This window comes from Ovis aries, chromosome 15 (genome assembly GCF_016772045.2).
Source record: "Ovis aries strain OAR_USU_Benz2616 breed Rambouillet chromosome 15, ARS-UI_Ramb_v3.0, whole genome shotgun sequence".
Lineage (NCBI taxonomy): Eukaryota > Metazoa > Chordata > Mammalia > Artiodactyla > Bovidae > Ovis > Ovis aries.
The window spans coordinates 46,595,016-46,667,104 of NC_056068.1; the positions used below are offsets into that span (position 1 = coordinate 46,595,016).

Below are 72,089 nucleotides of genomic sequence, written 5' to 3' on the forward strand. Positions count from 1 at the left end.
CCTTGGGTGCTCTTAAGGATAAGGAGATTTAAACACAACTTTTATGGAATCATTTTGGGGAAGAGCAAGCAATGAATATGAACCCCTCTCAATTTCACCAACTGCTCCGCTCCTCACAGCCTTTAGGGAAAGTTTTAATTTGGGTCAGAATGAAGGAATATATTTTTCAGACTCCTTCTGGATTGCCATTTGCGGCTCCATTTCCATGAGTGCCAGGATATTAGGCAAATTTCATGTGAAATGTTCAAAGTAATAGCCAGATAAGTTTAATGTGATTAAATATAATCAAGTTAAATATAGTTTAGCTAATAGGTATTCAGGAAGGAAATGTATTGTTATGAACATGGGCCATTACAAAGTGATATGTTTTAAGAAAGTATTTTAAGGTTAAAATTTGAGTAAGCAGAGAGGAAAGGGAAGGGAAATTCAGGTTAACACAGAAGGAACAAAATCTTGTGGGGAAAAAAAAACTACAACACAGGTAAGAGGGCAAATGCTGCTTGGGTGGAAATGATAGAATGAGGTCAGAAAGGTAGGATGTGACCAGTTTGGAAGCAGAGTGGCTGGATGCAGGGTGAAGCCTCTATTGATTCTTAAAGAGTGATTGCCACAAAAGCTGTCCCTGCAAATCAAGCACCAAGGGTCAGAAGTCATTTCTACACCCAACTGAGAGTTGTCTAGGAGAACATTCCCCTGCAGAGTCCCATGGTTCAGAAACCACTGCTATCTTTTGTGATCTCTGATGTACTCAGAGGTGCTTTCTGTTTCTATGTCTTTCAGCACACTCCCCCGCTTCTGTCATTATAGAGGTGATCCTGAAGTACATCATGACTCACACCAACTTCACCCTCTTCCACCCTGCAGTTTTTGTCCTACTGGGCATCCCTGGGTTGGAGGCTTATCATGTTTGGCTGTCAATACCCTTCGGCCTCATGTATATCACTGCAGTTCTGGGCAACAGTATCCTGATAGCAGTCATCATCACTGAGCGTAACCTTCATGAGCCCATGTACTTCTTCCTCTGCATGCTGGCCATCACGGACATCCTGCTGTCCACCACTACTGTCCCCAAGGCCCTAGCCATCTTTTGGCTCCATGCTCATGACATTGCCTTTGATGCCTGTGTCACCCAAGTTTTCTTTGTCCACGTGATGTTTGTGGGGGAGTCAGCCATCCTATTAGCCATGGCCTTTGACCGGTTTGTGGCCATCTGTATCCCCCTGCATTATAAGACAATGCTAACATGGCCTGTGGTGGGAAGAATTGCTGTGGCCATTGTTACCCGAAGTTTCTGCATCATCTTCCCGGTGATCTTCTTGCTGCATCGACTGCCTTTCTGCCGGACCAATATCATCCCGCACTCCTACTGTGAGCATATTGGAGTGGCCCGCTTGGCCTGTGCTGACATCACCATTAACATCTGGTACGGCTTCTCAGTGCCCATTGTCATGGTCATCTTGGATGTGATCCTCATCACGGTGTCATACTCACTGATCCTCCGAGCGGTGTTTCGTTTGCCCTCCCAGGATGCTCGGCACAAGGCCCTCAGCACCTGTGGTTCCCACCTCTGTGTCATCCTCATGTTTTATGTCCCCTCCTTCTTTACATTATTGACCCACCGCTTTGGACGTAACATACCTCGACATGTCCATATCCTGTTAGCCAATCTCTATGTGGTGGTGCCCCCAATGCTCAACCCCATTGTCTATGGTGTAAAGACTAAGCAGATCCGGGACAGGGTAGTCCACCGGTTCTTTGATACTATGGCTTGGTGCTCTGCTTCCTCTCTGGGCTAATGGTTTCCTTTGACTCCTCACTCCCAGCTTTACCAAGGAAACTAGGTGTGAAGCACAGAGATTTCCTGGACTGAGAGAGCTTTTCCTTCCCTTCCTCTCTCTCTTCCTTTTTCTGCATCTTCCTCCTGGGTTTTTCAGACACTCCAAGCCTCCTATCTCTGCATGTATATTGAATCTTGTGCAGATCCCAAAATGTATGTACTGAGTTATTATGGACTTTTATTTGTACCACTACTTGACTGTAAAGTCTTTGAAATCAGAAGAGTGTGTGTCATTCATATTTGTATGCTCAGTACTTCACAAAATGCCTGGAACATAATAAATGTTTGAAAAATGGATGACAGCACATTTACCTCCTCAAAATTAAGAAGTGCATCTCTATTACGCACTGAATGATCAGCTAAATTAGTCCACAGACCCAGTGATTGCTAAACCGTCTCCTTACAAAGGTAGTTTGGCGTCTTAGAGACAAATAAGCTGCTGACACAGCACAGTTCTTCTTACTTGTCACACCTTTGCCATATCTCAGAGACCAGGGAATAACAAGGGTGGAGGAAACAGGGTACTCTTGATATTCTCTTATACTTGGCTTCTGACTAACCTCAATATTAGGAATTATAGCTCATTGTTCCTGGCCAGGTTGGCAAAACTGGAGTAGTTTCTTGAAGTTACCTATCTTGACTCTAATTCTTTCATGCTTTTTCAGAAAAGGCATTTTCTGAAATACTCATTTCCTCAACCACATTACTCATTTCCTCAACCACAGACTGTGCTAATGGGTCCCCCATCTCTCTCTCCTTCCTAGAATTCTCATTTGAGTTTCAGATACATAACAATCCACCTATCAACTGGGTATCATCTCCAGGATATAGAACTACCACTCATGGTAGCTTTTCTTATCATTCCTTTTCTTAGAAACTAGAATTATGATAATTGTATCAACTTCATTGAGCTGGAAACCCTGGGGAGTTACTCAACTTCTTCCTCTCTAACCTGCTCCCCAAGAATTGGTTGTTACTGATATTGATTCTACTACTAAATAGATATCTGGGAAGTTTTTGGAGTTGTATCATGATTCCAGTCCTGTCCCCATCATTTTCCAGCTGTGTGAACTTGTGAAATTTATTCAATGTTTTTAGTCCCCAGTTTTTAAGTCTGTAAAATGAGAGTAGAAAGAGAAACTTGTGGGGTTCTTGAGAAGATTAAATGAAATAAACCATATATACAGCACTTATTTTTAGGTCATAGTAATAAGTATCTGAGAAATAGTTCACTAAGGCTATCAGTATTGTTAGGTTTCTTTTTAACACTGTTTCTATCCATTACTTATATCCCCTATCATCTTTAACATCAGATATTGCATTAGTTTTTAAATTGAGTTCAATGTTTCTAATCTTTTACACTGTAACCTAAACTATAAATTGACCCAAAGTTAAGCATTCTAAAAAGCATGGCCAATCATACTACTTTATGTCAAATACAGTCTTCATTACTTATAGACGTGTTTTCCACAGAATATTCTGTAGAAATAATAGGTATCATAATGGATGTTTTATAGAAAATTTCCATAGTCAAATAAGCATGAAAAATGCTGACACCGTGAGTCATGCACATGGCTATCCAAGAGAGGGCTAGAGTTTTCAGCCTTTCCCACACATTTGTGACCATAGATATTTGTATCCATGTTTATATAACTTCTTGTTAGCACATTAATTTACACTGGTAAAGTAACCTAGTGTTTGATCAGCCACAATTTGGAAGTCATAGGACCACAGAGTAAGCTAGCCCTGATTTACTTTTCTATCATTACCTCAAAACACATCACCATGTAGTCGTACATTAATACATAATATAGTAATATTAATGATAATAATAATTATAACAAAGCTAATGTTTAGTAGGAGATCATTGTATGCTAGGAACCATGTTAAGTGCTCTGCTGCATTAAATCATTTAATCCTCAGACAACCTCATGAGATAGTACTGTTGCTACCTCTGTTTTATACACGAGGCACCAAAAGCTCCGCTAGGATAAATAATCAAGATCGCACAGCTGGCAGATGGTAGAGCCCTAATGTCAACTCCTCTTTGAAGTCTTTGCCAATCTCCCCCAACTCAGAGGTGATCATCTTGTTCTCTGGGTCTCACAGCAATGGCATTTATGGTTTCAGCTCATTATTAATCACTCTATGAAACCACGAGAACTTGAGTTCTGTGAGGACAGAGAATTTGTCTCATTCATTACTATGGTTCTTGAATCTGGCATAGAGGTCAATGTGTATATTAATGGATTGATTAATTTAAAATGTTGGTGAGGTCGTTGACCTTTGGACATTTCATTGTTAAGTAGTATCTAATTTTTTGACTGAGAATCATTTGGACACATACACACACACACACTGCTTAGCTCCTCCTGACCTACTATTTCTTCTATATACCCACAGGTTTCTATGTTCACTGAGATTCAGTAATATAGGCAGGGCTTTAACATTCTGTGTACTGACTAGCAGCAATTAGTATCCACTAGTCCATTCTGTGTCTGTATGTTAGCCAGAGAAATAGAATTGTTAGCAGGTGGAGTTTGGACAGACTGCTGTAGCTAGGAATTGATTACCCACCCTCTCTGGTCAGTGACCTCTGGAGACTAGTTCGAAGGGCATCTGCTTTGGCCAATTAAATGAGATGCTCCCTGAAGACCTAGTAGGGTAGAAATTCTTTCCTTGCCTAAGGGATTCCTGCAGCTGAGGTATAAATACTGTCCTATTTCACTCCACAGTCTGCATCTGGCATCTCCTTTCATGCGTTGGGGAAGCATGTGTGAAACTGGGGTAAGTTTCTGAGAAGGGAATAAATATTTGTCTCATGGGATTTTTAGGTTTTCCTGGAATAAAATCCAATAAACTGTTGATCCAGACACTGTCTTCTCAGGGCCTCTGTATAAAGTAGTATAAATATACACTGTTCAGAAGTGTGTATATCTTGACATATTGAACTGCTGCAGACATTTTTGCTACATGGTGCTGGGACTACAGCTAATTCCACCACTGCCCCCACCCCCGAATATTACAGAGGTATAAAAAATAGGGGAACATTGAAAAGCAGGTATAGTAAAACTCACAACTTAGTGTAAGTTGAAATATTTATATGAAAACTAGAATGTTACAGTTTTACTGGTTTTAACTGTAGCCTACTAGACTCCTCTGTCCCTGGAGTTCTCCAGACAAGAATACTGGAGTGTATCCATTCCCTTCTCCGGGGGATCATCCCAACTCAGGATTTGAACCTGGGTCTCCTGCATTACAGGCAGACTCTTTACCGTCTGAACCACCAGGGAAGCCCACAATAGAAGAAACTCAAATAATACTTTTCAAAATAAAATTGTGGAAACATTTAACCATTAAAACCACAGAAAACATGTACAGGTGGTCCTGAAAAGCACACAGTTTGTACTGCACAGGTCCACTCATATGCAGATTTTTTTTTCAACAGTAAATACTGCAATACAAAACCATCCATGGTCAGTTGAATCCACGGATGTTGTTTAGTTGCTAAGTTGTGTCTGACTCTTTTGCGACCCCATGGACTATAGCCCCTCAAGCTCCTCTGCCGATGGGATTCTACAGGCAAGAATACTGGAGTGGGTTACCACTTCCTTCTCCAATAGGGAGGGTCCGCTGTAAAGTTACATACAGATTTTCTACTATTTGGTAGGTTGGTGCATCTAATGCTTGCATTGTTCAAAGGTCAACTCTATGTAGGGACTCCCATTTTTCTTTTGTCTTGGGTTCCAGTGTGGTTCAATACAGCATTATCAGTCTGATCTTTATTTAAAATTCTGCTATTTTGTTCATTGTGATAGTTCATATAATTTTGATTAAAAAAATTAAAGTCATGGGTTCTGAATTGCTTAATTACAGAAAAGTCGTGAGATTCTGAATCAAAGTGCTTATCTTTAAAACACTTGCAAACTTTATACTGTGCTGGCTGAGGCCAAATGTCAATGTTTCTACACAATTATTGGAGGGAGGAGAACACCACCCAGTCCATCCTGGTGTTGTAAGAAGCCCCTCTCAGGGTACAGTTCTTAGATGCACAAAGACAGGCTTGGTACTAAAACTGAAGATCTCATGTGCTTGAGAATCTTCACAGCTTCTATTGGTCATAGTTCCTTTTTAGGAATAAAGGAAAATTCTCCCATTTTTGAGCCATTCTTTTATGCCATTCTATGAAATTTCAAGTAACTTGAGGGCTTCTCTGGAAGCTCAGACAGTAGAGAATCTGCCTGCAATGAGGAAGACCTGGGTTTAATCCCTGGGTCAGGAAGACCCACTCCAGTATTCTTGCCTGGGGAATTCCATTGACAGAGGAGCCTGGCAGGCTGCAGTCCATGGGGTCACAGAAGGGTCATATACAAATAAGTGACTTTCACTTTCAGTTTTCACTTTACGTCAATTCTACGAAATTGTATGTAACTTTATAAATATTTTTAATGATATCGTTTTGTAAATATTTAATGTTCTGCTAATTTGATTTTGAATTGTAAGTGTCAAGTAGTCTCTTTTGGGTGTTTTTATATTTTATTAAATGTGGTTATAAAGGAAAAATTGTACATTTCTGGAATGTTTTTATAAGTAAATTTAATGTACTAAAATAAAAATTAAAAAAGATTGTATTAAAGTATTTATCTAGCTTACTGATTTTTGGCTACCCTTTTAAATTTTGCACCCAAGGTAAGTGCCTCCACTTGCCATTTCCTTCTCCAATAGGGAGGGTCCACTGTAAAGTTACATACAGATTTTCTACCATTTGGTAGGTTAGTGCACCTAATGCCTGCATTGTTCGAAGGTCAGCTCTACATAGGGGCTCCCATTTTTCCTTTTTCTTGGGTTCCGGTGTGGCTCAGTGTACCTTACTTGTACTGAACCTCACCTTAATCCTGGCCCTAGGAGAGTCAACATCTGGAGGGCAAAGCAGAGAGTCATAAAGAAATGGAACCCTGATGACGTCTTGAATCTTTATAAATCTGATACTAGAAACATACTTTTCAGTTTCAGGAACAGACATTTCCCTTTGTGCTTGCTCAAGCCAAATTGGGGTTTGATTTTATCTTAATTATAGTGTAAAGTGTCTTATTAATAAATGCAGTAAAAAAATCTTATGCATTTTAATCTTCAATTTGCTTTTTCACTTAACTATATGCATGGTTAATTTTTGTTGTTCAGTCACTAAGTTATGTATGACTCTTTTTGTGATCCCGTGGATGCAGCATGCCAGACTTCCCTATCCTTCACTATCCCCTGAAGTTTGTGCAAACTCATGTCCATTGAGTCTGTGATGCTATCTAAATATCTCATCCTCTGTTGCCCCCTTCTCCTCCTGCCCTCTATCTTTTTCAGCATCAGGGTTTGTTTGTTTGTTTTTTTTTTTTAAATGAGTCGGCTCTTTGCATCAGGTTGCCAAAGTACTGGACCTTCAGCTTCAGCATCAGTCCTTCCAAAGAATATTCAGGATTAATTTTGTTTAGGATTGACTGGTTTGATCTCCTTGTAGTCCAAGGGATTCTCAAGAATCTTCTTTAGCACCACAATTTGAAAGCATCAATTCTACTCCTTTTCAAAAAGTGGAAACAAGACATTTCACTGTAGCAAGTGTACCATTATTTATTTATTGTCCTATTGATGAACGTGGAAGTTGTAAAATGTTTTGTTACTATTGCCACAGTGTAGCAATTAATATTCCTATAGATATATCTATAGGTTTTCATGTGGTATCACCAGCACTGGGGTCTGATCATTTATTTTTATGTTTTCCAATTGATATAAAACTATTGAATTTTAATATGATACTGATTTTCATTTCTTTACCTTTGAACATTTGTTCATATATATACTGGCCATTTGTTTTTCTTGTAGTGTGAATTGCCTATTTTTATTCTTTGCACATTTCCTATTTTTTCTTATTCATTTATGCCAACTTTTAGTATTAATGGGCTTCCCTGGTGGCTCAGATGGTAAAGAATATGCCTCCAGTGTAGGAGATCTGGGTTTGATCTCTGGGTCAGGAAGATCACCTGGAGAAGGAAATGACAACCTACTCCAGAATTCATGCCTTGGAAATCCCATGGACAGAGGATCCTGGCAGACTTCAGTTCATGGGTTCACAAAGAGTTGGACACAACTGAACGACTAGCACTTTGGTATTTAAACATGTTAACTTTTAGTATATTACATGCTTTGCAACTTTTTCCCTAGGATTTTTATTTTTGTTTGACTATACTTTTACCTAATTAAATTGTTCATTTATTACTGCTTATGAAATATGATTTTATTATCTCAGGAAGAGCTTTTCAACCTCCCAAACATTTTCTTTTAATTTTTCTCTTAATATCTTAATTTTAATTCTTAACATTTTTGTAGTTTTTAAAACAAGTGCATCTTTAATTTATTTGGAATTTCTATTTTTTACTGAGATGGGAACTGATTTTATTTCCTTAACAACAATAACGTAGCCCAACAGCCCAATACCATTAATTGAGTAGGTCTTCCTTTCTTTACTAAGTTAAAATGCTACTTTATCATCTTCCCTCCACTCCCTTTGGCTTCTCCTGTGTGCAAGATTTTAGTTCCCTGATCAGGGATAGAACACGTTCCCCCTGCAGTGGAAGGGTGGAGTCTTAACCATTTGACCACCAGAAAGTTCCAACTTTATCACTTTTTAAATTCCAAATATAGGCATTTCTTTTTAAGCAGTCTTTTTATTAAGCAGTACTCATTCACTCAATAACAGTAACTAGTGTTTAGTTTTTCTATGCCAGGCACTATATTAGGCAGTTTACTGAAAGTATTTAATTCAATCCTTGCAAAATAAGAATGAATAGTTCATTTCACAGATAAGGCTACATTTTTGAGATGTGAAAAACCTGCTCTTTGTTAATCAGAAAGTTGGGGAAAAAAATCAGAATTTGAACTTGAGGAAGGCTTTCCAGATGATAAATATTTAAGCTTTGCTTGAGAAAAGCTATAAAGATTGGAAAACTCAGATTTTGTGTGGAGAATGGATTATAGTCTAATTCAGCTGTGCTAGAAGGCACTGGTGACCCACTCTGGTACTCTTGCCTGGAGACTCCCTTGGATGGAGGAGCCTGGCGGGCTGCAGTCCATGAGGTCTCGAAGAGTCGGACGTGACTTCACTTCACTTTTCACTTTCATGCATTGGAGAAGGAAATGGCAACCCACTCCAGTGTTCTTGCCTGGAGAATCCCAGGGATGGGGGAGCCTGGTGGGCTGCCATCTATGGGGTCGCGCAGAGTAGGACACGACTGACGTGACTTAGCAGCAGCAGCAGAGTGCCTAAAGGGGACTGAAGCTAGAGAAGAGAGTAACAGTGGGATTGTGGAAGGCTTTGCATGCTAATCATTATATAGCTTTTCACAAAAATGGGGCCAAAGGCGAAGAAGGAAGCCTCTGCCCCTCCCAAAACTGAAGCCAAAGCAAAGGCTTTGAAGGCCAAGAAAGCAGTACTGAAAGGAGTCCACAGCCCACACACACACACACACACACACACACACACACACACAAGATCCAGACATCACCCATTTTCTGATGACCCAAAACACTGAGGATCTGGAGGCAGCCTCAGAAAAACATCTGTAAGGAGAAGCAAGCTTGGTCACTATGCCATCAAGTTCTATCTCACTACTGAGTCATGAAGAAGATATATATATATATATATATATTTTTTTTTTTTCCCCTGGTGGCTCAGTTGGTAAAGAATCCACCTGCAATGTGGGAGACCTGAGTTCAATGTCTGCATTGGGAAGATCCCCTGGAGAAGGGGATGGCTACCCACTCTAGTCTCTAGTATTCTGTCCTAGAGAATTCAGGACTATACAGCCCATGGGGTTACAAAGAGTCATACACAACTAAGTGACTTTCACTTTCACACACACACACACACACACACATATATATGTATGTATGTATATGTGACTTCCCTGGTGGCTCAGATGGTAAAGGGTCTGTCTATAATGCGGGGGACCTAGGTTCGATCCTTGAGTTGGGAAGATCCTTTGGAGAAGGAAATGGCAATCCACTCCAGTACTATTGTCTGGAAAATCCCATGGACAGAGGAGCCTGGTAGGCTACAGTCCATGGGGTCGCAAAGAGTCAGACACGACTGAGTGTCTTCACATTCACATTCACATATGTATATGTATGTGTACATAATTATGTAAGGGTTATAATAGGAAACATAGAAAGATTTTTTGTTTTGTTTTGAGCATACCACCCAGGCTGCAGTACAGCTGATGGCTGTGGAGAGGTTGAGGTTGGAAAGCTAGGAGAGGAGGAGACTAGACTACTTATGAAGCTATTGCAACAGAATGGGTGAAGGATGGCCAAAGCCTGAGTAGAAGCATGTAAATGAGAATGGTAAGTTACATCTATATTCTAGACATTTCTGAGTTGTGATCAGGAACCTATGTCTATATTTATGTTTGCAGTGCTAGGCTAGAAAGTGAAAGCCTAACATTATATATGCTAAGTCAAGGCATTAGTGATTGATTTCATTATCTAACATTCAACTTTAGTGAAAATTATGGCTGCTTCTGCTCAATGACTCCTAATTTCTGTGGTCTTCATGGAGAGACTCCAAAAGCAGCCATGTTTGGTGCTAACCTCACCACCTTCCGCTTCACTGTGTTTGTCCTACTTGGCATACCAGGACTGGAGAACTACCACACCTAGCTCTCCATCCCCTTCTGCCTGATGTACATCACTGCAGTCTTGGGGAATGGAGCCCTCATCCTTGTCGTCCTCAACGAATGCACTCTTCATGAACCTATGTATGTCTTCCTATCCATGCTGGCTGGCACTGACATCCTGCTGTCCACCACCACTGTGCCCAAGGCTCTTGCTATCTTCTGGTTCCATGCTGGGAAGATTGCCTTTGATGCCTGCATCACTCAGATGTTTTTCATCCACTTTGCCTTTGTAACTGAGTCAGGAATCCTTCTGGCCACTGCATTTGACTGCTACATGGCCATTTGTACTCCTTTGAGGTACAGAGCCATCTTAACTCCTCAGTTCAGTTCAGTTGCTCAGTCGTGTCTGACTCTTTGTGACCCCATGGACTGTAGCACATCACGCTTCCCTGTCCATCACCAACTCCCAGAGCTTGCTCAAACTCATTTCCATCGAGTCAGTGATGCCATCCAACCATCTCATCTCAACTGTTACAGCAATCATAAAAATGACCCTGGAAATCTGGGGACGGAACCCTGGGGCCATTTTCCCTATCATATTCTTGCTGAAGAGGCTGCCATATTGTTGAACCAATGTCATCCCCCACTCATACTGTGAACTCATTGGGGTAGCCAAACTGGCCTGTGCTGGCATCACCGTCAACATCGGGTATGGTTTCTCAGTGCCAATGGCATCAGTTTTGGTAGATGTTGCACTCATTGGTATTTCCTACACTTTGATCCTCCAAGCCATGTTAAGACTTCCTTCCCAGGATGCCTGGCACAAGGCTGTCAATACTTGTGGTTCCTACAGTGGATTTATTCTCCTCTTTTTCATCCCATCCTTTTTCACTTTCCTGACCTATCACTTTAGCAAGAATATTCTGCCCCCCCCCCCCAATATCCATATCCTTCTGGCAAATCTTTATGTATTAATTCCCCCCATGCTTAATCCCATCATCTGTGGAGCAAAGACCAAGAAAATCAGGGACAGTGTGGTTTACATGCTATCTATTGTGGGGAAGTCTTGAGAAAGCTCATGGCTCCTTTACAGTTTTCAAAGCAACAGGAAAAAAGAGAACTTACCAAGTTCCCAAATTTAGATGCTATAGTGTATTGCAGAAGAATGCACAAGGGCTCTGGAATAAAAATGCATCTGGATTTAAATTCTGGCTCCCGTACTTTCTGATTTTTTGACCATGGGTAGAGTCTCACTTTTTGGAAATTTAGTCCTAACCCATAAAATAAGGCTTAAATTAAATCTGTTAACTTAAATTAGCTTAAATTAAATTGTAAACAACATGGTACATTGCTTATCATTTAGTGGACTCTCAATGTTAGCTATAGTTTTAACTTGAAGTTTGTTGCCTGAAGAAGATGTTTTAGATTTCATATATATGAGATTTCCAGTGTTTCCAGAGGCTCCTCTGCCTCCTGCTTACCTTCCAAGAACATCATCACCTCCAACACAACTGCCATCATAACCACAAGTTTATTTTACAAATAAAATTATATAATGAATATAAAAGAGTGTGCTTAATCCCATCATCTATGGAGCAAAGACCAAGAAAATCAGGGACAGTGTGGCTTACATGCTATCTGTTGTGGGGAAGTCTTGAGAAAGCTCATGGCTCCTTTACAGTTTTCAAAGCAACAGGAAAAAAGAGAACTTACCAAGTTCCCAAATTTAGATGCTATAGTGTGTTGCAGAAGAATGCACATGGGCTCTGGAATAAAAATGCATCTGGATTTAAATCCTGGCTCCCATACTTTCTGATTTTTTGACCATGGGTAGAGTCTCACTTTTTGGAAATTTAGTCCTAACCTATAAAATGAAACATTGTACCTAGGCTCTAAGGCTTAAATTAAATCTGTTAACTTAAATTAGCTTAAATTAAATTGTAAACAACATGGTACATTGCTTATCATTTAGTGGACTCTCAATGTTAGCTATAGTTTTAACTTGAAGTTTGCTGCCTGAGGAAGATGTTTTAGATTTCATATATATGAGGTTTCCAGTGTTTCCAGAGGCTCCTCTACCTCCTGCTTACCTTCCAAGAACATCATCACCTCCAACACCACTGCCATCATAACCACAAGTTTATTTTACAAATAAAATTATGTAATGAATATAAAAGAGTGTTTTAAAAATTATACTGTTGGGGTATGGAGGTTCCTTTAAAAACTAAGAATACAGCTACCATACAACCCTGTAATCTGACTCCTAGGCATATATCTACAGAAGAACATGATTTGAAAGGATACATGCAGCCTCATGTTCATTGCAACACTGCTTACCATAGCCAAGACGTGGAAACAACCTAAATGTCCATTGACCACAGAAAGAATAAATATGAATAAATATGAAATATGAAGCATTAGAGTGAAAGAGGGCTTCCCTGGTGGTGCAGAGGTTAAAGTGTCTGCCTGCAATGTGGGAGACCTGGGTTCGATCCCTGAGTCAGGAAGATCCCCTGGAGAAGGAAATGGCAACCCACTCCAGTATTCTTGCCTGGAGAATCCCATGGACGGAGGAGCCTGGTGGGCTGCAGTCCACGGGGCGCAAAGAGTCGGACATGACTGAGCGACTTCACTTCACTTCACTTCACTTCAGAGTGAAAGAAGTCAGACACAAAGACACATACTATAAAGCTTACATGTGGAATCTAAATAAACCAAACTCACAGAAACAATGGAATTGTGATTACCAGTGTCTAGGAAGTGGGAGAAATGGAAAAATGTTGGTTGAAGTGTACAAACTTCCAGTCTTAAGATGATTAAGTTCTGGGGATCTAATGTACAATATGATAATTATAGCTAATAATGCCATATAATACACTTGAGAATTGCTTAGAGAGTAGATCTTAAATATTCTCATCACACACACAAAATGATAATCATATGATGGGGTAGAGGTGTTAGTGATACTATGGTGGTGATCATTTTGAAATATATGAAAGTATCAAGTCAGCATATTGTACATCTTAAACTTACACATGTTACATGTCAACTAAAGCAACAGTTAGAACTGGACATGGAACAACAGACTGGTTCCAAATAGGAAAAGGAGTACATCAAGGCTGTATATTGTCACCCTGCTTATTTAACTTCTATGCAGAGTACATCATGAGAAATGCTGGGCTGGAAGAAGCACAAGCTGGAATCAAGATTGCTGGGAGAAATATCAATAACCTCAGATATGCAGATGACACCACCCTTATGGCAGAAAGTGAAGAGGAACTAAAAGCCTCTTGATGAACGTGAAAGAGGAGAGTGAAAAAGTTGGCTTAAAGCTCAGCATTCAGAAAACGAAGATCATGGCATCTGGTCCCATCATTTCATGGTAAATAGATGGGGAAACAGTGAAAACAGTGTCAGACTTTATTTTTCTGGGCTCCAAAATCACTGCAGATGGTGATTGCAGCCATGAAATTAAAAGACGCTTACTCCTTGGAAGGAAATTATGACCAATCTAGATAGCATATTCAAAAGCAGAGACATTACTTTGCCAACGAAAGTCTGTCTAGTCAAGGCTATGGTTTTTCCTGTGGTCATGTATGGATGTGAGAGTTGGACTGTGAAGAAACTTAGCACCGAAGAATTGATGCTTTTGAACTGTGGTGTTGGAGAAGACTCTTGAGAATCCCTTGGACTGCAAGGAGGTCCAACCAGTCCATTCTGAAGGGGATCAGCCCTGGGTTTTCTTTGGAAGGAATGATGCTAAAGCTGAAACTCCAGTACTTTGGCCACCTCATGCGAAGAGTTGACTCATTGGAAAAGACTCTGATGCTGGGAGGGATTGGGGGCAGGAGGAGAAGGGGACGACAGAGGATGAGATGGCTGGATGGCATCACTGACTTGACGGATGTGAGTTGGAGTGAACTTCGGGAGTTAGTGTTGAACAGGGAGGCCTGGAGTGCTGCAATTCATGGGGTCACAAAGAGTCAGACACAACTGAGCGACTGAACTGAACTGAACTGAAGCCTGGAAAAAAACACTTGGAGGATAGGTATCAGTAGTCATTCAGCTGACAATATTATCATTTTTTCCTTTTCTGTGTGAATGGCAAGTAATGTTTTATTGTGTCAAATAACTAGAAATTTGAAGTTGTATGCTTACTAATATAGTCACTGATTTTCATAATTTTTGAATAATGAAAAGCAGATTTAACTTAACAGGATTTAATGAAGATAAATGAGATTGTGTTTGGGGCAATTCTTAAGCTGCCAAGTACTCTATATAGAGTATTACAATTATTCTTATGCCCCCTCCAGATGGATACATGAAAACAATTGGGTTAATCTGGAAGCCTCGTCAGTGATTACGTCTCTTCTCCTCCTACACTTTGGAGTCTGAAATTGCTGATCATTGGAAGAGTCAGTATGACTTGTTGGAAAAGAGTTCAACTTCTCTTTACACAGCTATCTTTAAACACAGCTCTCAAGTCTACCCATCCTGGTTTAAGGGCTGATTACTTGAGGTTTTCTGCTTTCATGTCCTGCTCTACATTAAACTACATATTCTGAGTGGTCACCTAATGATTCCTACCACTGCTCCACAGCAGTGGAGAATCTGTCTTCCAAGGAGCTGATGCTACCCATGTGTGAATTAATCCACAAGCTTCATGAAGCCTGTCCTCAGTACATAGTCTAGAATTTTTTTTTTAATGTATATATCAAGAAAGACACTAAATCTATTGTCCTTTGAGTCATTCACATAGAATTTATTAGGCAGTGCTGGAGTTCAGAGTTCTGTGCTAGACACTGACTTTTACCCAGGTTCGCTGGAGAGAGAAAAACAGTAAAAATTCATTTAGAACCCACCCCCCACCCCACCAAAGGCACTTGGAATTATTTTCCCAAGATTTGAATTTTATTGCAAAAATCTAAAATATTACTTCTTTATGGACTGTACGTGCTTCCCTGGTAGCTCAGTTGGTAAAGAATCTGCCTGTAATTCAGGAGACCCAGGTTCGATCCCTGGGTGGGAAAGATCCCCTGGAGAAGGAATGGCTACCCACTCCAGTATTCTTGCATGGAAAACCTCATGGACAGAGAAGCCTGGAAGGATGCACATTCAATGCACATTTTCTTCTATTCTCTTTCAACTTCGTCAACATCCCAGTTACAGATGATAATAGAGTTGTTCCCAGTGTACAAACGAGAGAAAAAAGAGGGAGGTTAGATAAATTGCAAAGACACTGTTCTGTGTTTTGCATTGCAGTTAACCAAGATAGAACAGAGGTTGTAAGAAAAATTGGAGTTTACTCCAATAGCAAGCAAAATTGGAGCTTACTATCTTACCAGATTGAAGAAAGACTAAGAAACTAAGAAGGGTAAGGATATGAAGTCTAGTCAAGGATATGGTTTTTCCCCAGTGGTCATGTATGGATGTGACTATAAAGAAAGCTGAGCACAGAAGAATAGATGCTTTTGAACTGTGTTGTTGGAGAAGACTCTTGAGAGTCCCTTGGACTGCAAGGAGATCCAACCAGTCCATCCTAAAGGAGACCAGTCCTGGGTGTTCATTGGAAGGACTGATGTTGAAGCTGAAACTCCAATACTTTGGCCACCTGATGTGAAGAGCTGACTCATTTGAAACGACCCTGATGCTGGGAAAGATTGAGGGACAGGAGGATAAAGGGATGACAGAGGATGAGATGGTTGGATGGTATCACCGACTCAATGGACATGAGTTCGGGTAAACCCCGGGAGTTAGTGATGGACGGGGAGGCCTGGTGTACTGTGGTTCATGGGGTTGCAAAGTGTCGGACACGACTGAGCGACTGAACTGAACTGAACTGAAGGATATGAAACCATGAGAAGTATGGGAACTAACCCCCTCCATTTGTCATCTGTTTTTTATCTGTGTGGCAAAACACTTGAAACAAATATTGTAAATCAACTATACTTCAGTTTTAAAAAATTCATGACAAAAAGATGCAGATAGGTCTAGACTCTGTTGAGATCATTTTCATCCACTCATCAGGGAAGGTTATATAATATTAAACTACAAAATGAAGCTATTTTGGGGCAGGTGGTCTCATTACCTTTCTTCCAGGAAGCTTTGTGTTTTCAATACAAATTGGCTCCATATATGGTGAGGGAGGTTAGGCTTTGTCAAGCCACAGAAGAATTTGTTACATTCTTGCCATACACAATCGTTTTTTTACTACACTGAATGAAAATCTGCTGCTTTCACTGTTAGACAAGCATTTGGCAACATTAAAAAATATAATTGCTTAATTCATGTGCTATAAATTTACCCTTTAAAGCATACAGTTCAATAGTTTTTAGTATATTCACAGTTGTGCAACTATCGCCCACTATCTAATTCCAGAACACTTTTATCTTCACAAAAAGGAATCTGTTACCCATTAACAATTACCATCACTCCCTCAGCATCCCAGCCACCAACAGACACTAGTCTGCTTTCTGTCTCTATGGCTTTGTCTATTAAGCACATTTCATATATATGGAATTATACAATATATGACCTTTTATGTCTGGCTCTTTTAATTAGCATAGTGTTTTTTTTTTTAATTTTTTATTTTACTTTACAACACTGTATTGGTTTTACCATACACTGACATGAATCCATCACGGGTGTACATAAATTCCCAATCCTGAACCCCCCTCCCCCCTCTCTCCCCATATCATCTCTCTGGGTCATCCCAGTGCACCAGCCCCAAGCATCCTGTATCCTGTATCACACGTAGACTGGCGATTTGTTTCTTACATGATATTATACATGTTTCAATGCCATTCTCCCAAATCATCCCACCCTCTCCCTCTCCCACAGAGTCCAAAAGACTGTTCTATACATCTGTGTCTCTTTTGCTGTCTCACATACAGGGTTATCATTACCATCTTTCTAAATTCCATATATATGTGTTAGTATTGGTGTTTTCCTTTCTGGCTTACTTCACTCTGTATAATCGGCTCCAGTTTCATCCACCTCATTAGAATGGATTCAAATGTATTCTTTTTAATGGCTGAGTAATACTCCATTGTGTATATGTACCACAGCTTTCTTATCCATTCATCTGCTGATGGACATCTAGGTTGCTTCCATGTCCTGGCTATTATAAACAGCAGCATAGTGCTTTTAAGGTTCATAAGTATTATATCATGTAACATAGTGTCAGTACTTAATTCTTTTTTGTTGTTGAATAATATTTCAATATATGGATATGCCTTGTTTTGTTTATCCATTCATCAACTGATGGGCATTTCAGTTATATTCCGTATGTGCAACTTTTAAATATAAATTCTTCTCATTGAAAACAATATGTATAGTTCTACTTAGGCAGGAACTACCTCTTGTATTTATTTTCATTTATATTATTAAAAAAACCATTTATTTATTTGGCTGCATCAGTTCTTAGGATTTTTCATTGTGCACAGGCTTTCTAGTTGTGCCTGACCCTGTGATAGCTGAGAAGTTTTTCTTTGCATAGTCCTCTGGCTGGATGGCCTCACCATTTTCAACAAGGACTGTTAGAGCTTGGCCTCATCTCCCTGGCCTTGTTCCAGATACAGCTATTAACCCTTGCACAAGTGAAGAGACTAATGAAGATAAAGACAGGCAAGTTGAGAAATCCAAGGATAGTGAGCCAGAGTATAGTCCAGGACAGAATCCTAGCGGGGTGGGCTGCCTCCCTTATTCCCCTCCCAGTGTCTTGGTATTTGCTGATTTCCTTACTACTGCAGAGGTACCGTGAAGCGCCGTGAAGCTGTCATCAGGTTGGTGTGTCCTTCAGGGCTGCTTCCGCCCATGGCTGCTGCCGCCTCTGTTTAGATGCTTGTGGCTCAGCGCAAATCTATCCCCCTCCCTACCACTCCTGGGGTTTGGGGACTACATCACGGCTGTGAAATGACCTGATCTTGCACTGAGCCTCTCTGGCTCCCTGCTTGAGTCAGGTTATTGTTTTACTCCAGCAAGAGGGACCCTTGGTGACTTTGGGGGTTTATCTTGGTTATCTGTGAACCATCCCTTTCAAACCTAATCTTGGAAGGCAGTACCACCAGATGAACAGTTCTGCCAGGGTGAATTGTAGGTATAAGCTGTGTTCTCAGGAATTTCCTGGCTGTCCAGAAGTTAGGGATCTGAGCGTCTACCTCAAGGGGCACAGGTTTGATCCTAAGGTCCTGTATGGCTGGAAAAAAAAAAAAAAAGATGTGTTCTCCCTTCTATCCACAGTTGGGTTTCTCCCCACTCATTCTAGCAAGTAAAGTCAGTTTTGTTATAATGTGACACATGTTACATTATAAAGTCTTAAAAATCACCATGCTATGCAAATCCCACATGAAATCCATAGGACTTATGGAAGAATGGAGTTAGGAGCACAGTATGCAAAAACTTTGTCAATGACATGTAAAAAAAAGAGAGAGCAAAAATATAAACAGTACCAGAGTTTTACACATGTTAAATGATTAAGAACAATACAAATACTACAAAAAATACAATACTTTGAAAAAGACATGGAGTTTGTGGAAGTAGGTAAACAGATTGCAGCTTGTAAGTTATTTTGAAGTGGTAGAAATAACTATCTGAAATCAAATGGAAAGTTGTGAAGTGAATGGAGGTAGCTGGTAGATATTTGGAGTGTGTGCTGAGTGTGTGTGTTTTGTGTACTTCTAACGTAGTTTGTTTTCAGCTTGATGCAGCTTTCTCCATTCAATCGTGTTACTAGTGTACAAAATTGCCCAAGGGCAAATGTGAAATTCAGTTATGCTCAAATTGTTTCAAAACATATCATTGGTTTTGGGACATATTTGTATGTTCAAACCAAGTGACACAGCAGAACTGAGTGTATGTAATCACTTTCTCCTCTGTCAACAGACTTCCTCTCTCCCATATCATGAACCTCAGTAAATGACTGTCAACTTAAAACAACTCTGTTCCACATATTTATCCCTAGGTCTTTCCGTGGGACTTTCCAGTCTCATTTCTCTGTCCTCAGGATCTGCCTATTATCTTCTAAGCTGCAGTGCACATGGGGGTACAGGTTTCTTTTCAAATTAGTATTTTTATTCTTCTTTGGATAAATACTAAGAGTGGACTTGTTGGATGATACATTTGTTCTATTTTTAATTTTTTGAGGAAACCCATACTGTTTTCCATAATGGCTGCGCAAACTTTCATTTCTGCCAACAGTATACAGGTATCCCCTCTTCTCCAAATTCTTGGCAAAACTTAACTATTTCTCAAATTACTTACAAGTGAAAGTCACACAGTCGTGTCTGACTCTTTCAGACCCCATGGACTATATAGTCAATGGAATTCTCCAGGCTAGGATACTGGCGTGGGTAGCCTTTCCCTTCTCCAGAGGATCATCCCAATGCAGAAATCGAACCCAGGTCTCCCGCATTACAGGAGGATTCTTTACCAGCTGAGCCACAGGGAAGCCCAAGAATACTGGAGTGGGTAACCTATTCCCTCTGCAGTGGATCTTCCTGATCCAGGAATCTAACCAGGGTCTCCTACATCACAGGTAGATTCTTTACTAACTGAGCTATCAGGGAGGCTCAAAAATTTTGTACTATTTCTCAAATTGCTTACAAAGGGACTATTTAGAAGGATGTGGTCAGTACAAGATCCTAAGTGATCCTAAATGCAGTTATCTAGGGCTCATAAGTAACAGCACATGTCACCACCTCGAGCTGTGAAGGGTTGAGTGACTGGATTGCTGAAGTAGAGAGCTGGCATAGAGAAGGTTACCTCTAGAGGAGGTTCTTTTTCGGGTTGATGTTGTTGAATTTATTTTATCTTTTCTGGTTTGAGTTATGTTTGTAAACATTCATGTCACTCTTTCATGTTGATTTTCCTCAAAAATTTTGTATTTGGTAGTAAAGAAAAATTGCACTCAACAGGATGAGCAAATGGAAGTTGATTTTATTTGATACTATTGCCAGCAGTGGGGGAGAAAACACAGACCACATCTAGATACTCAGTTCTACTGAAACAGAAGGTGGAGTTGGGCTGGGGTAGGTGTCAGGAGAAATGGGTTTCAGCCCTGGGCTGTGCTAGTGGAAAAGTACTAGAGGACTTTAGGGAGAGGTTGATCAGTAGGGTTTGTCAAGCATATGGAGTTATTCCTGAGATTGCAAAGGCTTTTGTCTGTGATTAGGCCATCTGTGCTTGCTAATTGCTGCTCTTGGAAGTTAGGTTCCATAGAGGATGAGAGATAGGGTGCTATCTCCTTCAATGTTTACATTTTAGGAGAAGGTTCCCAGGTCTTGAGAAAGACATTTATTTCTAGGTTGTAAAACTGAGAAAAGATTGACAGAAGGTTTATTTATATGGCAAAAGGGTAGAGAAAGAATTTACAAGTTTTCTCAAGCAGATGTCCTAAGAATAGGGAGGCTAGATGCTAACAGGGAAGAAATCTGTCTAAAGTTTAGACCAAGCCATCTTGGTCATTGGCTAATTGCTTTTCTTTCTAGTTGGCAATCTCAGAGTGCTGCTGTATTTGTTTAATGCAACCTGCTGCTGGGGAGATATGGGGTGTGCCAGGGTAGATTTATGGTTAAGCTTCTTTTCCATGTCTCATGGGGCATGAATATTTGCATCCATTTGGGTCGCCATCCTATTTTCTAACCCAGTCACCACTATTCTGGAACACTTACCCCTCTTGCCTGACTTTTGGCTCACTTCTTGGTCTAACAGTGTATGTGCAAAAGGCTGTCCTGCCTACCTGCTCCTACTCTGCTACCTATTAATCAGCAAGTTGATTTTCTCATGCTGCTCCCCTCCCCACTCTTTTAGAATTAGATATTTCTGAATCTGACAATCAGTATTATGTTTGTAGCAGTCCTTTTCCATACACCTTTTGGGTTTCCATTCTTTCTGATAATTCTTTTATAGATGTCTTTCTTCTTTTGGAGTTTCTTTACAGTTTCTCTTTTTAAAATGGCTCTGCATTTGTTTTGTATCATGTTATAGATCGACTTACTATTGACTATCTTGTCAGTATTACTAAGTTTTAGAGTGGAAGGAGGAGGCTGCTGTGAATGCTGAATTTGTCATGTAGATTCAGAAATCTTTGGAACTTATTTACTCTGGAATCTTTGAGACCTTCTTCATGGCAAATTATGTTACATATTTCTGAAAATATTGCATGGAAAGAATGTGATGTATATTTTCTGTTTTCAGAAGTTAGTACATTCAGAACGTATTCAAACCCAACTTTCTATAGCATTCCATCATCACAGAGGCTGGGAATGTAAAAGACTTAACTTTTGAGTCTTTCTTGCAATCAGATCTGAACAACAGACTCATTTCTGGCCAACCAGGTATGAGTAAAATTCTGTCAAGACTCCCTTTAAAATAACTTCCTTCTTGTCTGGAATGTGGGGATGAATGTGGAGTAAGGTATCTATAATTTAGAATGACGGAGCAGAAAGTTGCAAGAGCCTGATTCCTTCATGTCAAAATTGTTGCTGTTGTTCAGTTGCTAAGTCATATCTGACACTTTGCAACTTCATCGACTGCAGCACTCCAGGCTTATCTGTCCCTCACTATCTCTTGGAGTTTGCTCAAAATCATGTTCATTGAGTTGGTGATGCTATCTAACTATCTCTCCCTCTGCCGTCCCCTTCTCTTTTTGCCTTCAACATTTCCCAGCATGGTACACAGCGCTGCTTTAATAATTCTGAACTGCCTGACTGTGGTGTGTATATGTGTGTGATGAGAAAAATAAGCTCCAGTTTGGTTGGCCACTATTATCTATTGTCTCATATACAGCCAAACACAATCCTAATAGTTTGTTACCTAAAGTTAAGGAGGCACATCTCTCTCCTTTCTTGATGTTCTGTGCCATGTGCTGACCAGTCCTTTGCCATAACACTTCTGTTTACTCTTCACTCACTCTCCAAAGTTGGAAGACACTCTTGTCTTAATCTGAGTGGTTAATGAAAAGAAATGTTGAATAGAGCTCAGTCCTTTTCTCTCTCCTAGTCTCTAAACCATGTGTTTCTATGGCTCTCAACCATGTGGTAACCCCATTTTTAAAGGTCCTATATCTGCAGGGAATCTGCAGTTGGGGAAGGTCAGTTTGATTCAAGAAATTGCTAACATTCAGCTAACTGACAGCATATTGAAGAAGAGGGTATACAAATCTATGAAATTTAGGCATTCAAATACATGTTTTTGTTGTATTTTCCTTTTTCTACTTGCAGCCAAGGCAGATTTCCGGGAAGATATCACTATGCACTTAAGAAATAAAGAATTATACTTCACCTACTTGAAGGTGGTGTATCTACTGCTACTGCTGCTAAGTCGCTTCAGCCATGTCCGACTCTGTGAGACCCCATAGACGGCAGCCCACCAGGCTCCGCCATCCCTGGGATTCTCCAGGCAAGAACACTGGAGTGGGTTGCCATTTCCTTCTCCAATGCATGAAAGTGAAAAGTGAAAGTGAATTCGCTCAGTCTTGTCCGACTCTTCGCGACCCCATGGACTGTAGCCTACCAGGCTCCTCTGTCCATGGGATTTTCCAGGGAAGAGTACTGGAGTGGGTTGCCATTGCCTTCTGAGTGTATCTACATATATTATTTAGAATTTTTCTGCTTAAGAGGTTTGTCTATTCTCCCTTACATATTTATTTATTGGATCATTTATTTATATCAGAATGGAGTCATGGATATTTATTTTGTACTTTAGTTATAATCCAAAACTAGAACTTCTGACCTGTAAAGAGCTTTTTATCATCACTCCTATCCTTACAACAACAACAACAACAAAAAGCTGAAAAAAAGGAAATTCAGTAACTTTTCTTGGACTCATCAGAGAACTGACATTGCAGGGTAACTTCTACCCCCAAATTTAGGGGGACAGGTAAAGACAGAGAATACAGAGAACCTGGCTAATAGGAGCAGAAGCTACTGGAGCCGTCAACCGGTAGGAAACTTCAAAGGTAATTTAGACAAATCCTGGAGGATGTGTGTGGACTAGCATGAAAATGAGAAACTTGGAGCTGTAGTCTTAGGGAGGCTCCACACTTTAAATCCAGCAATTCTAGTAGATTCATATAGTGAAGATCCAAGAATGGATTGTGAAATAAGCCCAGAGCATGCTCCATGTTAGAGGCCTCCTCTCCAGGGGAAAAGACTTTACTAGAGACGTATCCTACCTGGAGTGGGGGATATTTCTCTGACTCCAGGTTGTTGGTTAGAGACTTCAGTTCTCTGATGGGTTCAGAAAAACAGTTGATTTTTAGTTTGTTCAGGTTCATCTTAATATAAGGATGGGAGTGGCAACTTAAGTTCTTTTTATATGTTGGAACAGAAAAGAAATCTGTCTGAGTTTTCTTTGACGCTCAGATCTTAGCCACATAGTTTTTACTAATTTGTTAGTTTTCCATTCTCTCTCTACCCTTATTTCTACCTAGGAGGATTTGTCTGAGTTATCCTTATCAGCCTGTTGGTAGAATGGAAATCCAATCTCTTGGATGGTAAGATTAGAATAAATTCCAGTAGTTCTTTTGGGATTTATTTTTCCCTCCCTGAAATGTTAAAGGATCTCAGGGACTTAGTCCAAGCACCATATGGAAAGAGAAACAGGCAGTTTGACCCATGCATTTGTACACTACTTTTTATCAGCTGCAATACTTCTGCTCGGGGTGTATGGGATCACTGTGAAAAAACAGGTGAAAGCAGATGGTTCATAGATAAGCCTTGTCCATAGATATAATAAAGCCTTTCTGTTTAACTCACTCTGTCAAAGTAAGATGATTCAATTCTTTGAATATTCATAGCCTAAATTTTGCTTGGGTTCCAACTTCACTCTACAACTTCCTTCCTGTTTGACCTTAGGAAAGTTTCTCAACTTTCTTTCCTCATCTGCAAAATGTGTAAATAACAATGGGTCTTGCTTCACAGGGTTGTTCTGGGAATTAAATGAATTAATATTTGTGAAATGTCTAGAACAGTGCCTTGCACATAGTATGTACTATGCAAAACAGGTGAATTAATTTGAATTGATGATCCTACTAATTGTGATATTAAAATTTTGTCCCAGAATGACTGGGCTCCAAAGCCTGTGCGTTTTTAATACCAATGATAACTTTCTGCTATTTAAAGCTGGCTCACTTCCTAGACATATTCTCACCCAGACCAAACAACCTTTGGAAGCCCACTCTCAGCTCCTGGGTCCTAAGGGCATACACCATAGGGTTAAGGGCTGGGGGCATGACACTATGCAGCACGTTGAGAAGAACAGGGATGATGGGAAACTTTCTTCCTGCCAGATGGGTGACAGATACTACAACAATAGCGGTGTAGAAAAAGAGAATGAGGGTGAGATGAGAGCTGCAGGTGCTCAGGGCCTTAGATGTTGCTTCAGCAGAGTTCAGCCTCAGCACTGAGCGAATAATCAACATGTAGGAAGCAAAGACCAGACCCATGTCACTCCCAACCATAAACCAGGCCAAGGCCAAATGGTAAAATCTATTAATGGTGATGTCATCACAGGCCAGACTGGTGACCCCCAAGTTAGAGCATAGGCAGTGGTCAATCTCATTCCTGGAGCAGTAGTGTCTCTGGGCAGCAAGCACAGGCACTGGGATGATCAGTAGGCCGTTCCTGAGCATCATGGACAGTGTGACTTTGATCACAAAAGTCTCAGTGACTATGGAAGAGTACTGAAGGGGATAGCAAATGGCTACATACCTATCCACAGCCATGCAGAGGAAGATGCCTGACTCCATGCCCATGAAAGAGTTGATGGCATACATCTGAGCAAAGCACTCAGACAGACTGATGGTCTTGGCATTAAACCAGAAAATGGCCAGGATTTTGGGCATGATGGTAGTAGCCAGGCCAATGTCCACCACAGCCAAGATACCGAGGAGGTAATACATGGGCTGGTGTAAGGTAGACTCATGATGGATGGTGATCAAGATGAGGAGATTGGCACCAAGAGCTAAGAGGTAGAGTAGAGCCAGGGGCAGGGAGAGCCAGTGTTGCCAGCTGTGAATGCCTGGAAACCCCATTAGGACAAATTCAGTCACTTGAAACCTTGAGCCATTGGTTATACTTAGGGTAGTATCCATGTCATGGGATGGCTTCTTCTCAACATTTATCTGTGAATTAAGGGAAAACAAGAATAGGCTGCGGTTAGCCCAGTTGAGGGTCAAAATTCATGTAGAGGGATATAAGATTCACCAACGACTCAGTTCTTTTTAGCATAACATGTCTCAACTTGCTTGAGACCCTTGGAAAAAGTTCAGATAAGAACAATGAAAGAGCCAAAACAGATTCTAAGATAAAGCTTTTAGCAGAATAAAAGTGAAGATTTATGGCTTTGTTTTCTTGAAATTTTGAATAGTTATTTTTAATATGTGGGGGTTACGAACACAAAGCAGAACACATATGCATATGTAAAGAATCCAAACTTTCAGGAGGTTAAGTTTAAGGGCAGAAGTGTTTTCACTATTCTTGGAGATCTTAAGAAAGAGAATAAAGCACAAGGAGAACCTTGCTTTTCTCTAAACAGCACCTGAAGCTGACAAATTATTTCTGACAAAACCCATCTCACTTAATCTTCATCAAATAGCTGTTGCTATTCGCATATGCATAGAGAATACAGCACTTAGATGATCAGTCTAGATAAGAATCATATATTGAAAACACTAATAAGCTTCAGCAAAATTTTAACCTCTTGCATTTAATTTCACCACCCTTTTCATCGAATCATATCCGAAAGTTCAATACCCTTTAGGAATACCATTTGTTCCTGTTTTGATTATGAAAGTAATGTTAAAAATATACTTAAAGCAATATTTTTATTTTAAAAAATTTATTAATTTAAAATTTTATTTTTAATACAATTTAAAAAGGTTACTTTCCACTTACAGTTATTACGAAATATTGGCTGTATTCCCCATATTGTACAATACATCTTTGAGCCTATTTTACACACAGTGGTTTATACCTCTCACTTCCCGAAATCTCTACATTGGCCCCCCACTCCACCACTGGTAACCCCTAGTCTGTTTTCTATATCTGTGAGTCTGTTAAAGGAATATTTTTAAATCATCAATTTTATTAATAAAATATATAAAGAGAGAAAATTACCAAAAAACTTCCACCTACTTCCAGATTTTTGTGTGGTATTGGTAGGAAATATGCAGGGCATTTACTGCACATATTTAGACTTTTTTGTTTAAGTAATTTCATGTCTTGTTATTGGTCCTTTAATACTTGATCTTCCTTGTTCTGACATTCTTGATTTTGTTCATTCTTGAATTGTTGTATAATATACTCAAGTGTTTGCACCAAAAATTATACATGGACATTAAGCTTTTGGAATCCATTAATATCTTAGATTCTTTTTGCTAGCTTTATCTATGAATACTACCTTACCTTGTCAAATATTTAGGTGTCAATATTTCCTTTCCACATCTCTGTCTTTGATTCATTTGATGGCATTAAGAGTAAGATCAAGGCTCTATCCTTCACCATCTATGTGAAGAATGAATGACCATGCCATTTATAGATTATAATAAATGTATATTTCCCATGAAATTGATGAAGAAAAACAATGCAGTTTCACTTTTAGAAAACAAAGAAGCTAAAAAATAACTTTAAATGCAAGTAACTATAAATCAAAATCTCAACAAAGGTAATGATGTTTAACAGTTAACAACATTTAATTTTCAGCATTTTTCTTTGCAATCTTTTTATACAGATGAAGTTTCGCATAAGTAGAATCCTTTATTCTGTGCTTTTTCTTAATATAGTATGTATAAATTTCCTAATTGGAGAACTCTTTAAAAGCATTTTAAGTCTTAAAAAATTTATAAATTTTACAAATTATCAATGGCCCCTAAAAGTTTTCATATTTTTTATAACACTTTCACTAGCTTTTGTTTGGCTTTACGTGTATATATATGTATTCTATTTTGATACTTATATTATTCTTTTTTTTTTTTCTATGTGTGTTTCAGCTTAATTAGAACTCTTTCACCAAAAATTTTTGGAAGGTATCTATCAGAAACTGTAAATTTCCCAAATTCATATGAAAAAATTTTTGTCTATATTTGCATTATTCTGGGGGAAGGGGCCATGTAGCTTTCATAAAATTCTCAAAGCATTCCATTTTACAAACAGGAAACAATTACAAGAAATTATTCTTTACTCAAAATTTTGACCAAATCACCTCTTATGACTTTCCATCTTTTAATGGTTGATTTTCTGGTTCTGTGTCTTATGTACATGGAGTTAATTTTACTGTTAATGAGAAGTATTTAAATAAGTCAATTTCTAATAATTATTAGAAATGTCTTCTATATTTCTCTTCAAGTGATTATTATGCCTTCTTTGTCACATAATAAACATTTATATGCATAACTTTTACCTGGGCAATCAACTATTTCTATTTTTTATGATTAATTTTGTGCCAATATGAAACTGAATTAAAAGTTTTAGTTTTATAATATATTTAATATACAATAGAACTATATTCTCTTATTACTTATTCTCTTTAATTTCAAAATCTTTTTCATGTGTTTATTTTCCAGATTAACCTTAGAATTCCCATGTTGAGTTCTAAAATAGTAGTTTTAATTGGAATTATGTTAAATTTGTAGATTAATTTTGACAAAAATTTCACATCCTTATGCTATCAAGTTTTCTCATTCATAAGTATTATTTTTGTCTGTATTTGTTAAATCCTAATGTATATGTGCCCACACTCTCAATCTTCCCAAGATGAGGATAATATCATTGCAGTGTTGTATGGGACAGTAACACCCATGCTGAACCCACTGATGTACACTTTGAGAAACAACGATGTGAAAGATATGCTAATTAAGGTGATCAGAGGAAGGATAATGGCCTGATGGCCTTAGATATCTTATCTGGCATCCTTGTCAATGAGTCACCGGTCCTTTACTCTTTCACAAGTGCCCACAAAGAAGAACTGAATAAAAGATGAACCTATCTCAGACCCAGTCAAAAAAGGTTTTTTTTTTTTTGTTCTTCTGTACCATTCTTATTATGACAAATAGTATTTTGGGATGTTTTAAATGAATATGACTTCTTTTGTATTATGTATCCCAATGTTTATTTATGACTGATGGAAATTCATTGACTTTATTATTTTCAGTGTAATTATATTGTTCTCTTTAATTTCCTTTTTCATTCATCCATTGTGCTAAAGTTGTGCCATCTTTAAAACATTTTATGAGTGTCTGTATGACATCCACCAATTAATGATTGCAGATAAAATATATTTTGGATTTATTATATGTTGAAGTTATATTTGTTTTATTTTTGTCTTGTGTATTAGCCATCTTTCTAAACTGTTGTCAATTCTTAACACCGATATTCTTTTTCTGATGTTCTAGATAAAGCAAAAAGTTGATTGCATACCTTGTTATTTTCTTTTTATGGATATTAATTCATCTTAATTTTTGCTTCATATCTCAAAGAAATGGTTGGAAATTCATTATTAATGTGAAATAAGTATGATGGAAAACTTCAGTTTTTTGGGTCAGATTTTAATAGGAATTCAGCTTGAATGTGACTTTAAAAGTTATATGTCTTTCTTTTTCTTGGATGTAATAAAATAGTCTTTTCTTTGAAGTTCCTTTTTGTTCTGAGAATCTTGAATATAGAATTTTTATTTTAGACCCCTCTGTTTATCATTTATTCACTGACAATTTTAGAACTCAGTGTCATTTCTCTCCTGTTTCCTAAATTATGGACCATCGTCCCTAAAAATGTGGAGAGCCTGAGAAAAGGAAGGAACTAAACATGAAAAATCAAACAAGAAGAGCTAACTATGGAGGCCGTAGATAAATTATATAATCAAAATCAGAGATCAGGACAGAATTATGAGAACGCAGGATTCATCCATCCTCTTACCCAGAATGCAGGTCATACGTTCATTGGTTTGCTCAGTTTCCGAAGGAGCTCTGGAGAGCTTCTCAGGCTGCAATGCCTTCTGTAGATGCTCCTGCTCTCCTTGCTTCAGTTGCTTGTGTTTGGCCTTTTGTTATTCAGAACAGATTCCTGTCCTCACTGGCCACGCCCAGAGTTTGGAGTTTTTGTATAAATTTGATCCCTGAGATGTCTAATCCTGGTGTGCTGCTTTCTAGGCTCTCCCTACTGTATTTCAAGCATCCTTCAGTGCTGGAAGCCAGCGGGAGGAATCCCGCCCATGACAAGGTCATGAGGAAGGAAGCCTGACAAAACGCAAGGACGTGATCAGGCTTCAGGGTGTCCCCCTGGAATTTCCTGAGCATGTACCCCCCAAAAAACAAAAATCTGCCAGCTTTTGTACTCTGCTCTTCTGATATTCTCGGAAAAATTCAAATCAGGGCTTTAGTCTTCTGCATTTGAAAGGGATGTTTCAGTTAAACCCCTCTGATAGCTCTCTAGCTTGCCTAACAGGTTCCCCTGGACCTCTTACAGCTTGTGAATTGCTTACAGCCCCCCAACCGCGAGAGGCACAAAGCTTTAAAGCATCTTAAAGATACAGAGCCTTTTCTAAAGAGCTAAAAATCATATTGGTGACAGGTTTTCACTGTTGACTCAAGGATTGCTGCCAGGCCTCCATATTCTTTATCTTTTAGGCACCTGGGAAGATGTTAATCAATGTAATTAGGATGTAGAAAAAGATATATAGTTTTGATGTTAGCAACACTAGACTTTTAATTACTTTTCTTTTGTTATAAATCACTGTACTCCTTTTACTTGTTATAAGTCGCTGTATCTTTGCTATGTAAGAATGTAACTTTATTTAGTGCTTTCTGAGAGTGGCACCAGACTTTGGGAAGATCAACACAAATAAGTCTTCTAGTTAACAAACCCTTGTCAGAAAAAAGGCTATAAAATGTTAATTGGCCCTTTTTGGCCAGAAGATAATGTAAATCACCTAAGACTTGTGTATACAACTAGGTATGCAGAGAGAAAAGCCTGGTTTTGATAAGAATCTGGGTTGCTAACGCTGCATAACTTTGTGTTACCCATTGATCTCCGTGTATTATCAAAAGTATAAAAAGCCTTCTGAACAATAAAGGATGGACCAATTTCTTGGACTAGTCTCTCGGCCTAGTTTCTTGGGAATCTGGCTCCCCCTGTCTCTCTCTCTCTCTCTCTTTTTCTCCCTCTCCTCTTTATTCTAATTTCAGGCTGAATTCCCATCTGGAGCAGGGCAGCTCACCACGTCTACTTACTTGCCCTGGCTTTTAAGACCCACGTGAAAGGGAGCCTAAGGCAGGGCATCCTTCGATATTCAAGTGGGTGCTGGTGGCCCAACATACATGGTGCAAGCTCCTTGTCTGGAACTTTATTGGCCTTCCCCGGGAGCTAAGTTTTTCAGCCTTCTTTCTCCACTTAATTTTCCTACTACAGTATTTCTCCCTAATCTAATCTTATATTCTTATATTAATAAACAAATAAGTTTTCATTGCCTACGCTGTCCACGCTTCGAATTTCCCTGGATCCACTGAGGGTGGACCCCGGCACTTCAGGATCTTTTGTTTTACATTGTGGTAGGAATAGAACCCAAGGGCTCTTAGAGGTTAGCCACTTAATGTCTGGGAGTAGTTTCAACTCTAGTCCCAGGGCAGTCCACCAGATGGACAACTTTTCAGCTCAGAATCCTGAGGGATTACTTCACCCTTTTGTGATGAATAGGGCGCTTCATTAGAGAAAGTTTTGAAGTCTCCCCATATCAAAATGTATCTTTACTCCATACCCTTTCCACAGATTCCCCCCCGCCCCCATTTCCTGCTTCATAAACATGAGTAACCCCTTTGTGTCACTGCCCTATCCTCACATCCTATATGCATCTCATCTCACTGCAATTTAATTTTTCAATATCACATAGGAATTGCTCTTATTAATGACCTCAATTGCCAAAAATATGGCATAATTTTTAGAACTGAATTTTACCTGAAACTTCTTTATTTTCTGAATTGATAAGTTCCTCCCATTGGGTCCGCTTGCTTTATTGTCCTTCAAGACACTGTACATTTCAACTCAGTTCAGTTCAGTCTCTCAGCCATGTCAGACTCTGCAACCCCATGGACTACACCATGCCATGCCAGGCTTCCCTGTCTGTCACCAACTCCTGGAATTTACTCAAACTCCTCTCCATCGAGTGGGTGATGCCATCCAACCATCTCATCCTCTGTCATCCCCTTTTCCTCCCATCTTCAGTCTTTCCTAGCATCAAGATCTTTTCAAATGAGCCAGTTCTTCGCATCAGGTGGCCAAAGTATTGGAGTTTCAGCTACAGCATCAGTCCTTCCAATAATATTTAGGGCTGATTTCCTTTAGGATGGACTGGTTTGATCTCCTTGCAATCCAAGGGACTCTCAAGAGTCTTCTCCACTCCATAGTTCAAAAGCATCAGTTCTTCGGTGCTCAGCTTTCTTTTTGGTCCAAGTCTCACATCCATACATGACTGTTGGAAAAACCATACCTTTGACTAGATGGACCCTTGTTGGCAAAGTAATGTCTCTGCTTTTAAATATGCTATCTAGGTTTGTTATAGCTTCTCTTCCAAGGAGCAAGCATCTTTTAATTTCATGACTGCAGTCATCATCCGCAGTGATTTTGGAGCCCCAAAATATAAAGTACCTCCCTGTTTTCCATTGTTTGCCATGATGTGATGGGACTAGAGCCATGATCTTAGTTTTCTGAATGTTGAGTTTTAAGCCAAATTTTTCACTCTTCTCTTTCACTTTCATCAAGAGGCTCTTTAGCTCTTCTTCACTTCCTGCCATAAGCATCGTGTCATCTGTGTATCTGAGGTTATTGATGTTTCTTCTGGCAATCTTTATTCCAGCTTGTGCATTATCCAGCCTGGCATTTTGCGTGATGTATTCTGCATATAAGTTAAATAAGCAGGGTGACAATAGACAGCCTTGACACACTCCTTTCCTGAATTGGAACCAGTCTGTTATTCCATGTCCAGTTCTAACTGTTGTCTCTTGTCCTGCATACAGCTTATTCAGGAGGCAGGTAAGGTGGTCTGGAATTCCCATCTCTTGGAGAATTTTTCACAGTTTGTTGTGATCCACACAGTCAAAGGCTTCGGCATAGTCAATAAAGCAGAAGTAGATGTTTTTCTGGAATTCTCTTGCTTTTTGGATAATTCAAGAGATTAGGCAATTTGATCTCTGTCTCCTCTGCCTTTTCTAAATCCAGCTTGAACATCTGGAAGTTCACGATTCATATACTGTTGAAGCCTGGCTTGGAGAATTTTGAGCATTACTTTGCACTGTGTGAGAAGAATGCAGTTGTGTGGTAGTTTGATCATTCTTTGGCATTGCCTTTCTTTGAGATTGGAATGAAAACTGACATTTTCTAGTCTTATGGCCACTGTTGAGTTTTCCAAATTTTCTGGAATATTGAGTAAATCACTTTCACAGCATCATCTTTTAAGATTTGAAATAGCTCAGCTGGAATTCCATCCCCTCCACCAGCTTTGTTCATAGTGATGCTTTGCAAGGCCCAGTTGATTTCGCATTTCAAGATGTCTGGCTCTAGGTGAGTGATCACACCATTGTGGTTATCTGGATCATGAAGATCTCTTTTGTAAGGTTTTTCTGTGTATTCTCGCCACCTCTTCTTAATATCTTCTGCTTCTGTTAGGTCCATATGATTTCTGTCCTTTAATATGCCCATCTTTACATGAAGTATTCCCGTGGTACCTCTAATTTTCTTGAAGATGTCTCTTGTCTTTCCCATTCTATTGTTTTTCTCTATTCCTTTGCATTGATCACCGAGGAAGGCTTTGTTATCTCTCCTTGCTATTCTTTGGAATTCTGTATTCAAATAGGTATATCTTTCCTTTTCTCCTTTGCCTTTAGCTTCTCTTCTTTTCTCAGCTATTTGTAAGCCCTCCTCAGGCAACCATTTTGCCTTTTTGCATTTCTTTTTCTTGTGGATGGTCTTGATCACTGTCTCCTGTACAGTGTAACGAACCTCTGTCCATAGTTCTTCAGACACTCTATCAGATCTAATCCCTTGAATCAATTTGTCACTTCCACTGTATAATCGTAAGGGATATGATTTACATCATACCTGAATGGTCTAGTAGTTTTCCCTACTCTCTTCAATTTAAGTCTAAATTTGGCAATAAGTTCATGATCTGTGCCACAGTCAGCTCCTGGTATTGTTTTTGCTGACTGTATGAAACTTCTCCATCTTCAGCTGCAAAGAATGTAATCAATCTGATTTTGGTATTGACCGTCTGGTGATGTCCATGTGTTGAGTCTTCTTTTGTGTTGTTGGAAGAGGGTGTTTGCTATGACCAGTGTGTTCTCTTGGCAAAACTCTATTAGCCTTTGCCCTGCTTCATTTTGTACTCCAAGGCCAAATTTGTCTGTTACTCCAGGTATCTCTTGACTTCCTACTTTTGCATTCCAGTCCCCTCTGATGAAAAGGACATCTTTGTTGGGTGTTAGTTCTAGAAGGTCTTATAGGTGTTCATAGAACCATTTAAGTTCACCTTCTTCAGCATTACTGGTTGGGGCATAGACTTGGATCACCGTGATATTGAATGGTTTGCCTTGGAAACAAACAGAGATCATTCTGTTGTTTTTGAGACTGCATCCAAGTACTGCATTTCAGACTCTTGTTGACTATGAGGGCTACTCCATTTCTTCTAAGGGAGTTTTGTCCACAGTAGTAGCTATAATGGTCATCTGAGTTAAATTCACCCATTCCATTTTAGTTCACTGATTCCTAAAATGTCCAAATCCAATTTGCCTTAATTCATGGACCTAACGTTCCAAGTTCTTATACAATATTGTTCTTTACAGCATCAGACTTAACTTTCAAAACCAGTCATATCCACAGCTGGGTGCTGTTTTTGCTTTGGCTCTGTCTCTTCATTCTTTATGGAGTTATTTCTCCACTGTTCTCCAGTAGTATATTGGGCACCTACTGACCTGGGGAGTTCATCTTTCAGTGTCCTATCTTTTTGCCTTTTCATACTGTTCATGCGGTTCCCAAGACAAGAATACTGAAGTGGCTTGCCATTTCCTTTTCCAGTGGACCACGTTTTGTTAGAACTCTCCACCATGACCTGTCCGTCTTGGGTGGCCCTACATGGCTTAAAGCTCAACATTCAAAAAACGAAGATCATGGCATCCGGTCCCATCACTTCATGGCAAATAGATGGGGAAACAGTGGAAACAGTGTCAGACTTTATTTTGGGGGGCTCAAAAATCACTGCAGACGGTGACTGCAGCCATGAAATTAAAAGATGCTTACTCCTTGGAAGGAAAGTTATGACCAACCTAGATGGCATATTCAAAAGCAGAGACATTACTTTGCCGACTAAGGTCCGTCTAGTCAAGGCTATGGTTTTTCCTGTGGTCATGTATGGGTGTGAGAGTTGGACTGTGAAGAAAGCTGAGCGCCAAAGAATTGATGCTTTTGAACTGTGGTGTTGGAGAAGACTCTTGAGAGTCTCTTGGACTGCAAGGAGATCCAACCAGTCCATTCTGAAGAAGATCAGCCCTGGGTTTTCTTTGGAAGGAATGATGCTAAAGCTGAAACTCCAGTACTTTGGCCACCTCATGTGAAGAGTTGACTCATTGGAAAAGACTCTGCTGCTGGGAGGAATTGGGGGCAGGAGGAGAAGGGGACGACAGAGGATCAGATGGCTGGATGGCATCACTGACTCGATGGATGTGAGTTTGAGTGAACTCTGGGAATTGCTGATGGACAGGGAGGCCTGGCATGCTGCGATTCATGGGGTCGCAAAGAGTCGGACACGACTGAGCAACTGAACTGAACTGAACATGGCATGGCTCATAGTTTCATTGAATTAGACAAGGCTGTGGTCCATGTGATCCGTTTGATTAGCTTTCTGTGGTTGTGATTTTCATTTTGTCTGCCTTCTGATGGATAAGGATGGGAGGCTTATGGAAGCTTTCTTATGGCAGAGACTGACTGAACTTGGGAAACTGGATCTTGTTCTGATGGGGTGGGGTCATGTGGCCCATCAGAATGGGATTAAATCTTTAATCCAATTTTCTGTTTATGGGAGGGGCTGGGTTCTCTCCCTGTTGTTTCACCTGACCAAATTATGGTGGAGGTAATGAAGATAATGGTGACCTCCTTCAAAAGGCCCTGTGCATGCCCTGCCGCACTCAGTGCCCCCGACCCTGCAGCAGGCCACCACCAACCCATGCCTCCACCAGAGACGCTTGTACACTCACAGGCAAGTCTGGGTCAGTCTCTTGTGGGGTCACAGCTCCTTTCTCCTGGGTCATGGTGCCCAGAAGGTTTTGTTTGTGCCCTCCAAGAGTCTGTTTCCCCAGCCCTGTGTAATTTCTGGTGGTTCTATGGTGGGGTTAATGGCAACCTTCTCCAAGAGAGCTTACGCCATTCCCAGGCCTGCTGCATCCAGAGCCCTTGCCCCTGTGGTAGGCCAATGCTGACCCATACCTCCGCAGGAGACACTCAAACGTTCAAAGGCAGGACTGATAGTCTCGATGGGTTCTCCGGGTGCACACAAGGTTTTGTTTGAGCCCTCCAAGCATATCTGGCAGGTATGGGGTTTGATTCTAAATGCAATTTTGCCCTTCCTACCGTCTTACTGGGGCTTCTCCTTTGCCCTTGGATGTGGGGTATCTTTTTATGGTGGTGATGGTGATGGTTGTTCAGCAGCAAGTTGTAATTTTGGAGTTCTTGCAGAAGATGAGTGAACATCCTTCTACAGCACCATCTTGTACTTTTACTGATTGGAATAAAAGAGTGATACTGAGTTTGTATTCAGATAAAATGCTCTTTAAATGAGAGATGTATACTCTGATCATTCTATCTAAATTAGCAACTCCAACTCTATATAATTCTCTGCTTTAAATTTATCTCCATGCCACATAGCATCTCATGACATGCATATTGTAAGTCATTTGTATGTTTTTCTTTCCTTTTTCTCGTAGTAAAATGTAAGCTCCCCGAGAGAATGCTTTTTGCCGTTTTTGTTCACTGCTCTCAACCCAGCACTTAGATTAGTTCCCAACACTTAGTAGATGTTTGATAAATGTTTGTCAAATGTGTGAATAAATATTGAGAAGAGGCATATGGGAGAATTCTTAAGGAATTTAAAAGTATGATGATGGTAATTCTGGTCTCATAGAATGAGTTTAGAAGTATTCTGTGTGTGCTGTGCTGTGCTATGCTAAGTCACTTCAGTGGTGTCTGACTCTTTGAGACCCCATGGACTGTAGCCCACTAGGCTCTTCTGTCCATGGGATTCTCCAGGGAAGAATACTGGAGTGGGCTGCCATGACTTCCTCTGGGGGATCTTCTCAACCCAGGGATTGAAACTTAGTCTCTTACATCTCCTGCATTGGCAGGTGAGTTCTTGACCACTAGCGCTGCCTGGGGAGCCCACAAAGTATTCTATTATCCTTTATTTTTGGGAATAATTTAGGAAGGCTCTGTGTTAATTCTTTAAACATTTGAGAGAGTTCATCAATGAAGCTGTCTGGGGTTGGGCTTTTTTTGTTGGAAGCTTTTTGATTACTGAGTCAACCCTTTTACTTGTTATAAGTCTGCTTATATTTTAGATATCTTGTTGAGCCAGTTTTGGTAGTTTGTATGTTTCTAGAAATTTTTCCCTTTAATGTAGGTTATCAAATTTGCTGGCATGCAATTTTTTATTCTCTTATAATCCTTTTCCTTTTTGTGAGCTTGGTAGTCATGTTCCCATGTTCATACTTAATTTTGTAATTTGAGTCTTTTCGCTTTTTATCTTGGTCTTTCTGATTATGCCCCTAGCCCCGGGAATGCTTATGGCCTTCTAGCTCCCCAGGAATATGTGGGAGCTTTTCAAAGCTGTTATTTGTCAAGACATCTCACTCCTCAGCCTTTCTTCCCAAGCATTTGGTGTGTCCATTGTTTGCTTTGACTGTCATTCCTTTCCAGATCACAGAGGCTAACACACTTGTGTCTGAATATTTTTTGCCAAATGCCCTCAAGCAACCTCTACTATATCTTTATAACCTCTACTTTATCTGGGGAGAGTTCTGAGTGACCTGAAACAAAGACACATTGTTTTTGTCTTTCAGGGAGCCACCAGCTGGGTTAAAAAATGACAATTCTTTGAGAACAAGGTCTGCTCTACTCCTTCCAGGACCGCGAGCCCACACAGGGAGCACAGGCTGCTCTTTTCAGGAATGTCACCGAGTCACAGAAGGAGAGATGGAGCCTAGGTTAGTTAAAATGCCACAGAGCTCTCCTACTGAGATTCAGTCATCTTTGTATGATTAAGTGCCCACAGGCTTTGCTGAGCCTAATTAACTACTCCAGTACAGCTTATGCAGCACGGGGTAGCCAGCAGCCCCTCCTAGAAGCTCCCTGTTATGGTTTTGTAGCAGAATGCCTCTGGTAATATACCTCCTTGTGAACAGTTTTCTCTGGCACCCTGCAAGTTGGATTTCTAGCAAGTTCTGCTGGCACAACGTCACAGCAACTTTCCCATTCAGTGTGCCATCCTGTACCCTCTCCAACAAGGACTGGATCTCAGCCCAGTGGAGCTCTTCCTTTGGAGAATCCATTTCACCTCCAGTGGCAGTGGCTGCTCCTATAGCTGCTATTTATATAATCTTTAGAGTTCTCTCTGCTTTCTAGGCAATCCCTTGATTTCCAATTCCTTGTTATAGTTGATAATTCTTTTTATTTAATATTTCCTGTTCAGGTTATACGGCTTCCCTCTCTTTATTGGACAGAGAATGATACATTGGGGAAATGTATACAAAAAATTATAAACAGTGAATCTGGTAAAGCTTCACAGTGAAACAAAAATAAATTTTCTTAATGTAATTGTGAGCTATACTAAAAGCTCTAAGATACTTTTGATATAGAAGAGATATGTTTTACATTAATCATTAACAATGACTTGAGACTAAAATTCCAAATGATTTCAGCAAAGTTCAGTGTTCTAGTTATTTATGCTTTGTACAAGCACAGAGTATAAAACAATACCCATTTTATTACTCTCACAGATTCTGTGGGTCAAGAATTCAAGAACAGTGCAGTGGAGAGGTTTTCTTTCTACCCCATGTTTCTGAAACCTCAGCTCAGGGGCCTCAAATACCTGGGGGTGATCAAATTCCCAGGGTTGGAATCACTCAACAGGCTTGGCTCCTGGACTGACACAATTTCAAAGCTGGGCTCAGCTGAGGTTGCTGACTGGAACAGCTACCCATGGCCTTGTCATGTGGTTTAGACTTCTTTTTGCATGATCGGAGGATTTTTAGTGGGAGCATCATCTAGGGACCAAACATTACAAGAGGCACAGGTGGATGCTGGATGTGTTTTCCTGGCCAGGACTTCTGTCACAGTCTATTAGCTGTAAGTGATTCACTAAGGCCAGCTCAAGGTGGTGGGCAGTAATTAGATTCAACTTCTCAATGGGGAATTTCCTGGTTACATTCCAAAAAAGTCTGAGGGATTGAGACTTTGTAGTCATCTTTGCATGTCATATCCAGTGAGAAGCTTGATAGGGAATAAAAGAGACAGAAAAATGCTTTACATTCTTATCTTGAGCTTAGTATTAGAAAGAAAAATACTGAATCACTACCATATAACTTGGAATAATACAAAAATAGAAAGTTGAAAGTGTCCCTAAAGTTATGAGTATAGTAGCAGGTCAAACAGATATATTTGATAAAACTTCTAAGTCGAATAAATAGATATATAGGGAGATCCTCCTTGATAGCTCAGTTGGTATAGAGTCTGCCTGCCATGTAGGAGACCATGGTTTGATTCCTGGGTCGGGAACATCCGCTGGAGAAGGGATAGGCTACCCACTGCAGTATTCTTGGGCTTCCCTTGTGGCTCAGATGGTAAAGAATCCCCCTGCAATGCGGAAGGCCTGTGTTCGATCCCTGGATTGGGAAGATCCCCTGGAGAAGGGAAAGGCTACCTTCTCCAGTATTCTGACCTGGAGAATTCCATGGCTTGTAGAGTCCATGGGGTTGCCAGATTTGGACACGACTGAGCAATTTTCACTCATGAAATGGATCAATTCAGCAAAAGTCAGAAGTAAAAAAAAAAAAATGAGAAAACATGATGAAAATAAATGATGACAAAGGCAACCACAAATATGGAATTATGATAAATGTGGCGAGGTTGAATCTCCCTACTTAAATGGTAAGTCTCTCAGAATAGGTTAAATAATAAAGATGCAGCTAATGCTGTTTTGAAAAGACAGGCCCCAAATAAAATATCAACTGGATATGAAAATAAATGCATGAGAAAAGATAAATAAGCAATTAAAAATAAAGTAGTGTGACAGTATTATATTTATATAAAGCAAAACAAACGAGTAAATGTAATAAACATGACAGAGGAATGTTTATTACATGCCTGAACTTCAGACACAGTTCATGAAGATTAAACAGAAGGCACACCTTTTTGTATTCATGGTGCAGAGTGCAGAGAGCATAATTAACTGCTCTGATCTTTCTGTTGTGTCAGAAATTTTGCCCAGACTCTAGGTTGCATATTGGATGTTCATGTATTTTTAAAAGAGTTGAGAGACACATCACCACAGTAGTTGTTGGCAATGGTCTGCAATCTGGGCACTACACATAGACTCACACTGTGTAGAATTGCTTTCGATCTGAATCAGTGGCCACTGTCCAACAACAGTGAAGCAGGAATTCCTTTTGGAGGAAGTTCATAGCCTTTGTTCTTGGGTAGGTTTCTAGGTGTAACTCTTAGGATGGCCTGTCTCAGATGGTGGGCTGACTGCCTGCAGGTCTGCTCTGCTGCCCAGCAGCTAGTTCCCTGGTGGGCTGAGCTCACAGTTTCTGACATTGTTTCAAGCCCAGTGCTGTCTTCCAAGAGGCTGTTTTCCAAGGTGGACTCACAGGCATACTTCCTGAGGTCTTTTTCCAGACTGTGGTCTAGGGTATTTTCTTTGATACAAATGATTCAGCAGACTGTGTTATGCTTCTCTGAATCACTGCATCATGGATAAAGTCTTTATTAAGAATCTAGCGGAGGAAATGGCAACCCATTCTAGTATTCTTTCTGGGAAAATCTCATGGACAGAGGAGCCTGGTGGGCTATGGTCCGTGGGGTCGCAAAGAGTTGGACACAACTGAGTGAGCACACACACACTTGTACGGAGTTCTGTGCTAAACACAGAGAGCATACAAAAGGATCAAGGAGCAGAGTTCTTGAATGTGAAAGTGTGCATTTTTGTTAGATGTTCAAAAAATAAAATTAGATTTAAATAATTGGTTATTTGGAGCTACTTTTCTAAGGCATTTCTGGGCCCATTGTCTTCCTTTCCTAGGAAGAAAATTTTGCTACACAGTTCAACCATTTTTTCTCCATGTGTGTATCGTATCTCAAAGCATTTTCTTTATTATCCCTTGATTGTCTGATTGTCACAGCATGCTGTGATTTCTAGCATTTTTTTTTTTCCTGGTAAGAGACAAAGGCAGATCACAACCCAGGTCTATTGAGAACTAAAATTTCTGATTATTATGACTTTTAAGTTAAAGAACTGAAGCATTGTGAGGTTTCATAAGTTGTTCAAAATCACGCAGAAATTCTGGAACACAGCAAGACTAAGAGGGAGAACAGTGCGAAGGTTATGCAATCAAACTTCCAATATCTTGAATCCCAGCTCTCACACTTGAAAACTACTGGCAGAGGCAAGTTCTATATCCCTACTCCCAGTGCCCCAGTTCCCTTAGCTGTAAATTGAGAATAATATTGTACCAGCCTCATAGGGTCATTGTATTAAATCAAATGATATCTATGTATACGTAAATGTAATATCTAATATGTATGTCTCAGTTTTCTGTCCTATAAGAAGTACTTAACACTTATTATCCATTAATTAAGAATAATTCTTATTATTGATGCTATTGAGGTTTTCTGGTACAAAACTTTTCTCTGTCCCTTCTTAATAAACATATACTTGAAATTTTTCTTGTTATGAAAATTACATAGGAAAAACACAAATATCTAACAGTTCAAGTAAATTTATATAAACGTTTTTAAAGACTCTATTTTCTATGAACAGTAATGTTATAACAAACTTCTCATGAGTAAATTTTTGCTTACATTTAAACTATTTCTTCTGGATATTTTTCTAAAAATAGAGTTATGAATAAACAAATTTGAACATTCATGAACATTTGATAGATTTTGTCAAATTTATTTTTGGTACATTTTTATCAATCTACAGTCTTACTCACTGTATAGGAGTATCAGTCTCACACAGACATAGAGGACAGCATGTGGACATAGAGGGGGAAGGAGGCGAGGGACGAAATGAGAGAGTAGCACTGAAACATATATATTACCACGGGTAAAATAGATAGCTAGTGGGGAGTTGTTGTATAACATAGGGGGCTCAACCAGGTGCTCTGTGACAGCTTACAAGGGTGGGATGGGGTGGGAGGAGGGAGGGAGGCTCAAGAGCAAGGGGACATAGGTATACTTCTGGATGATTCATGTTGTAAAGCAATTATCTTCCAATTAAAAATAAATTAAAAAAGAGTATCAATCTCAGGGTGGCATCAGTTGTCAGGGACATTACATTTTTTTCTATTCTTATTTTACATTAATAGGAAATTTTATCGTAACTTTCCTATGTATATTTTGATTAGTGAGACTGACAGTGTTCATGATTTTACTGCCCATTTTTTTCCTAGTAAGAGATAAAGGCAGATTACAACCCAGGTCTATTGAGAGCTAAAATTTCTGTCCTTACCTAGCACCTTAATAGCATTCTAAAACTGGAGTTGGACTTCCTTGGTAGTGCAACAACTAAGCCCCTATGCTACAACTTCTAGGCTCAAGTTCTAGGGCCCACACGCCACAGCTAATGAGCCCGTGTGCCGCAACTACTGAAGACCGTACACCTAGAGCTGGTGCTCCACAGCAACAGAAGCCATGGCAATGAGAAGCCCGTGCAGGGCAATGAAGAATAGCCTCCTCTCACAGCAACTAGAAAAAGCCTGTGTGAAGCAACAAAGACCTGGTGTGACAAAAATAAAATTAAAAAAATAAAATGAAGTAAACTGGGGTTAAATGGTCGACTCATTTTCATGCAGCCCAAGCAGCCTCTGGATGCTCAGTCTGAGCTCATGCATCCTAAGTGCGTAGATCACGGGGTTGAGTGCAGATGGACAATGTTGTGTAGCACACTGAGGAGTACAGGGATAATAGGAAGCTTTTTTATCTGCAAGGTGTATGTCAGATAGCACAATGACACCTGTGTACAAGAAGAGGATGAGGATGATGTGGGCGCTACAGGTGCTCAGAGATTTTGCCATTACTTCTGGTGATATCAGTCTCAGCACAGAATCAAGGATTAAAGTACAGGAAGAAAAAACCAGAGCCATGTCACTTCCTGTCAGGATCCATGCTAAGATCAGTCGGTAAAATTTTTTCACAATGATGTCATCACAAACCAGGTTGGCAACCCCCAAGTTAGAGCACAGGCAGTGGTCAGTTTCATTCCTGGAATATTAATGTCTTTGGACAGCCAGTATAGGCACTGAAATGGTCAACAGGCTCTTCCTGAGCGCCATGAACCCTGTGGCTTTGACCAAAAAGTTTTTAGTGACCATGGAGAGGTATTGAAGGCAGGGAGAGATGGTGCGTATCTGTCCACTGCCATGCAGAGGAAGATAGTAAATTCCATGCAAATGAAGCAGAAATTATCTGATGGCACAGATCTGAGCAAAACACTTAGGGAGGTGAATGGCCTTGGCATCAAACCAGAAGATAGCCAAAATCTTAAGCATGATGCTGGTAGCCAGGCTAATGTCCACAGCTGTCAATATGCAGAGAAAAAGGTACATGGGCTCATGCAGTGAGAGCTCATGTTGAATGGTGGTCGTGATGAGGAGATTGGTACCAAGGACTAAAAAGTAGAGCATAGCCAGGGGCAGGGAGAGCCAGTGCTGCCAATCACGAGTGCTTGGGGGCCCCATCAAGATGAACTGGGAAATCTGGAGGCTGAAACTGTTGGTAACACTGGTAGAAATATCTATGGGATAGGTGCCCTATTCTTGGTTGTTGTTCAGTCACTCAGTCGTATCTGACTCTTTGCAAACCCATGAACTGTGCAGTATGCCAGTTTCCCTGTCCTTCACCATCTCCTGGAGCTTGCTCAAACTCAGGTCCAATGAGTCAGTGATGCTATTCTTGGTGGCTCTCCATAAACTGAAATAAGAAAGAGGTTGCATTTGAAAGTTCAGCAGAGGGTCCTGATCAGTTCAGTTCAGTTCAGTCGCTCAGTCGTGTCTGACTCTGCAACCCCATAAATCGCAGCATGCCAGGCCTCCCTGTCCATCACCATCTCCCGGAGTTCACTCAGACTCATGTCCATAGAGTCCGTGATGCCATCCAGCCATCTCATCCTCTGTCGTCCCCTTCTCCTCCTGCCCCCAATCCCTCCCAGCATCAGAGTCTTTTCCAATGAGTCAACTCTTCGCATGAGGTGGCCAAAGTACTGGAGTTTCAGCTTCAGCATCATTCCCTCCAAAGAAATCCCAGGGCTGATCTCCTTCAGAATGGACTGGTTGGACCTCCTTGCAGTCCAAGGGACTCTCAAGAGTCTTCTCTAACACCACAGTTTAAAAGCATCAGTTCTTCGGCGCTCAGCTTTGTTCACAGTCCAACTCACATCCATACATGACCACAGGAAAAACCATAGCCTTGACTAGATGGACCTTAGTCAGCAAAGTAATGTCTCTACTTTTGAATATACTATCTAGGTTGGTCATAACTTTCCTTCCAAGGAATAGGCGTCTTTTAATTTCATGGCTGCAGTCACCATCTGTAGTGATTTTGGAGCCCTAAAACACAAAGTCTGACACTGTTTCCACTGTTTCCCTACCTATTTGCCATGAAGTGATGGGACCGGATGGCATGATCTTCGTTTTCTGAATGCTGAGCTTTAAGCCAACTATTTTGCTTTCCTCTTTCACTTTCATCAAGAGGTTTTTTAGTTCCTCTTCACTTTCTGCCATCAGGGTGGTGTCATCTGCATATCTGAGGTTATTGATATTTCTCCCGACAATCTTGATTCCAGCTTGTGTTTCTTCTATTCCAGCGTTTCTCATGATGTACTCTGCATAGAAGTTAAATAAGCAGGGTGACAATATACAGCCTTGATGTACTCCTTTCCCTATTTGGAACCAGTCTGTTGTTCCATGTCCAGTTCTAACTGTTGCTTCTTGATCTGCATACAGATTTCTCAAGAGGCAGGTTAGGTGGTCTGGTATTCCCATCTCTTTCAGAATTTTCCACAGTTTATTGTGATCCACTATCAAAGGCTTTGTCATAGTCAATAAAGCAGAAATAGATGTTTTCTGGAACTCTCTTGCTTTTTCCATGATCCAGTGGATGTTGGGAATTTGATCTCTGGTTCCTCTGCCTTTTCTAAAACCAGCTTGAACATCAGGGATTTCATGGTTCACGTATTGCTGAAGTCTGGCTTGGAGAATTTTGAGCATTACTTTACTAGCGTGTGAGATGAGTGCAATTGTGCGGTAGTTTGAGCATTCTTTTACATTGCCTTTCTTTGGGATTGGAATGAAAACTGACCTTTTCCAGTCCAGTGCCCACTGCTGAGTTTTCCAAATTTGCTGGCATATTGGGTGCAGCACTTTCACAGCATCATCTTTTAGGATTTGAAACAGCTCAACTGGAATTCCATCACCTCCCCTAGCTTTGTTCATAGTGATGCTTTCTAAGGCCCTCTTGACTTCACATTCCAAGATATCTGGCTCTAGATTAGTGATCACATCATCGTGATTATCTTGGTCATGAAGATCTTTTTTGTACGGTTCTTCCGTGTTTTCTTGCCACCTCTTCTTAATATCTTCTGCTTCTGTTAGGTCCAGACAATTTCTGTCCTTTATCGAGCCCATCTTTGCATGAAATGTTCCCTTGGTATGTCTTGTAGGTCTTCATAAAACCGTTCAACTTCAGCTTCTTCAGCGTTACTGGTTGGGGCATAGACTTGGATAACTGTGATACTGAATGGTTTGCCTATGAGAGGAACAGAGATCATTCTGTCATTTTTGAGATTGCATCCAAGTACTGCATTTTGGACTCTTTTGTTGACCATGATGGCTACTCCATTTCTTCTGAGGGATTCCTGCACGCAGTAGTAGATGTAATGGTCATCTGAGTTAAATTCACCCATTCCAGTTCTGATCAGGGACTGCCATCAATGACACAGTTTCTTTTATTCATGAATGACCTTCAACTTTTTTTTGGCTCTGGGAAATATTCCACAGAAGAGCAATGAAGAAAGCCCAAGTTAATTCTAAACAGAAATATTTGAATACCTATTTGTCATCACTACTTGTATGTTTACATGGCCAAATATATCAACAATAACCAGTTATCTGTTATCTAACAGATAACAAATATTAATATTTGTTTTATCCCCATTTTTGCTTTATATTTAAGAGATTTATATCCTATAAAATAATATTGTATCTTGCCTTTGTCTCTTAGTAGTATGCCCTAAGACATAAAATAGGCAGTAAAAATTTATTGCATGGGTGAATGAATGAACCATGAATTTAAGTATTAAAAGCCATGTGAAATCTCAATTTCTGTATTTCTATATTTGGCTCTTTCATATATTACTCAGCAGTATTTTACTTTTCAGATTATTTCATTTGAGTAGAATTTAAGAAATGATACAATGGTGATATGTACAAAGAGCATATCATGTGCGTGTGCTCTGTGACTCAGTTGTGTCTGACTCTTTGCAACCCCATGGGCTGCAGCCTCTGTCCATAGGTTTTTCCAGTCAAGAATGCTGGAGTGGGTTGCCATTTCCTCCTCCAGGAGATCTTCCCAACCCAGGGATGGAACCCTAGTCTCCTGTGGTTCCTGCATTGGCAGGCAGATTCTTTACTACTGAGCTACCTGGGAAAGGGCATAGCCATCTTAAAATTTTACTTTTAATAGTATTTTTATATTCTTAGTGTTACACATGCAGATAGTAAAAAAAAAAAAAAATCAAATAACGTTAAAAAGTAAAACAATGGAAAGTAAGATTCCTGTGTTTGGGCCTCCCAAATACCTTCTCTTTCACCAGAGGCAGCCAGTAATACCAGTTTTTGGGGAATCTTTCTAGAGATAGTTTTTGAACCTATAGTTTTTATATATATTTTTCCATAAAAGAGAAAAACAAATGTTAGCATACTAATCATCCTCTTCTTTTTGTTTCCTCTCCTTTTCTTTTTTAACGTGTCTCAGAGACCACTCCATATCATGTTATAGATATGCCCCATTGCTAAGTTGCATGATTTTGTACCACGTAAATGTCCGATATCTTAATAAGAACTTTTGAAAGACATTCAATTTTTTTCCAGTATTTCCTATGGTAAAACATGATCCAATAAAATTACTGTTCATATATATTTAAGCATATATGTAAGTTTATCCATAATTTCCACATTACTGGGTGAAATGGACCAAAAAAAAAACTGCTAAACTTTCAAAGTGGTTTTTCTACCCCTTTATGACAATATCGGCTTTTATATTTTTGACAGACACTGAAATGTTGCTTCATAGATATACAATAGTACTTTACACATCCAGAATTTGCTTATGAGTATCTATTTCATCACATCCATGCCATAATTAAAATTTTCAATTTAAAAATCTTTATTATTAGAATAAGTAAAAATTGATATTATAATTTTGGTTTACCTTTTTCATCACTGTTTTGTGAACTTTGACTATTTTTTAACTTTGACATTTTAAAAGATCTTTTCCCCCCCATTTACATACTTTAGGTAATTTTCTGTTTTGGCTTTATGTACAGCCCATCCTTTATGTATATGGCTTTATGTACAACCCATCTGCATCATGATGCAGGGTACATCATGAGAAACGCTGGGCTGGATGAAACATAGGCTGGAATCAAGATTGCCGGGAGAAATATCAATAACCTCAGATATGCAGATGACACCACCCTTATGGCAGAAAGCAAAGAAGAACTAAAGAGCCTCTTGATGAAAGTGAAAGAGGAGAGTGAAAATTTGGCTTAAAACTCAACATTCAGAAAACGAAGATCATGGCATCTGGTCCCATCACTTCACGGCAAATAGATGGGGAAACAGTAGAAACAGTGTCAGACTTTATCTTTTGGGGTTACAAAATTACTGCAGATGGTAACTGCAGCCATGAAATTAAAAGATGCTTGCTCCTTAGGATAAAAGTTATGACCAACCTAGACAGCATATTAAAAAGCAGAGACATTACTTTGTCGACAAAGGTCCATCTAGTCAAAGCTATGGTTTTTCCAGTAGTCATGTATGAATGTAAGATTTGGACCATAAAGAAAGCTGAGTTTCCAAAATTTCCTTTTGGACCATAAAGCAAATGAGTCCTGAATATTCATTGGAAGGACTGAGGTTGAAGCTGAGGCTCTAATACTTTGGCCACCTGATGCGAAGAGCTGACTCATTAGAAAAGACCCTGACGCAGGGAAAGATTGAAGGAGGGAGGAGAAGGGGACAATAGAGGATGAGATAGTCAGATGGCATCACTGACTCAATGGACATGAGTTTGAGCAAGCTCTGGGAGATGGTGATAGACAGGGAAGCCTGGAATGTTGCAGTCCATGGGGTCACAAAAAGTCAGACATGACAGTGACTGAACAACAGATAGCTAACTCATTGTTGCAGCACTGTTCAGTAAATAAACATTTCCATTTATTGCAATGTGGTGTTTTGGGTCAAATATTAAATTCAAACATATATTCAAGGATTGTTAACTAACCAGTCAGTTTTCTGTTTTTAATGCCAGTACTAATTGAGTTAGTATATTTACCAAATGATAAATGGCAACCCACTCCAGTACTCTTGCCTGGAAAATCCCATGGACGGAGGAGCTTGGTACAGCCTACTCTCTGTGGGGTCGCAAAGAGTCAGGCATGACTGAGAGACTTCACTTTCACTTTAGAGTAGGGTTTTACTAATAATTTTGGATAATTTTTTCAATTAAAAAAAGACTGGTTGTATTAAATTGAAACCTACAGAGTAATATGGAAGAACTGATTATCTTTATCTCATTGATTCTTTCCATTCAGAAATTTAATGGAAATTTCTGTCATAAATGTCATAAGTAGTTTTAGAATTTTTTACCTTATATTTCTCTTTTATCTCTTTATCTTTCCAAATTATCTTAAAAACCTTTGGATCATTATTGCTTTCTAAAACATTTCACAAAACATAACTATTTTACACTACTGCTTTTCAAAGCTAATTATTTAGGAGATTCTCCTCGGTATTTATCATTTTTTTTTTTTTTTTTTTGGCAGGAAGATGCATTGCTAAAATTTCACTGGGATAACTTTAATTAGTATAAGCTCTTATTTATATTTGGCATCTTTTAAAAATCTTTATAATTTTCTAAACAATATAAAGAGATAATGAACATCCTTGTCTAGATCTGAACTTTAAATAGTATGTTTCTGGAGCTCTCCTCTGTGGTGCTGGTGAATCCATTCAGTTCAGTTCAGTCACTCAGTCAAGTCCAACTCTTTGTGACCGCATGGACTGCAGCACGCCAGGCTTCCCTGTCCATCACCAACAAGCAAGTTCGAGCTTGCTCAAACTCATGACCATTGAGTCAGTGATGCCATCCATCATCTCATCCTATGTCATCCCTTCCTCCTCCTGTCTTCAATCTTTCCCAGCATCAGGGTCTTCTCCAATGAGTCAGTTCTTTGCATCAGGTGGCCAAAGTGTTGGAGTTTCAGCTTCAGCATCAGTCCTTCCAATGACTATTCAGGACTGATTTCCTTCAGGATTGACTGGTTGGATCTCCTTGCAGTCCAAGGGACTCTCAAGAGTCTTCTCCAACACCACAGTTCAAAAGCATCAGTTCTTTGGCACTCAGCTTTCTTTATGGTCCAAATCTTACATTCATACATGACTACTGGAAAAACCTTAGCTTTGACTAAATGGACCTTTGTTGGCAAAGTAATGTCTCTGCTTTTTAATATGCTGTCTAGGTTGGTCATGACTTTTCTCCCAGGGAGCAAGTGTCTTTTAATTTCATGGCTGCAGTCATCATCTGCAGTGATTTTGGAGCCCAAGAAAATAAAATTTGTCCTTGTTTGCATTGTTTCCCCATCTATTTCACTTGAATTGATGATAGCAGCTGCCATGATTTTAGTTTTCTGAATAGTGAGTTTTAAGCCAACTTTTCACCCTCCACTTTCACTTTCATCAAGAGGCTCTTTAGTTCTTCACTTTCTAACATAAGAGTGGTATCATCTGCATATCTGAGGTTATTGATATTTGAATGCTTTTCAGATAAACAATCTTAACTGGTTTGGTGATTTTATGTCTATTTCTAATTCTTGATTTGGTTTTTTAAAATCAGAAATGAGTGAATTAAGTCACTCTCTCTGTTCAGGCTCTTGGATCTGTAATTTAAACAGAATGTTGTCCTGCTTTCACCATCCTTTCAGCATTTACTACATGGCTCCTCTGTGTCAGGCTCCAAGAGGCAGCGGTCCTGGGACTCTTTCCTCCGGTAGGGGTTTCTGTTCTTTCTAATACGTACACTTTTCTCTCTTGTTTTTGACAGAAAAGAGGGCCAGAATTGCAGTGATCACACTAAGGAAACAAAGTGAGAACACTGACAGGGAAGGAAGAAAGAGGCTGGGCAACCAGAACACACAGGGCACACAGGGCAGGAAATGAGCCTCCTCTCACCTCCGTCTCCCGGTCACTCCCTGCTAGGAGGTCTTGGAGAGATTCTCTGCATATGGAACCGCCTTCTGTTGCTGTTTTTCAGTTGCTCATCATGTTCGACCCTTTGTGACCCCATGGACTGCAGCACCTCAGGCTTCCCTGTCCTTCACTATCTCTCGGAGATTGCTCAAATTCATGTCCATTGAGTTAGTGATGCCATCCAACCATCCCAGTGAGTCAGCTCTTCGAATCAGGTGGCCAAAGTATTGGAACTTCAGCTTCAGCATCAGTTCTTCTGATGAATATTCAGGGTTGATTTCCTTTAGGATTGACTGGTTTGATCTCCTTGCAGTCCAAGGGACTCTCAAGAGTCTTCTCCAGCACCTGAGTTCGAAAGAAGCAATTCTTCGCTATTCAGCCTTCTTTATGGTTTCTATTCTCTTGGCTACACCCTTACTTTTGCTGCAAAGAATACATCCTTTCCTCTCCCCTGGCATCTGGGTTGTTGCATAGATTGGAACTTGGAGGTGCCCTGGACCCTTTATGTTACTCCCTTGGTCCTCCAAGAAGCTCTCTCTAATCTTGTTTCCTGTGTGCATCAAAACTTGATGTTTTCTCACTGCAGCCTGGAAAGGCCTTCAACAGTCTTAGGAGCATATCAAATTCATCTCAGGGAAGAGAAGTACTCAGGCCTCAGTCCCTTGGGAAGCACTATTAGTACTCATCTCTGCTGATGAAGGTTTAGAGAGAGGTGTTTTTCCATCTGTGTGACTCCATCAAGGCCTGCCCCTCCCACAAGACACAATTTTCTTCACCCTCCATAGGGACCATTTTCCAGCAGATGTATTCTCTCTGTTTTATGTTTTACTATGTCTTTTCTCATGGGTTGTCTGTCCCATATAAGAGCATATTTATACTTCCTCTTCTAAATACATTCTACCTGACTCCCCCACCCCGAGACCCACTTTACACCTTGCTCTGTACCCAGAGAGGGTAAAGTCTATTGCCTCTGGATGTTGTTAGGTTTGGCTAATAGGAAGCCCTGGCAGTTGATCAGAGGCAGCAAGAAGGACAAGTTGGGGGACCCCTTACAAGTCCACTTGTTCTGTAGTGCCTGGGGCCTCTCCTAAGGCCACTGCTCCCATGAGGTGATTCCCTTGATGACTCTTCCAATAGTGAGCTCTCCATTGCTGTCCAGCCTCGGGAGGGTAATGCCTTTGATGTTACCAGCCCTGGTGTATTTTGCCACCCCTGCTTTATTATTATTATTTTTAACTCTTCCCATGTATTTTGACTGTTCTCTTCATTATACTCTCTTCAATCTTTCCTTTTGCATGTATCATCTGTTTCCTGTTAGGACTTTGACTAATATACCTCCTGATCTCAACTTTCTCCCACCCGGCACTCTTGTCCTAAATCTGCTCCCTCTCTTTTCTTTCTTCCACAAATTCCTAAAGCATTTCTCTCAATGTGTAGCTTCCAGTTCCTTACCTCTCATATTCTTTTAAATCTACTTGAGATTTATATTCCCCAATCTTCCTACTAAACCAAAATGTATCAAATTTTAAAAACTTTTTATTTTGCATTGGTGTGTAGCCAATTAACTTGTGATAGTTTCAGGTGGACTGCAAAGGGACTCAGATTTGATTCGTGGGAAGTAAACAACAAAACAATCGAGGGCACAAGAAGTTTATTAGGGATCAGAACCCATGGAAAAGCTGGGAGAAGGAAAGATTGGGTAAATGGAGAAGTAGATTGTGATGCAGGTGTGAGAGGGCCTCAGTCAACTGACTCAGAGCTCTAGAGGGGATAGAGTAACGTCTTTCTCCACATGACACAAGGATATAAGAGGTTGTTGACAAATCAGTGCATATATATGACACTGGAAAGCCAGAGACAAGAATTTCCATGGATATCATGGGTATTTTGATATGGCACTCAACCTAATCTTACAAATTGATACTTTCCCACATATTTGTTATAAAAATACCTAAAGAGGAAGAATCAGCTTGAGGAACTTAAGCTTTATAAGCAGTATATATTATAAGGCTATAGTAATTAACACAGTGTAGTACAGGAAAAAGAAAAAAGATTATTAAAAAGAAGAGAGAGCTGAAAGATGAACCTACATGTATATGAACACAAAGCAGTGTGGGAAAGGGCAGTCTTTTTTCTAAAAGGTAGAAGGTCTATAGGCTGTCCACAGGCAAAAGTGAACCTTGATCCCTAGCCACATAGAAGTCATTTTGAGAATAAATGTGAAAGGTTAAAAACAGTAAAAGCTCTAAATGATAGCATGCAAGAATATATTCATAACATTGGGGTAAATAAAAATTTCTTAAATAGCTCATAAAAAAGGACTAAATGTAAAGGAAATGATTAATAAAACTGGATTTTTTTTTTTACCTAAAATTTTTCATTTCTCTTTAGTAAATATTTAGGCATGGACACTCCAATGTTCATTGCAGTACTATTTACAAAAGCCAAGACATGGAAGCAACTTAAATGTCCTTTGACAGATGAATGGATAAAGAAGATGTGGTGCATATATACAATGGGATATTACTTAGCCATAAAGAGAACAAAATGATGCCATTTGCAGTGACATGGATGGACTTAGAAACTGTCATACTGAGTGAAGTAAGTCAGAGAAAGACAAATGTCATATGAATCACTTAAGCGTGGACTCTAAAAAAGGCTACAAGTGAACTTATCTACAAAACAGAAATAGAGTTACAAATGTAAAAAATAAACTTATGGTTACCTGGGAGGGGTTGGGAGGGATAAATTGAAAGATTGGGATTGACACAAGCAAACTACTGTATATAAAATGAATAACTAATAAGGACCTATGGTATAGCACAGGGAACTTTATGCAATACTCTGTAATGTCCTATATGGAACATTAGGATATAAAAATAAGTGGATATATATGTATATATAACAGATTCACTCTGCTGTACACCTGAAATTAAGACAAGTTGGAAATCACTTATGTTGTTCCATCACCAAGTTATGGCCAACTCTTTGTGACCCCATGGAACCCATGGACCCCACTCCAGGCTTCCCTGTCCCTCACCATCTCCTGGAGTTTGCCCAAGCTCAATTATACCCCAATAAAAATTTTAAAAAATTCAGGCATGGAGTTGCTAGGTTATGTGATAAGCATATGTTTAATTTTATTAAAATGCATCTACCAAATTGTTTTCCAAAGTGGTTCTACCATTCTACATTGTTACCAGCAATTTGAGAGTTCCAGTTGCTTTGCATCCTCATCAGCACTTGGTATGTGTGTGTGTGTTAGTTGCTTAGTCGTGTCTGACTCTTTGCAACCCCATAGACTGTAGTGCACCATGCCCCTCTGTCCATGGGATTCTCCAGGCAAGAACACTGGAGTGGGTTGTCATTTCCTTCTCCAAAAGGAAATATAGAAAGAAAGAAAGTGAAGTTACTCAGTCGTGTCAGACTCTTTGCGACCCCATGGACTGTAGCCTACCAGGCTCCTCCACCCATGGAATTTTCCAGGCAGGAGTACTGGAGTGTGTTGCCATTTCCTTCTCCAGCACTTGGTATGGTCAGTGTTAATTTTAGCCATCCTAATATGGCTATCATTGTAAGTTATTATGCTTTTAATTTGCATTTCTTCAATGACTAATGATATTGAACATCTTTTAATATGCTTCTGAACTTGTTGGCTATCCATAAATCTTCCTTTGAAAAGTGTTCAAATATTTTTATTGTTTTTGAGTTGTCTTATTATTTCTCTGTATACTTTCTTTACATAATCTGGATTCAAATCCTTTCTCAGACCCATGCAGTGCAAATATATTTACCAAGTCTGCAACTTACCTTTTATTTTTATTTATTTTGCAGAGTCACTGAGATTTATGGTTCCATTTGGTCCCAAAACACACTTTCATTGGCCTCAAGTTATCTTTTCAAAAATAACTAGGCATGTGAATTTGAACGTTCCCCACCCCTAGGTGCCTTCCACCCTTCGGTTCCTCCCAGGAGCTCCAAAGCGGAAGTTGGGTCTGTCCCACTAGGGTCGGTGCGAAGTGGCTCTGCTTCCTGGGGTGGGGGATGGGGGTGCGGTTCTGATGTGAATGACGGTGATGTGCCAGCGCAGGGGCTCTGCTGGCGGCCATCACATGGTTGCACAGGACGAGTTTTATTTCCTGGCCGTTTTATAGAAGACTTTCGACTGTATTCCCAGCACTTCGGATTTGGACACCAGGTCATCGAGCTTCCTGCCTCGCGCTAATAAAGACTCCATGGTGTTGTGCAGGATGATCTTGGTCTCATCCAGTTCAGCCTGCACTGTAGTCATGGAGTTAGCTTCTCCCGGGTTCTGGTGTCTACTGAGGTGTCTGTCCAGGCCTGTGTACTGGATGGTATCAGGGGATCCAACTGGCCAGTCTGTCCTGTGGACCTGCTTGGAGAATTCATCTAGTACCTTCTCTAGCAAGGTAAAAGACCCCCAGGATGGATGTTCACTGTCAGCAATGACCACTTCCGCAAGACTGTCATTTTTCACCAAGACATGGCACAGATATTCTTGTTCCACAGAAGCTTGGCTACCTTCTGCAGAGCACTCCAAAATCAGGATCCTCTGGAGAAGGAAATGAAAACCCACTCCAGTGTTCTTGCCTGGAGAATCCCATGGACAGAAGATCCTGACAGGCTACAGTCCATGGGGTTGCAAAAGTCAGACACGACTTAGCAACTAAACCACCACTACCACCACCACCACCACCACCACCACCACAATCAGTTGGCTTGTGAAGGCGGTGAATTCCTAAACCCTGGACCTCTGGAAGAAGCTGAAAGAGGACACATCATATGTGGCTTTGAGGAGCACTGCCTTGGACTCACCTTTGTACAGACACTTAGGCTGTACAGCTTCAAGGCGCCTTGCCCTGGGGCACCGGCCTGGGCTCACAGGGAGCAGCATGGTGCCGCCCCTCAAGGGGCTGACAGGTCAGCCACCTGCTTCCTTCTGTCTTTTATTTCTAAATGGTGTCTTCTGATGAGAAGATTTAAAAATTTTGGTAAATGCTAATATATCAATTTTTTATTTTATAGTTTGAAATAAAATTATAAAATAAAGCTAATGAACTATGCTGTGCTGTGCTTAGTCACTCAGTCATGAATGACTCTTTGCAACCCCATGGACTGCAACCCACTAGGCTCCTCTGTCCATGGGATTCTCCAGGCAAGAATACTGGAGTGGGTTGTCATGCCCTCCTCCAGGGGATCTTCCAAAGCCTGGAACTGAACCCAGGTCTCCCACATTGTAGGTGGTTTCTTTACTGTCTGAGCCACCAAGGTATCAATTTTTATTTTATAGCTTAAAATAAAACTATAAAATTATAAAATTAAACTAGTAAACTATATTTTAAAATAAAACACATTTTGTGTCCTATTGAAGAAATTTTTGCTTAACATAAAGTTGCAAAGATTTTATCCTATTTTTTTCCTAGAAAATTCATAATTTTAGCTTTTACATTGTCTTAAGATTTTTGGATTACCTCATTCAGAGGATGTGACTGCTGATTGATTCCTGAGCTGGACCTGGGCAATCAGGATCCTCACTCCCTTCCTGTCCTTGGAATGGGTGTACCACCCACCAGTCCCATAGCCAGACCCATTTTCAAAGATGCAGCTGAAGAGAGTCATGTGTTTTTGAGACCATCTGAGTGAATCCACTTAAGATCTCTCTATAAACTCCTAAGATTCTGACTGGTGGTGTGAAGATTTACTCATCTTGTGGGTGCCCAAGACAAGCCTCCCAAGTAAATCCCCCTGCTTATTATCCTTGCCATTTATCTGGGGTGGTCTGTGTCTTCAATTTCTACTTGGTCTCCATGGAGGAAGTTTATCTTTTGTATATGAATATCCAGTTGTTTCAATACCCCTTATTGAAAAGTTTATCCCTTTCCCATCACAGTACCTTGCACGTTAGTTTAAAAAAAAATCAACTGATTATTTATATATATGTGTGTGTGTGTATTCTGAACTCTGCTTTTTGTTCCATTGAGCTATTAAACTATCCCTTATGTTAATATTACACTGTCTTGATATTGTAGATTTAAAATGTCTTGAAATTAGTCCTCCGACTTTGATAACTTCTGAATTGTTTCCAAAATTATTTTTGTTCTGTTGGGTCTTTGCATTTCAGATAAGTTTGAGAATAAGTTGTCCAATTTTTACAAACAAAAAATCTTCTGGGATTTTCTTTGAAATTATATCATGTTTATAGGTCAATTTGGGAGACTAGCCATCTTAGTCATATTGAGTTCTCCAATGCATGAACATAGCATTTCTCTTCATTAACTTAAATCTATAATTTCTCCCAGCTAAGTTTTCTAATTGTCAGTGCAAAGACTCAGATATAGTCTATCAAATTAAATCCTGAGTATATTATATATTTTGATGTCATCATACTTAATGATTTTATGAATCTAATTTTCCAGTTTTCCATAGTTATTAATACTGTGTACAAGTGCAGAAAATAAATTTTGTATTGACTTTATCAAATGACCCTGCTAGATTTACTTAATAGTACAGATCGTAGGTTTTTCTACTTACAGTCATGTTGTAGTCAAGTGATAATCATTTTACTTTTTTCCCCAGAAATGCTAAGATCTTATTTTATTTTGTATGTGATTTTCATCATTTATTTTGTTAATTTGATGAATTAAATCAACTTTTTTGAATGTTAATCTATCTTTCATTCTTGGGTAAGCCTCATCTCAGTTCAGTTCAGTTCAGTCGCTCAGTCTTTGCAACCCCATGGACTGCAGCACACTAGGCCTCCCTGTCCGGTCACCAATGCCCAGAGTTTACTCAAATTCATGTCCATTGAGTCAGTGATGCCATCCAACCATCTCATCCTCTGTCCCCCCCTTCTCCTCCTGCTTTCAATCTTTCCCAGCATCAGAGTCTTTTCCAATGAGTCAGTTCTTCACATCAGGTGGCCAAAGTATTGGAGTTTCAGCTTCAACATCAGTCCTTCCAATGAATATTCAGGACTGATTTCCTTCAGGATGGATTGGTTGGATCTCCTTGCAGTTCAAAGGACTCTCAAGAGTCTTCTCCAACACCACAGTTCAAAAGCATCAATTCTTCGGTGCTCAACTTTATATTCCAACTCTCACATCCATAAATGACTACTGGAAAAACCACAGCTTTGACTAGATGGACCTTTGTCAGCAAAGTAATGTCTCTGCTTTTTCATATGCTGTCTAGGTTGGCCATAACTTTTCTTTCAAGGAGCAAGTGTCTTTTAATTTCATGGCTGCAGTCATTTTAGAGCAATGATTTTAGAGCCCCCCAAAATAAAATCTCTCACTGTTTCCACTGTTTTCCCACCTATTTTCTATGAAGTGATGGGATCAGATGCCATGATCTTAGTATTCTGAATGTTGAGCTTTAAGCCAACTTTTTCATTCTCCTCTTTCACTTTCATCAAGAGGCTCTTAAGTTCTTCTTCATTTTCTGCGGTAAGGGTGGTGTCATCTGCATATCTGAGGTTATCGATATTTCTCCTGGCAATCTTGATTCCAGCTTGTGTTTCATCCAGCCCAGCATTTCTCATGATGTACTCTTGGCTTCCCTGGTGGCTCAGATGGTAAAGTGTCTGCTTGCAATGCGGGAGACCTGGGTTTGATTCCTGGGTTGGGAAGATCCCCTGGAGAAGGAAATGGCAATCCACTCCAGCACTCTTGCCTGGAAAGTCCCATGGATAGAGGAACCTGATAGACTACAGTCCATGGGGTCACAAAGAGTCGGACATGACTGAACGACTTCACTTTCACTTTCGACTTCGACTCTGCATATAAGTTAAATACGCATGGTGACAATATATAGCCTTGATATACTCCTTTCCCTATTTGGAACCAGTCTGTTGTTCCATGTCCAGTTCTAACTGTTGCTCCTTGACCTGCATACATATTTCTCAAGAGACAGGTCAGATGGTCTGGTATTCCCATCTCTTTCAGAATTTTCCACAGTTTATTGTGATCCACACAGACAAAGGCTTTGGCATAGTCAATAAAGCAGAAATAGATGGTTTTTTGGAACTCTCTTGCTTTTTCGATGATCCAGTGGATGTTGGCAACTTGATCTCTGGTTCCTCTGCCTTTTCTAAATCCAGCTTGAACATCTGGATGTTCACGGTTCACATACTGTTGAAGCCTGGCTTGGAGGATTTTGAGCATTACTTTACTAGCGTGTGAGATGAGTGCATTTGTGCAGTAGTTTGAACATTCTTTGACATTACTTTTCTTTGGGATTGGAATGAAAACTGACCTTTTCCAGTCCTGTGGCCACTGCTGAGTTTTCCAAATTTGCTGGCATATTGAGTGCAGCACTTTCACAGCATCATCAAGCCCCATCTACTCATCATCATTTTTATATATTGTTGAGTTTGATTTGCTAATCATTTGTAAAGGATTTTTATATCTCTGTTCATGAGGGTTATTGGCCTGGATTTTCTTGTTTTGTAAGTCTCTAATTTGTTATCAGTTAATACTGACCTCATAAAATGAGTAGGAACATGTTCCTTCCTCCCCTATTTTCTAAAAATTTGCACAGGATTATTGTCTATTTGTTAATTGACAATATTTATCAGTAAAGACTTGATCCAATTTCCTCCTTTTTACTTCATTGCCACAGATTTCTTCTCGGATTTCACTAATTCTTACTCATTCAGATATCATGTCTTTCTTTTCATGCCCAGAATATATGTAAGAAATCTACTAAGTCACTAATTTATTATCATCACTGCTTTGCTTAAACAACTCCCTTGTTCGTTGTCTTCCTTGAGCTCATATTTAACATGTAGTGTTATTCGGAAGAGCACTTAAGACCTGTTGCAGCCTGGATCCAACCTCCCTCTTAAATCTCATTCCTCTCCACTAATCCTTCAATTTTCAGTTTTTGGCTATTCATCAAGAATTCCATACTTTAGTAGTTTTGGTGTCTTTAATGTTAATGTCTGATCCTGAAATATTCTATTCTCACTTTTCAACTTTCCTCTTAATATTGTTTCATTAGTATATCCTTCCTTGATTCCCACAGGCATAATTAGATTCTGTCTCCCCAAGGTGTTTCCATCTCTCCAAGGTGTGGCCACAGAAATCTTTGCTTGTACCTCTGCTTGCCTTTGGTGATGCTTTGCTTTAGCTTGATGTGTATCTTTCACCTGACTCTAAAAATCCATATTTCTTTCTTTCTTTTGCAACCCTTAAGAGGAACTCAAGAAATACTTTTATTGATCCAGATTATTGATCCAAATCCTCTTGAATGTTCTTGGAGCTTTGGTCTTGTCCTGATCTCTTGATATTTTGCCCAATTTCTGAATTTAGATGAGGATTTGAGGATTTCAGTTAGATGGTCCATGTTTATATTAATCTAATGTTTTAGTTTTAATAGTTTTCTTTTTTGGGGGCCAAAGGGCACATGGCTTGGAGGCTTTTAGTTCCCTGACCAGGGGCTGAACCTGTACCCTTAGCAGTGAAAGCGTGAAATCCTAACCACTGGCCTGCCACGGAACCCCCAACTTCTCTATTTTCTGAGTCTTAAGTTCTTGTTTCAGTTACTCATCCTCTCCTTCAGTTCCACTCAGTTGACCTTTGTATTGCTCCTGCCTACTCATTCCTCCTCCGATGAGGTTGTGACCTGATATTTTCTACCTTATAAAACCAATATCCTGAAGTTTCAGAGATAGCCTAGCATCCTCTAAGATACAATGATCTGTCCTAAGCTCATTGTTACCAAGCTTGGCTTCAATGTCAGAAAGTTGAGTGCTTCACATTAGTGTTCATAATCTTGGCTCTACCTAAAATGACACCTATCATGTCTTCTTCCCTCTGGAACTGGGTTAGTACCCTTAGAACATGGCTATCCTAAATGGAGGAACTGATTCTGGGCAATGACCATTTCCAGTCAAATTGTGCTGCTCTCTTTTAATATAACTTGTGTTAACTTTTATCTTTCTAATTAAAGATTATCCTTCTGAAGACATACAAATCTGGCCAAGTCCCGAACTACAAATTTTCATGTATTTGTTCTTATTTTTCCTTTGGCTTCATAAAAACAAAACAAAACAAAAACTTCTTTTCTTCAAAATACGAATACTTTTTTTCTTACTGGATTTGAAGAATCCATGAAGACTCATGCATACCACCACACATATCCTTTTATGTACACGCTCAGTTTTTCCAATCCTTCTCAATCCAATGCAATGTCCAGATCCTCTATTCTCTTGAATATTCTCTCATAGATTAATCTGGCACCACTTTAAGGAGGGATTTTAGTGACTGAATTGAGTCAAGTGTAGAGAAATTGGTTAAGAAGAGACAGAGCTGAAGGTAATCTCACTAAGGTGAGATAAGATATGGATGGCAATACCTACAGGACTTGGCCTGCCCTTGTGTCTACCATTTTGAAATCTAGTACAGGAGACATTTGGCATTTTCTCCAGCCTTATTCCATGGCCAGATTCTCTCGTTTTATAAACACTGTCACCTATTAATCCATTCTTCCTCTCATAGTTCCACCTATGTCATGGGGTTATATAGGTAATATTGTAGCTGGTCCTGGTGTTGTCCCTCCCCATCTCCCTGCCCTCCTCTTACCTTCCCTAAATCAGGTTGCTTGGTGATCAAATTAGGTGGTCCCATTTCCCATCACAGGATGTCTCTCCTTGCTTCTGGTTGCAGGCCCTTAGCCCTTTCTTGACATGGCACCCTGGAGTATGATGTTCAAAATATTCCCCATTGGGGCTGTTCCTTGAGGACTCAGTAATAAGAAGAGACCTTGTTAGACCTTTGTTTGAAGAGGGAGCAGAGTACTAATTGGTATCTGGGTGGTGGGAGTTTCACTTTGGATCCCTATAGGCAGTGCCTGAAAAGGTACCCATTAAATACTCTGTTCTTGGGACCTGACTGGTAGCTTAACTTCTCATTCCTCGTAGGTCAGTGCACCTCTTTGGTGAGTAATATTTAAGGGTAGGCCCAAGGAAGAGAGATTCGAATAGGCTACATCTGCAACTTAATTTTTTCCCCAAGCTTCCCAGATCTGAATAATCTGATAGGCTGTCTGGGGGTAAAAATGCATTGTATTGATAACAGTAGGGAAAAGGGGGAAATATCACCAATATTGATGATGTGTACATCATCATAGATCTATCTAGACCTTTTGTGTTGTATATGGGCTTCTCTGGTGCCTTATGTGGTAAAGAATCTGCCAGCAATGTGAGAGACCCAGATTTGATCTCTGGGTTAGGCAGATCCTTTGGAAAAGGGAATGGCTACCACTCCAGTATTCTTTCTTGGAAAATCTCATGGACAGAGGAGCCTGGCAGGTTATAGTCCATGGGGTCACAAAGAGTCGGGTAGGACTGAGTGACTAACACCTTCACATTGTGTCATATACAAGCGGGGGGAATTGGGTGTGTGAGAATTACTTCCTCCAAAGCAGGCAAACATCCTGCTGGTTCTGGCTCAATAGTAAGTTATTTATAGGTTGGTTCCTCCTTGAAGCCTGCAAGACGAACATTAGGGAAACATTTATGGAGGCCCCTACATCTGCCTCCAGGAATCCTCTAGCTCTAGGATTCTTAATCTTTACTATTTCCCTGATGGAAATAAAAGAGTTGAGCTTACTGAGTTAGACTTTCCCTTGAGGCATAAAGTTTATAATGAGGGACATTTGCTGGGTCCTGAGGGGATAGTTGGGCCATTAGATTTAATTATTTCCTACACAGTCCTGAAGACACTGTTTCATTCCACAAAGTGGGTTGAGGCTTAAGGTTGGGCAACTTTTTGGATAATCTGAAGCATGTGCTCAGGTGATCAAAGCCACATTTCTTGACACCTTCCAACACTTCTTCCCTCACAGCACCATATTCTGGGGATGCTGAGGGAAACAATGTGTGTTGGGAGGGAGAAAGGGAGCATTATCTGGGAGGATATAGTATTTTTGACTGGGTGGCTCTGGGTTACTACTAAACAACATCCACATATGAGATGAAACTACCCTTTTTTTTTTTTGAACCTATCATCTTTTGTCAAATCAAATGCATTGCCTCTGAATTGCCAAAGTTTCTGTTGCTCTTAATCAGATAACTCCTAATGCATCATTTACTTCTTGTAATTCAGTGATAATAAAATGACTGTTTTTAGCATTTGATAAGGAATTTTCACATATTGTTTGTCATTGGATTCTCATAATATATCTTGTGAGATAGGTTTTAGTATGTTCATTTCACATGTGAGGACACTAAGGCTTGAAAATGGTAGATGTTTTGCTTAAAGTCACACAGCAGACATATGGCAGAAATAGTACCTCGAACCAGAATCTTGACTTCTGGTCCAGTGTTTATTCCAAGACACCAGAACTACAGGTCCACTCAAATCTCCTTCTCTTCCAAGCCCTTATGCCTTCTGCTGTTATCACATAGTCTCCTTAGCAGCCATGGTTGAAGGTATCGGCAACAGTCATGTAATTTCTCTTGGAGAGAAAAGCAAACTGTTCTTGGTCATTTTAAAGCTGCACTGTTCCTTCTTATTTTAATTTCCTTTTAAAAATTGTAGTATAATTGCTTTACAATGTAGTGTTAGTTTCTGCTCTATGATGAAGTGAATCAGTTATATGTATTCAATGTAATATTACTCAGGCATAAAAAGGAATGAAATTGGGTCAACTGTAGAGATGTGGATAGACCTTGAGTCTGTTATACAGAATTGAGTAAGTCAGAAAGAGAAAAACAAATATTGTATGTTAATGCATATATGTTCCTTCTTTTCTGAACTATGCTCCTGGGCTAACTTCTGCTCCTTTCCCTCATGTTTAGAGACTCCTTCTGCTGCCACTGAAAGTATGAGAGGAACCCAGCTGTAACGTCTCTGCCTGGAATGTGAATCACTCTTATGCTCCAAAACCCTCTCAGACCCTGGGCCCAGGTCCCTGCATGTCCTTGTGCTTTTCTTTGGCATGAGAGGATTGTGGTACCGCAGATGTTGGGGGATGCTGGGAGACACCTAATCCCCAAGTCGTTCTTCATTTGCCATGCTATTTGGTTCCTGTGCTACCCACTCCTGGCCACAGTGTCCTGGGCGTTCCTCCTCTGCCCCACAGCAGTCACTGTTCACTCAAAGACAAGACGATAACCTCCTAGCTCGTGCGTCAGTGGATGCGAGTTCTTGTCTGATTCTGTCACTAATAACTCTGGGGTTCTGGGTCTTTTACTTATTTCTAGACCTTAGTTTTCTAACCTACAAAATGACGGTTTGAGCATAGTACATGTTGAGGATATGTATAATTCTGTACACTTTATGTGATTACATGAAAAGCTGAATTGGAAGGTATATCTGATCATTTTATTTCCTGTTCTTAGCAGTATAGCTGTGATATAGAGTTTTTGACTTTCATATAATTATTAGATTAAAAAAGTTTCTGTTTATTCCAGGTCACCACAACTCTGAACTTTGTGTCTACCCCTGTACAATACCACCTTGAAGGAGAGGGAGATACAGGAGGTGGTGAAATCAGATCTCTATTGAGATTTTGGGGAAAGAAGCAAGATATACATTTGTGAAATGATTGGGGAATAACCCAAGGAAGAATCTAATCAATGTTGGAGTCATCAGGGACCATTTATTCCATAACCTGGAAGTCAGTGGAAGTTGGAGAAGTGGAATGTCTCCAAATTGAGGAATTTTCCAGGTGTTAGGATTTGGGGCAGTTTCAGATGAAGGTTGGTTATATAAGACTTATGTGAGGTCTGCGCTAATTAGATCAATCACTAGCATTCAGAATTTGGGAATAAGATCATGATGGGAAGGAGTTTCATTTACAACAGTTCCTGGGCATCTGCTTGAATCTGTGATTTGCTTAAATTATGTGAATTGCTCCAGGTCACAGATATAGTAGGAAGTGTAATTCTGGAAACTGGTTTCTGCTTTTTTTTTGTTCAATGCATTTCCCACTGGACCAAGCTGACTTGCCTCTTCCATATTTAAAGATCTTGCAGAAACATTGACATAATTGAAATTACTTTTGACTATTTTCTTAGAATAATGGGGGAAGACTGATGGTGATGGTGGAGTTAGTGAGACCACATATTCTGAGCTCCTAACCTTCTCATTGAATTTAACCTGCTTGCCTTTCTTTGCAGGGGCACTTCACACTTCTAAGTGAGATGAATGACTTTTTCCAATAATTCTCATCTCTTCTCACGTACTTTCTTCTTGGCTGACATCCCAGGATTGACTGCTGTCCACATTTGGATCTCACTTCCCTTTTGCTTCATGTTCTTCCTGGCAGTAACTGGGAATGGTGTGCTGCTTTTTGTCATCCAGACAGAATGCAGTCTTCACCAGCCCATGTTTTTATTTCTTGCCATGCTCTCCTTTGTTGACCTGATTCTCTCTCTCTCCACTCTGCCCAAGATGCTGGCCATTTTCTGGTTTGGTGCTATAGCCATCAGCTCCTACTCCTGTCTTTTCCAGATGTTCTTCATCCATGCATTCTCTTCCATGGAATCGGGAGGGCTGGTGGCCACGGCCCTGGACCACTTTGTGGCCATCTATAACCCGCTATGTTACGCAACCATTCTTACCCTGGTAGTTGTTGCCAAGACTGGAGGCCTGGTAGTGCTTTGAGGTGTGGGTTTGACCACCTCCTTTCCAAGCCTGGCCCCTCGGCTGTCCTACTGTGGCTCCCACACAGTTGCCTACACCTACTGAGAGCATATGGCGGTGGTGAAACCGGCCTGTGGGGCCTCCACCATGGATAACCTCTATGCCTTTGCTGTGGCAATTTTTCTTGGTGCTGGGGATGTGGCCTTTATTGCCTACTCTTATGGCAGATTGTGAGGACCTTGATTCATTTGCCTTCATCTGAGGCACGTGCTAAAGCAGACAGCACACGTACAGCTCACGTCTGTGTCATTCTCTTTTTCTACGGACCAGGCTTTCTTTCTGTAATCATGCAGCGCTTCAGCCAACCCACAGCCTCTGCTGCGAAAGTCATCCTTGCCAATCTCTACTTGCTGTTTCCCCCTGCACTGGACCCCATGGAGTCAAGACCAAGCAGATCTGGGAGCACCTGTGTAAAATTCTAAGTTTCAACAGTATTGATCCCACCTGAGTGTAGTTCTCATTAGTTGGACCTCGGGGGCCAAGGTGACCCTCCCCTGTGGGATGGGAGCCCCATAAGACCATGCTACTTACCTGGTGGGGACAAAGAAGAGAGAGCAAATGAAGTTACTCTGAGTGTTTAGAAGTTGGGAAATCTCTTCTGAGACCTATGGTGTTTAGATATTTGGATGAAAATCGAGAAGGGCTGGGGAGTATCAGTTGATCAATCAGCAAGTACTTCTTTGGTTACCTTTTCCCCTAAAAGTTTGTTATTTACTTGTCTTGACAAAATAAGTGCATCAGGTAATTAAGAAATAATTAGACTTTAATAGACCTGGATCAAGTGACTCAGGAGTTCATATGAAAACATGGGCCACCTCCCACCACCATGACGCTGACACATAGCCTGTCTGTGGAGGCAGTAAGGCTCCCTCTATCAGAAAAACTTTGGCATCACAGAAACTGGGGTGGCAAATTCGGGAGATACTTTAAGTCTTAAGATTATGAGAGAAACTGTAAAATATTCATGTTCCATCTGACTCCAAAATTGCCATAACATTTGAAATCTTTATTCTTTGTATTTTTCTAGCCTGTTTTTGAGATGGCTGACCCTCTATGGCTCTTATAGTATTATGTATTTCTAACTTCTCAGGTTAATACTAATTCTTTATTTCCTTATTTTTAGTCTCTGGTGCAAAGACCTGAGTTAAAGTTTATTGCACACAATATTATTGTTCTAATTCTTGCTTTGTTTGTTTATTTTCTGTCTTCATTCTAGCTCTCTTGCCCATCGTCTTCTAGTTTCTACCGCTGGTTCTCACTGTAATGTTTCTTGTACGCTGTTGAGTATTTACATACTCTTGCAATATATGTAGTGTTGAGTGAGTGTTATATATTTGTAATAACATGTTACCTTCTTTAGTTCATCAAGAGTCCAACTTCCTCCAGTTATGTATTGTCAGGGCTCTTCCTAATGGAAATGCATCATCCTGTCCTTTTCCTTGACATTTCTACTCATCTTGAATTTCAATTCAAACCTCACCTTCTTGAGGAAGATTTTTTTGAACTAGATAAGGTCACCTGTTTTTTGAACCCAGAGCTTTGTGTGTATTTCTCTCATTATCCATCACAATATACGTACTGATTGAATGAATGATCTCTGTCCCCCATCTTTAGTAAATTGTAAGTTAGATGTGTTGTTTTCTTATCATAGTACCTGGCATATAATAGGCTCTCAATAAATGCTTGTTCAATAAATACATCTCATTCTTTTCATGGACTGTGTCATCACTAGCATATTTCCTCATCAGTCACATTGTGTTATTCCATAAATAAATATATAAATCTTCATAAGTGTAGTAGGTACTAATACATTTTTATTGGAGAAATTGAGTAAATTTTCACAAAAATGTCATTGCCATCGCAATCACTATTTATAGTACTGTCTTCACTATCATTGTCATGACTAAGGGCACATTAACTGAGTCTTTTCAGGTGTTATAAGTTCAACTGGTGGTATTTTGGATACTATGTAAACATATTAGAGGACGTATTTATAACACAGACTCTGCTGTGCAGAAGCAAGGAACAAAGAGAAAACTAGCATTTGTTTTTCTTTTCTTTATTTGCTCTCCTTTTCTTCATTATTTTCTTCTTGACCCTGAGTATTTACCAGGCTGTCAGTGTGATGATGAAATGAACTTGAAAATATAGAAATTATGATAAAATGTGACAGTGCTATGGTAAAGATTGGTTCTAAGTTATAGAGTATTAATTCTCAGCGGGAGGCCATGGGAAGAGATGGGATATAGGTTAGACAGGGTTTAGACTGATGCTATAAATGACCAGAATTTAGAGACTATGAGCCTGAATTGTTGGGTGGGTAAGTGGACCAGGATTAAATTTATGGTCCCTATGGGGAGTCTGCCTCAGTCCTCTGAAGTGGCTTCTGTTCTATGCACACTGTATGATCCCATATTTTTCTCTGTTAAATATTAATCTTCAATATTATTAGTAAGAAGAAAGCTTTTCAAAGAAAGGGCAAAAAGAGAGGACCCCCTTTCTCTTTTCCCTGCTCCACTGATAGGAGTGGAAGAAAGATCGACAGAAGAGAGGGAGCAGCCAAAGCTGCTCCATCAAAGCTCCATCAGAGCTCAAAGCTCTTACTGATGGTAATTATCACTCAAACCTCCATCCACCTAAGGTATCTCCCTCTAGAGCCCTGTGGCTTCTCCCTCTTTGTATTGATACTAGTGTAAAACTTTGATAATATGAGAAGCTCTTGTTGTTTTCCTCTTATTCTGTGGTACCCTGAAGCTTAGAGAATAAAACTGCATTATACATAAACTCTGTCATTTAATGTCTTCTAAATGTGTATGAAGATGGTACTCTCATAGTTCTCATATTTTTCTAATGAAAATGTTACACTTCCTACCAAGTGGGGAACATCCATTTTCTCACGCTTCTTTTACCTCTGGTTTGGAAGCAATGTTCAGTAAAAACAGACTAACTTATTCTTAGTTTCTTTATTACCAAAAGTCCTATCTCATTTACCGATTCCCATGACATGTACTTATACTTGAACCTCGTACAAGATTGCTATGCTTGTTTCCAACAGATGTCCCATCATCTATGCATCATTCCTTCCTATCCACACTCTTAGTGTGAGACTTAATAATGAGATTCTGATTGTGTTTCAACCTTCTGCTTAAAATCTTCATAACTTTCTGCTGACCTTTAAAATGACCCAAAACATGCATGTTACAGTCTTACTTACAGGCCAGGCTAAATTCCTGAGAACTACATTCCCCAGTGTCATGATTTCTTCAGGTCTTTGACAATACCAAGCTCCCTTCTCCCTTGCCTCAGGAATTTTGTATCCTCAGCTTACTCTCACCCCTCTCTTCACTTTTAACCCATTCTTTTGGTCATGAACTTGAATTTAGGATGGCTTCCCTGAACTCTCCAGGCAGAGAATGTTCTCATAAAACACTTTAGTTTTGACTTATAACACTTATAACTTCTATTAGTTACTCTTATGATCATGTATTTAAAAGTATCATTCCATGATCTGTGATCACAAGGACCATTTTATCACGTCAGCTGTTGGCGGCTGTTTTTTTAGTCCAACATCTATTAGAGCACTTAGATTTGGTAGATATTTAATATCTATTGAATAAATGAATAACTGAGACTTCCTGCTAGCTATAAGTGAAATGTTTGTAGACTGGAAGAATGAAAAGACTGCACTAGAAACTTTATCCCAAAGATGAACATGGTCCCTGGGGTGGACTGGTAGCTGCTTTATCTGAGATGGGACCAAGGGAAGAGTTTACCTGGTGATGGAAAGATATGATAAAGAAGATCTTAGCCTACCTCATTGGAAACTTCCTGGGATGAGTTGTCTGAGATGTGTATTTATCCTATACTTGCTATAGTATTGAAGTTGATGTTTGTATGCTTGCCACAATTTCCCAAACAGAAGCAGAGTGCTCAATTCACCTGAGACAGGTGGCATTCATCTTACGTTAGGTTCCCTAGAATAAACCTAATGCAGAGATTTATATGTAGGTGGCTTATTTTGAAGTATACTTGGAAATAACACCTGTCAAGAGTGAAGGAAGCAGGATGAGGCAGAGAAAGAAGTTAAACTGTGATCCAGTTATCCCAGATGCTGATGTTGATTCCATAGGGATGCTCTTGAGCTGGGATGGTACTTCAATGTTGTTTCATATAGGAGAAAATATGTCAGGATGTTGTATTTGTACATAGACCAGTCATTGAGCAAGATCTACATTCAGGAAAGAGAAGCAATTTTGTGTGAATCAGCTCTTTGTCCAAAGGAATGGCTCAATTATAGTAACTTTTAGCACACAACATTCACGATAGATGGAAGATAGAGCATACTGAAGTACAAAATCCACTAAAGTATTTATTGGGTCTGAGTTTGACCTGTGAATATGAGAAGTCTGAGCTTACACAGCAATGTGGGGTTTCTTAGCTTCCTGAACATGAAATTTCTTATCATAGTAATCAGGATGTACAGGCTTAGAAATGATGACCAACACTGGACCAACATTAGCCATCTGGTCAGGGGTAGGTACCACTCCTTGCTTACCCAATCAGCTATCCTGGGACAGCAGACTTAGCTCTGCATGCCTCTAACCAATCAGGAGGTTACCTTTGGCTCTGTTCAGATGGGTTTGGGTGGCCTCTGGGACCTACCAATTGGTAATAACATCTTCCCTGCTCAGTACCTGTTCACAGTCACCAGGACTGCTATGGAGAAGTATCATAATAGGCTTTGCCTTTGAGGTAAGATTATAGAACCAGCTATGAGTTTGTGTATAATTTATAGTAAACTGATATACATCATTTAATTAATATTTATAAACACTTGTAAGACATAATATTTGCTTTACCATCAGATGAGGCATCATAGACAGAGAGTTTAAGTATCATACCAAGATTTCATTTAGAATGTGAATGGTGCAGAATTAAAATTTTAATCTGTCTTCCTGCACAGCTTGTGTTAGCCTGTTACATCATGAAGTCTCTGCCAGCTAGCTGATAATTATAAATTTCAATAAGACATGGTCCTTTACTTGATATAAATCATGAAGACACTGAAAGAATTTCTATGAAATAGATAAAACAGAAAATTGTGGATGAACAAAGAAGGATAATAAAATAAAATGCCCATAACTCAATCAGTGGTTCAAACATAGTCAGTGAATTCTTTTTAAGAGGCCGAAGACAGTGGATTCTGAAGTTTGAAGAAACAGCAATTCAGATAAAGAGGAGGACAAAGAATACTTTAAAAGGCCCATGTAAAATAGGATGGTATACTCATATAATTCCAAAAACAAGTAAACTATACATGTGGGAATATTTTAAGTACAAGTCAAAGTGATACAAAAAGATAGACTTTGAAAACCTTGTATGCCAGTCATAAATGTAGGTTTTATTTCACAGATTAAATGAACTAAAAAGCTTAACTGTAGGGAAAAAAAAAACTTAACTGTAGGAGTGACATGATGACATCTGCATTTTAGATGCATTTAAGAACCCTTTGGCTTGAGAATAGAGAGTGGATTGAAAGGATAAGTGACAAAAGCAGAGAGATTTAAGGAAACAATCCAGTTTGGAGGAGTAGGGAGTATGACCTAAACACTGACACTGGGGGTTGAGAAAAAGAAGTGGATATAAGAAGGGTTAAAAATCCAGTCAACAGATACTGTGATTATGTAAAAAGGATGAGAGACAGAATTGTGCATGCTCAGGGGCTCGCACTGAGTAATGTCAGAATCTCTCTGTAGCCCACCAGGCTCTTCTGTCCAAGGGACTTTGCAGGCAATAGAGACATAACAAGCAAGGGTCATTTCAAGTTCGTATATTGGGTTGGAAAGGTTGACAGTGATATAATTCACAAAAACATGGCAAAAGTGAAGTGGAGCAGATTTAGGAAGAATAGGTAAGTTAATTCAGTCTTGAATATGTTGAGCATGTGGTACAGATATTTAGGAAGCAAGTGGAAAAGCGGATTTGTGTTTCAGAAAGATATTTGACATAAAAAAAGCTGTTTGGAAGTATATAAATTAAAGTATATAAATACTTAAACTCATGTGAGCTCAATCAGCGATAAAGTACAGAATATGGAAGAGAGGAAAGAGTGAACCCTTGGAATCAGCAACATATAACTAACAGGTAAATGTAGAAAGTGGTGGACTGGGGATATAAGAGAAACACTGGTGGAGGGCTAAGTCATGGAATCTGAGGAATACTAATTTAAAAAATAGCAGACTGATTTATAGTGTTGATCAATGCCAAGGGGCAAAAAAAGAATTCTTCTGTGTAGACACTGTCAGACTAGAAGTAATTGAATGTTTGAGTTTCAACATATCTCTAAAAGCAGCCTATGCTTACCCTTATCCCTTAATGAAACTAGTCTCTCTTAATTAAGATATGTGGATATCTTGCCTTTGCTAAATTATCTGAAGAAAAAGAGATTTTCCTCCTAGTATCTGATTTTATTCCCTTGTGTTACAGTTTAAACTTCTTTCTTCATCTCATGAAGATGGTAGCCAGATCTGGACAATGTGATAACCCATAAAGAATGAAGAAATCATGATTTTGGTTTTTTTGCCTCTTCCCTTTCCAGGCCATTGATGAAAACCCTGAGTAATTCCAGCTGGAGGCTGATGCAGCCATCCTTCTTCCTGATCGGCATCCCAGGTTTAGAGGAAAGCCAGCACTGGATAGCACTGCCGCTGTGTGTCCTTTACCTCCTTGCCCTGCTGGGCAATGTCACCATCCTCTTCACCATCTGGACTGACCCATCCTTGCAGCAGCCTATGTACCTCTTTCTGGCCATGCTCTCTGGCATTGACCTGGTCCTGGCCTCCTCTACTGCACCCAAAACCCTTGCAGTGCTCCTGGTTCACGCCCATGAGGTCGGGTACACCGCCTGTCTGGTCCAGATGTTCTTCATCCATGCCTTCTCTTCCATGGAGTCGGGGGTACTTGTGGCCATGGCTCTGGATCGCTATGTAGCCATCTGTCACCCTCTGCACCATTCTACCATCCTGCATCCCAGGGTCATAGGGCGCATCGGGATGGCAGTGCTGGTGCGGGGGATGCTCCTCCTCCTCCCCTTCCCCATCTTGTTGAGGAGACTTGTCTTCTGCCAGGCCACCGTCATAGGCCATGCC

General features: G+C 39.9%; 4 protein-coding genes and 3 pseudogenes across 5 annotated transcripts in view; 4 read left to right on the forward strand and 3 right to left on the reverse strand.

The window, feature by feature from the left end:
• Positions 1-803: 803 nt before the first annotated feature.
• On the forward strand, positions 804-6,323 carry LOC101111226 (olfactory receptor 52B2). 2 transcript variants are annotated; one of them, XM_042232785.2, is made up of 2 exons: positions 804-1,742; positions 3,774-6,323. In XM_042232785.2, the coding sequence occupies exons 1-2, from the start codon at positions 828-830 to the stop codon at positions 3,861-3,863; spliced, it is 1,005 nt and encodes a 334-aa protein (XP_042088719.1). In that variant the 5' UTR covers positions 804-827; the 3' UTR covers positions 3,864-6,323. The 2 variants fall into 2 exon arrangements, with proteins under 2 accessions (XP_042088719.1, XP_027835652.2); XM_027979851.3 differs by lacking the exon at positions 3,774-6,323 and having other exon boundaries at positions 804-2,015.
• A 4,133-nt stretch (positions 6,324-10,456) lies between these two features.
• LOC101111487 (olfactory receptor 52B2-like) lies at positions 10,457-11,567 on the forward strand (annotated as a pseudogene).
• An 8,730-nt stretch (positions 11,568-20,297) lies between these two features.
• LOC101119668 (olfactory receptor 56B34) lies at positions 20,298-29,497 on the reverse strand. The gene is made up of 2 exons (XM_060400173.1): positions 29,409-29,497; positions 20,298-25,621 (listed from the first exon to the last, which is right to left on the reverse strand). The coding sequence occupies exon 2, from the start codon at positions 25,589-25,591 to the stop codon at positions 24,626-24,628; it is 966 nt and encodes a 321-aa protein (XP_060256156.1). The 5' UTR covers positions 25,592-25,621; positions 29,409-29,497; the 3' UTR covers positions 20,298-24,625.
• A 13,074-nt stretch (positions 29,498-42,571) lies between these two features.
• Positions 42,572-51,728, reverse strand: LOC101111744 (olfactory receptor 56B4-like; annotated as a pseudogene).
• Positions 51,729-54,377: 2,649 nt separating this feature from the next.
• LOC101112000 (synaptobrevin homolog YKT6-like) lies at positions 54,378-55,909 on the reverse strand (annotated as a pseudogene).
• An 8,534-nt stretch (positions 55,910-64,443) lies between these two features.
• Positions 64,444-65,389, forward strand: LOC101112258 (olfactory receptor 52K1). Its single transcript, XM_012096562.3, is given in 3 exon segments — positions 64,444-65,104; positions 65,107-65,313; positions 65,316-65,389. Coding segments are annotated over 3 exon segments (942 nt in total).
• A 6,148-nt stretch (positions 65,390-71,537) lies between these two features.
• LOC101112512 (olfactory receptor 52L1) overlaps positions 71,538-72,089 on the forward strand; it is a 1,059-nt gene continuing 507 nt past the window's right edge. Inside the window, exon 1 of the mRNA XM_012096563.5 lies at positions 71,538-72,089. This exon is cut by the window's right edge and continues 507 nt beyond it. Within this exon, the coding sequence (XP_011951953.4) occupies positions 71,547-72,089 (543 nt within the window). The 5' untranslated portion in view covers positions 71,538-71,546.

Bases quoted from the DNA above. Each gene is read 5' to 3' on its own strand.
- LOC101111226 (XM_042232785.2), top strand. From the start codon at position 828: ATGACTCACACCAACTTCACCCTCTTCCACCCTGCAGTTTTTGTCCTA. The intron at 1,743-3,773 runs GTCCACCGGTTC...CAACCTCATGAG, and splicing joins AGCAGATCCGGGACAGGGTA to ATAGTACTGTTGCTACCTCT.
- LOC101119668 (XM_060400173.1), bottom strand. From the start codon at position 25,591: ATGGATACTACCCTAAGTATAACCAATGGCTCAAGGTTTCAAGTGACT.